A 72,089-nucleotide genomic window follows, 5' to 3' on the forward strand; every position below is an offset into this window, starting at 1 on the left:
TGCTCCAACATTTAGTATTTACAGTAGCTGCAATTGTTTCTTGGATGTTCAGAACAAATAATGTTTTATGCAGGCTGAGTGGAACTAAAGATGAAACAGTAGTTAGCCCTAAGCCAGTTTGAGTTTAGAGACGAGCAAATCAGTTAAAAAGAGTCTTTTGTGAAATGGGAACGGTGACGTCAAATGAGCTCTATAAAAGCATAAAGTCATTGTTTAGGGGGGCAACACAGTAAAAGGCAAACAAATTTTCTTCCTCTCACTTGAATATTTGTGTTGTTGTGTCTTTGGCTTCAAGTTCAGTTTGGCACAGAAGTCTAATTGGTCCTTGAATTCTTTTATTTGGTAACTATAACCTGGCTGAGGTCCAGAATTGCTTATTTATTGAGGTCTCTGTGTTGATTTGTTGCGAGTAACAATATGTTGGACATGCTTGAGTACAGTCATTACCAGGTGAGATACTATCTCTCTATCTATCTATCTATCTATCTATCTATCTATCTATCTCTCTATCTCTCTATCTATCTATCTATCTATCTATCTATCTATCTATCTATCTATCTATCTATCTATCTATCTTAAATATTGTAATATATCTGTCTAGATTTTCTACTACATGATGGACTATTTTTTATTTGGCTTTTTCTTCTTCCTTCAGGTGCAGACTCATTTGGAGAGCTCCAATAAATACCACCTCCAGCAGAGTCCAAGGCAGCAGGTGAAGCACTATCTGCCCAGCACACTTGGGGCTAAGCTCAGCCCTCCATTAAACAGCCAGCATCCGGAGCACGGCATGCCCCCCGGCCCCGGAGCCAGCGCCCCCAACAGCCCTATGGCCCTGCTCACCCTCACTAACAACTGCGAGAAAGAGGTAACTCACCATACAGTTTTAACTCAAGTGAATATAAATATGGTTATGAAATTAATTATCACATATTAATCATGTTTATGCTGCAGAAATTATAGTTCACTTTGACCTGAGATCAACATGCAAAGCTACAGAGTTTAAAAAAATGACTGTCTTTATTATTGGTGATTTTTAAGTTCCAGTCATATTTGTTTTGCTCTTATTTTTTGTTTTTAATTAATAATCATTAATTACAAACAGAAATCGGACAATTCCAGTGATATTTGATGAAAAAGTGAAAGTTTTGAGATTTGGATTCTGAATCACATTCAATTCTTTGTAAAAAAAAAAACCATTCACATAGTTGATGGTCTATAAATCATCGTTTGTTGTGCTATCTGTTCTGCCTCTGCTCTAGATGGACGACGTCATTGAAGACATTATCAGTTTGGAGTCGAGTTACAACGATGACATCCTTGGATTAATGGACGCAGGACTTCAAATACCAAATACGGTAAACTAAAACAGAAATCTGATACTGATCTTTTAATTTTTTTGTGTATATTTTTTTGTGTATATTTTATCAACATTTGGCTCTGTTTTAGATCCCTGTTTCTGCAAATCTCCTTGACATCTATAATAATCATGGACTTCCTCCTGCTGGAGTCTCCATTGGGAATTCCTGCCCGTCTAGTTTACCCAGCGTCAAAAGGGAATTCTCAGGTATATCTGCTTCCATTATGTCTCGAATTATCCTGCCTAGAGCACCCATTAAAGCTGTTTAAGTATAGATCCTCATAAATATCAGAATTATTTTGCCATAAACTTCCCATAAGCAATATTATATTGAATGGAAAAGATTAAACTATCCACATTGTGTGCAATTTTAAGTGCACAGTTGCAACAATAAATAAAATCTATATTGTACCAAATGACCCCAGCTCCTGACATGATGCACGTGGACCCACCTGGACCATGTGGCAAGTTTGACTCTTATCAGAGGCCCGAAGGCCTTCCAGTAGGTACGTTTCCGTCTGCTTGGCAAACACTTATATGAATCTTTATAGAGATTAGAGTTAAGCATATGAGCTTATATGATTGCACATGTTCTTATACTACATCGAGCAAAAGAAAGCATATTTTAGTCTGGATAGTGCATGTTGAATGCATTTTCACTTTGTGCATTTATATTGTGATAAATTAAATTAAATTGTGATTGATGAAAAAATTGCACACAATTTGGATACCTGATTATGAAAAACATACACTGATAAACATATCAGACAGCAGAATCAGTGTTCCAAATTGTAAATTATATAGCATACTTAATATTCTTAGTTTTCCGTATGTTAAATGGACCTTTTTTGGATTTTGGATTAAATGGATTTTTTCTTTTTTCTTTTTTCAGAAGCAGAAGTCAGAGCTTTGGCAAAAGAAAGGCAAAAGAAAGACAACCACAACTTGAGTAAGAAAAATTCTTAGATCATTGAAACACAGTTTGCTTTGTGACCTGTTCTTACACAAATGTTGTTTGCCACGGTCAGTATTCTCCCGTTCTAACAAAGACGCTTCTTTTATTTCTATCTTCCTAGTTGAACGAAGACGACGCTTTAACATAAATGACAGAATTAAAGAACTTGGGACCTTAATTCCCAAATCTAATGATCCGTAAGTCAACCAGCTAGCTTTAATTGCCAACTTACATTAAGGCTATACTTACAAATAAACTAAAAATGATTTCTGTTGAAAAGAAAACCATTTGAAGCTGAATTTTTATTTTTGATGGATTGATGGAAAAATGGAAAGAAATATGTGTTAATTTATGATTGTATTATGGATTTTTACAGAGACATGAGGTGGAATAAAGGAACTATTCTCAAGGCTTCAGTGGACTACATCAGGAAACTACAGAGAGAGCAGCAGAGAGCGAAAGAGCTGGAGAGCAGACAGAAGAGACTGGAGCACACCAACAGACACCTCCTGCTTCGCATTCAGGTACACACAAAAACAATCATTCGGTTCGAAAAATTAGGTTTTTACTCATACTACAACTTTGAACGATGTAGGAGCTTGTGACAGCACAAAAAGTGTGTTACACATTTCAGTAGTGGATTAAATAGAAATTATGTCATATGGGGGGATGTGGGGATGTGGTAGTTCAGTGGTTGAGGTGTTGGATTATAGATCAGAAGGTTGTGAATTTGAATCCCAGGTCCACCAAGTTGCCACTGCTGGACCGTTGATCAAAGCTCTTAACCCTCAATGGCTCAGATGTATAAAATGAGATAAATTGTAAGTTGCTCTGGATAAGAAGAACTGAGGGCATGAAGCCTTTATTATTGCCTCACAGCAGAATTCTTTTCTTTGCATATCCCAGCTAAGGAAGTTGTGGTCAGAGCACATAAGCAGCAATGATACAGCACCCCTGCAACAGGGAGGGTTAAAGGCCTCTCTCAACCTCCCAACAGTGGAGCTTGGTGGAGCTGGGGCTTGAACCCCAATCCACCGATCAACAATCCAGAGCCTTAACCACTTGAGCCCCCACTTTTCTAATCTGGTGTAGAATTTGGTGTTGAAATAATTAGAAGGGTGGTAGGGGTTGGGCTTGACTAAATAAAAAAAAAATTATAATTAAAAACAAAAACTTTTTAAGCAATTGCACAGAGAATCGTTCAATGTCTCTTAATAGGGTTGAGAGTAATAAATACGTACATGTGTTTATGACTCAGGAGCTGGAAATGCAGGCTCGTGCTCATGGCCTGGCTGTAGGAGGCTCCTCAGCACTCTGCTCCACTGAGCTGGTGGCCTGCTCCATCAAGGAAGAACCTGTCAGCTACACAAGCTGCTCGTCTGAGCTGTACGCTCGATCACACCTCCCCAGCCCGGATCATTCCCGGCCCACCACTCTGGACCTCAACAATGGCACCATTAGCTACAGTGACAGCACCACAGACGAGGCAGATGCGGGGTTGTACTCAAGCCACAAAGAACCCACAGCCAAGCTAAACGAAATGTTTCTGGAGAACACACTGTCACCAGTGGGAACCAGTAACCTGCTGCTATCCTCAGGTTCCCCGACACACTCCAACGACAGCAGCAGACGAAGCAGCACCAGCACAGAGGAGCAAGACAAGGGCTGTTAGCACTGCTTAATGAACTTTTAATAACTCTGTTGGTTTTGTTGTTGGGTTAATTGTACTGGCAATACTGGGCTGTTTTCTGTCTAATGCAAAATATTGCAAGATATTGTCTAAATTTTGATTGCAAATATGTCCAGGATTCTTGACTAGGAATATATTCAAAGATGTTTCCATGCATCCCTAAAGTTATGTAGGATTTAAGATTTGGAGCACAATTGGGATTTTGTTTTGAAATTTGACATTTTTTAAATACAAAAAAAGTATATATTTTTTTATCTAGTGCCTTTCTCACAAGCAGGATTCTATTTTATCCAGGAATTTATATTTAAAAAACTAGATGGACACTACACACAAAAAAAGACAAAAGAAACATTACTTAAGCCATGACACCTCATCTAAATGTGTACTTTGCATTAATCTGTATATTATTACCATGTCTGCAATCTGTCAGAAGTAAAATGAAATCATTCTGAAGTGCTTTTAGTGTCAGTCTAAATGCCAAAGTAATAATAACACTACTAATAATACCCCCTTCCACAAATATGGTGTTAAATTTATTTTATATACTGAAATCAGAGCAAATCTGAGCAAATTTTTAGTACCAAATCCTACAAAAGAAATAATTATTCCAAAACGATAGAGATGATAACTATAGACTAACAATAATAAATAGATTAATTGTAATAGTAATCTGTAGTTGGTCAGTTAGATATCAACCACTATATATGTATTTTCATTTAGTCTTCAGAAAGAACATGAATACATATACATAGAGTCACGTGATTATAAACTGAATATGGACAGAAATATTGCTTATACAATGTTATTCAAATGGTTATTAGTGGTATTAATGGTTATTATTTACTATATTGTATTTTCTATTTTATTTTTCTTATATAATTTTTTTAAAGGTAATTACTCCCCATGATCTGTTTACAAGGTAAAAGTATTTGCTCATTATTATTAATGTTCTCAGTATTAACTTGTTATATGATTTTATATGCTATAACTACACAATGTTGTATCTTTTCTTACCCCATCAAAGTTACACGCTTAGGAAAAAAGTGCCTCTTTGAATACTTAAACTGTTTCAGCTTTCTAAAATGAGTATAGTCTGAAAATGTTCCAGATAGAGAAACACTCTATTGTAGGCTTCTACTTAAACCCTTTAAGGGTTCCTTCACAAGCACAATCAAAGAACCCTTAACCCCTGGACCCTTTGGTACTGTTTGGGTCAAATTCACCCGGGACCTTGTTGAGGTTTTAAAAGCATTACAAAATAAAAAGAACAACAACAAAAATGTAAAAGTCTTTTACACATATGGTCTTTGTCTCAATCCCAAACAATATAAAGAACATTTATGATTAATGTTTGCAATTGCTAGATGTCATTTAACAAAAAAAATTATAATTTGTGCAAAAAAAAAAAAAAAAACTATAATAAAAACCTTGGTGGCATAAATCTAGAAAAAAAAATGAAATGGAACAATGTTTTAATTAATGTTTATTATTTTGAACTGATTTATCAAATACATGTGATGAACAACAACAGAAGCACGAGAGACAAGAGAAATTACAGATTGCAGTCACAGGCTATTAAATACAGCTCTCAAAAAAACGCAACTGCAAATGCAGATGATTTACAACAAATGCAAAACACTTTTAGTAAAAATATAAAACGGGTTCATTTAATTCAAACACCACACAAGGGTTAAGGGCTGTATTTGAATTTTTTTTCTTGAAGTGTGATATAGATATATAATAGACTTTAGAGATACAAATCATTAGTTCACCACAGAGAGACCTGGAATGAAGTGCCTTTAATTTAACAAATATTTCTTCCTTTCTGGTTTTTTTTTTTAAAATAAAAATGTTTATATGTTTTTGCCAAAATATAAATGTCTCTTATACATACACACAGTGAAAATGTCCCCTTTTAAGTTTATTTTGAAATCTTAGCAATCTCACAAAATAACACAATTCTATTTAAAATATTGCTTAATACGAATAAAGACACAGACAAGGAGTAATGTTTAATTTAAGGTGTGATAAAACAGATGATCTTGTTTTTCAGCCAGTGTTATTTCTAATATTTATTAATAATAACTAAATAATAAAAATACATTGCTTTCTATTAACCTTATCAGATTCCCTGAATCAGCCTAGATATTAGATAAACTGTATTATAATTCTTATTCTGTGCAATTTTCTTTTCATTATAGTTCAAATCTACACTATAAAAACACAAAACAACAACTACACCAACAAAAAACTAATTAAAATGAACTGACTTCATGTTCATGAATGCTTTTTGATGAATAGAATTAGACACTGACGAAAGGTACAGTAATACTACACTGTTTTTTTTTTAACAGAGATCCTTTTATAAAGAACTCTGTAACATCAGACGTAGTATTTATTAAGCGAATGATTCAGATTGATGGAAATAAGCGACAACATTTTTTTTCCTGTTAATAAGCTATTATTTCTAACACAAACTTACACATTAGTCCAGGCCTTGGCCATTAGGACTATGTATCTTTTGCACCATGTAGGCTTCATCGTTCAGACTGCGATGAAGATGTACAATGAAACTATTGTAAAATAATTTTTAAAAAAATAAACAAACAAACAAACAAATAAATATAATAATAATAATAATAATAATAATAATAATAATAATAATAATAATAATAATAATAATAATAAATCAGGGTGTAGAATCATGCATCATGATACTGCAAATTTAAAGGAAAAAAACATTCATGATATGGATAAAAATAAGTATGGATCTGGTCAGGTACACATTAAAACATTAAACACAGCTGAAGCTCTCATCCATCATGCAAGGGGAAAGCAAATAAAAGCAAATTCACCTGCACTTTACACTGGCTATAGTTTATTTTATAAAAGGAGGTGCTTGAGAAACTAGAGTTCCGAGAGGTGAAGTCCTCAGATCACAGAGAGGACTTGCAAGCTTCACACACACAGGACAGAGTAGGGAATCAAACCCTCAGCCCCAGAGTTGCAAGGCATCAGAGTTATCAGAAGGCACATGTATGAGGGTGAGTCAAATGAAAACCATAAAAGTTTGGCATAAACTAGAGAAACAGTACATTCAATTTTATTCAACTGGACCATTGTTCTGAGTAGCCCTTTATTTTTTTAAATAAACAACACAAAAAATGAGTTTGTGCCAAAAAATAGTAATGAAAATTTGCAACAACAACAACAATAATAATAACAACAACAACAACAATAATAATAATAATAACAAGAACAAGAACAAGAACAAGAACAAGAACAAGAACAAGAACAAGAATAATAATAATAATAATAATAATAATAATAATAATAATTATTATTATAATAATAATAATTTGCAAATTAAAAAAACACTTTCAGATAGTTTTACAAAATGGCATAGCAGACTAGATATTTGAAGAAATATATTATAACACTTTTTGGACCCATAACCGGTGCACATATTTGTCATACAATATAACAACAGAAAAAAACACAACCCAGGTTAAATAAACTGTCTAAATATTAAAGAGGTGTTTTTCTTTTCATTAGAAAAATGAGATGGTTTCCTCAGAATACAGTAAACATGCTATTACTTGTACAATGTGATGTCCTTTGTACAAATCTTGATTCTTCTGCTTCATTTTCTTCTTCTATTATTAAGAAATTCATCTATTTTAAGAAAGATTCATTTACATTTTCTTACCTTTATCTCACCCTGTCATTTGCATAATGCTATATGGCTTTTCATTTGTTCATCAAGTTGTAGCTGAAATTAGTGATAAATAGTGTTAAATTAATGTTACGTAATTATTATGTGGTAACTTTATGGTAAAGATATTGGACTAGATTGGACTAGGATTATCCTTCAATAAAGGACACGATAATATAGACAAATAATGTGCAAAGGGAACAGAAGAAGAAACAACTGAAATATTATAGCGCCATTCAAAAGTTTTGGACCACTTGGAAATGTCCTTGTTTTCTAAAAGAAAAGAAAGATCTTCATTGTCACACTGAATCAGCGACCATCAGTCCTCTGTTTCAATCTCATGTTTGCTAATTCAAGCTCATAAGGCTAACTGATTATTAGAAAACACTTTTCAAAAGACAGATGAAAACTTTTGTACTGATTAAGGGAGTAATAAAGGTGCCATTCTTTTAGGTTAGTTTAGTAACTGGAGCATCAGTGGGTTTGTATACAGGCTTAACTTTTTCTCTGTTTATGGTAAGAACGCATCTTACCAGGCTATGAACTACTCCCTTCACAGAACATTGCATACTGGTTCTAAAAGAAAAAGGAGTGTGATACCCCGGTGCTCAAAAATGTAAGGAAACTTCCAAGCGATCTCAAACTTTTGAAAGGCAGTGTATCTGGCTTAGGTATGCTTACTATGTACAAAGTGCCAAGTGTACCAAGTGCTCTACTTAAATGAATGAATGAAATGAATGATTGAAAATAAAGAAACATTATGGACAACTAGATGGCATCAGAGAAACTCAACTGCTGGTTTTTCTAACTTCTGTTCAGTTTAAAAAATGTGTTTTTCTGTTAGATAAACAGTTAGTTAGTTTGTAGAAACATGTTTTGCATTGCATGTGGACTGGATGCTTGATTCCTGCCTCTGCCAAGCATGTATAGAGTTCAATGGGTGTGTGCGATTGTGCCCTGTGATGGTTTGGCACCCTTTTCTGGGTGTTTTGTAGTGGAACAGGTTCCTGTGTTTGCATGTAATATTGTGTAAGATAAGAGGTACAGAACACTGATGAATGGTGACAGGAAAACAACCCTGCTGACTTTTTTGCACTGATCTGACACAGACTTGCTATGTATGATGGTGGGAGGACACCTTGTGTTATATAAGGATAATAACACCTTGTATATACAAGGATACTTGTATACCATGAGAGCCCAGGTCATCTTTCCTATAACTTAGTGTTACAGAGTGATGTGTCTAGTAAAGTTAAGAAGCTTTTTTTTTGTCTTTTCAAGCATATATAGCTGACTCAGTACACAGTGAAATGAAATGTTTCTCTAGGACTATGGTGCTACATAGAACAACATAGAGCTACATTAAACACAGAGCTAACCTAGCAACCTTGTGCAAACAGTGCAAGACACAACATAGTGCCAATCACATTCAGTATATTATACAGTACATTGTGCATAAATAAGAGGACTGATGTGTGCAACCTGACATAACAATGCAAGTTACATTAAAGCAATTATTTAAGGTATAATGTGTATAATGTTAACATTTATAATTGTATATTATAATACAATATAGGTAATATATATATAGGTAAACCCTAAGTGTAGCTATTCACATAGATACAGCAGATTTCAGTTCATATGTTGTTTTTGTACACTACCTGAGGAAGAAATGTTCAATGAAAAGAGCTCATGTCTTTTTATACCCTTTCCTTCATTTTTATTTTTTATTTTTTTGTTTTTGTTTTGCCCTTCTGTTGTGGTGTAAGCATGTACAGTATACTTTAATAAGAATACACCAAGAGGCAATTTAACTGTTGTGTGCAGATTTGTTAGGAATTGCTTTGAAAAAAAAAAAAAGCTAGAAACTGCTTTGGAAAAACTAAACCTCATGACTTGAATGCAGTGATTAAAAGTATTAACTGAGAGAACACCACAAATAAATTACTTGAAATCTGGACAGTACACAGTAAAAGCGTGTGTTTTTTGTACTTCCTAGTCGTTCCAGAAGATGGCGCTCTTATATCAGTCTACAAGTTTATCTAGTTTGTTTAAATATTGCTCTTTATACGGTTCTGGAAGAATAATGTGTCATTTGATGCACAGCATTTAATAAGCAAAAATTATGTTCAATTTTTATTTTATTTTATTTTATGTTAATTGCTTATCTTATAATTGTTTGTAGAATGAAATGGAATCTTAATGCCTCTGAAATGAAATAATAGTGATTTTTTTCTCTTCGCATTATAAAGAATAAATAATACAGAATACAGAATAAATGATGTATAGAACTATCTACACCAGTCAGTTAGATGTAGCAAGAAAACGGCTGGAAGAAAACAAGTGTACTATTATTATTATTAGTAGTAGTATTATTAGTACTATTATTATTATTATTATTATTATTATTATTATTATTATGTGGTTAATTAATTTATTTATTTAGTTAGTTTACCAACAGGATATATTGTGTATCTGTAATCAGTATTCTTGTTTTATCATTGCATTTAATACTTATACATTGTGGTAGACATTTGCAAGTCAATGGACATTTTAATACACAACAATATAGTGTTTAAGTTAAAAAGTAGTTCATAGTGTGTACAATAAAACAGATGATAAGTATAAACTGGTTCACGTCCTCATTCAGTAACACTTCTACTAGAAATCACTAGATTTCCTCTAGTGACGACTCTTTCTCCTTCTTGAGGACTACACCATTAAATTCATGTTAAATAAAAAGGTGTGCATATTGACATTATTTATTAACTGGTGTTAGTATGTCTTACAAACGCCTGTATAAGTGGATATAAGCAACAACCAGTGCCTTTTTGAGGAACTAAAAAGTCTGAGAACTCATGTCTGCCATGAGATAATCCAGACGGAGGTGTATTATCCAAAACCAAATTGTATCTACCTCTCTGTTCTCTCTCTGTCTGAGTGTGTTTTCATTGTGTGATGCTTGGCTCTGATTAGTATAGGTGTCTGCAGTGTGACACACTTCTGGAAGCACATTTGCTTCTTTTGTACTTTAAATACTCCAGCAACCTGATGTGCCATTCTGAAGCAAGGATACATGAAGATAATCAACACCGGATCCATGAGCTGGAACACAATGAATTTGTAGGGATGGAGAAAGTTACGTAGAGGATAATAGCTTTTTGGAAAAAATTCCGCATGTGGTCTGTACATGAAAAACCTTCCAGAATGACCTCCATGAGGGAATAAATATCTAACTCACACACTCAACAAATAACCATCTGACAAAATGACCCAAAAATACCCAAGACATACCGAAGACCCACTCAGACACCGAACAGTAAATATGACTTAATCGTCAACCTATAAATCTGTTCAGTTGTGTTTTGTTTATATGACCACTAACCTTTTATGATTTGTAAGCCCCATCCTTCGTATTGGCTGTTGAATGGCCATTTTAGATCATAATCAATAGGTAAATCCTGTTAAATGTTATAAGGCTGTAATCTGTTTTTGTAGCTTATTGTGAAGCATGCTTAGCAAATCTGGATCACAGATCTGGTTAATCAATAATGCTGATTATAAATAAATATGGATTCTAGTTTCTTTTTGTATTTTAAAAAAGCTTCTCGTTAGTAACACTGTGTTGCAGTTCCGTGCTGTGCAACAACAGCACTCTATCAACAGCACAGTCAAGTAGCCAATATACTTGTGTACCATATGTACACAAGTCCCAACTGTGGGACAATCTGTAGAACAGGAGTATGCTGTTACAATGAGAGACACTGCAACAGAGAGAGAGAGAGCAAGAGAGAGAGAGAGAGAGAGAAAGAAAGAGAGAGAGAGAGAGAGAGAGAGAGAGAGAGAGGGAGGACAAAAGTGATCAATTACTCACATTACATGCAGTCCTTCAGGAATTTGCTTTATTGGCCCAGACATCTGTTATAATATTGTCATAATGTGTAATCAGATGGGGCCTGTTGTAGCCAAGTCAGGGAAGAAAATGCAGCTATGAAAGTTCAATTAAAATGCACAGGGACAGCAGTTTTGTCCATCTGGCAAACCGAACACTTTTGTTTTTTCCTGTCCTTTTTTGTTTTCTCTCCTCCTGTTAAGTCTCTTGAGAATGAAAGGATGTGACCTGGTTGCAGGTTTATACACCTCTTTCACTGAAAATGAAAACAGGTGACACCTGTGTAGTTGGGCTCCTGGGCCGAATATATCATCTGGCCTAACGGTGCGAGAGAACGTTACAGCACTGCATTAAAGACACCTGACAATCAGGTGTTCGTTCTCACAAGCAAGTTCAAAGTGGCCCTTGTTTAGCAGAAACATGCGGCAGGATAATCATCATAATCTACAAAGCCGTGCATCACAGATCAGAGAAGGGGCTCACCCTTGGAGCTTGTTTTCTTGCACTCACAAAGAGGAGTAAATTGCTGGATGGATGTTAAAATAGGGCTTAAGATGTATCTTACTCGCTCACACACACAGACACATTAATTTCCTGTGTTCACACATAACTAGCTCTCCTGTCCTCTAAGAACAACATGAGTGTGGATTTATTTGGCATTAAACAATACCATTATGAAGTCTAGCGGCTTCTATCAGGGAGGATTAGTGCATGCTGGCTTTTCCTGAGAACCGATAAGAGGAGTCTGGAAATTTTACACCGCCTGTAAGTAAGTCTGATGTCCTCTCCGGGCTGTGTGATATTGCCCGTTGGCCAGACTGCACATGTTTCTCACTTAAAGCATACAGGGCCCAGAGAGCATTATTCCGTCTCCACAGGACTAGTGCACAGCTGCGCCATATTTATCATCCCGCTCCCAATCCCGGCAAATTGGCAGTGAGATCACTAGGTGACGGGGTTAACTACTAAAGTTGTATGTAACTTGGAGCCTCCCACACTATGATTAATCGGGCGATGGAGAATGAGGGCCCTCTTGACGGCATCACACGCGGCGTAGAGCATCTGCGACGGTCAAGGCAAAACAAATGGTGTGTTGCCTTTGTTCCCGAAGACGGTGCATAACCGAACATCCAGAGTAATTAATTTTACATCGCCTCATCTGCAGGGTCCCGAAAGCTAATGAAAGTGTTTTTGAGTCGCACCGGAGTTCAGGGCCCACGTACTGAGTTATGAGGGGAATGAAGTAATTGGGCGACTAAAATGAATCACACATCCAAGGCCTGAGTCGATTTTTAATGCGTTGAATAAAATACAAAGAGACAAAACAAACAGGGGAAGATTTACAGGATATCACTTTTTCCAATTTTAAGAGAGAAACCAAACCCATGTCTTAATAACTGGACAGCCAATGTTGTTTCCAGTAAGAGCTCATCCTCAAAAACAGCTGGCATACATCACACATCTGCAGCTGGAGTGACGAAGCTCATACAAAGGACTGACTGTATCTCTATGATGTGGAGAAAACTATCCAAACAAATGATGTCGCTACAGAGAGGATGGAGTGGTTGGGTAGGAATATAATCATTTCAACACTCCAACACTAAATTCATGTTAGTTGTATGGTATAGGTGCTATAACTGTACTTGGATCACATTTCTGAGCAGGATTCTACACTATAAATGAACGCGCAGGAATTAACAATCAGTGGCAATATTTTTGTACATAACACAAGATTTTAGATATGTCTGGTAAATCCTTACTTGTTATGATGGCCAAAAAAGCATTATTTCCCACAGAGGGATGCAATCGAGAATGAAGCACTAATTTATGTACGAAACTGCAATCCTGCTTAATTGGATGGCGTCTAGAGGGATGAATTGAGCAAACAGTTTCTTTAATTGTTATATTCAATTAGGGATTCAAATTAGTCCCCTTGGCAGAAGTGTCAGCACAACAATGGCAGTGTTGTTTGTATCTATTTGTTGCCGTTGCTGTTCTGAGGAACAAGATGAAAAGAGCGAGAGGAAATACGCACATGCCAGTGCATCCCCAAGCCCTTGTAATTCCCATAGCAAATCCATTACACGCCTTCTCTCTCTCTCTCTCTGTCTCTCTCTCTCTCTCTCTCTCTCTCTCTCACAGCTCATTTTTATTTATCACGAGCCTGTTTGCTAATTTTATTTTGCAAGGAAGCAATTGTGCCCTTCCCCCTGTGTGGGCTCTCTCAATGGGCCTCTGATTCCTGTGAAGTGACAGTGGGTAAATATGCATAAAAAACATTAGGGAGGGGGGGATACAATTAGCACCAACGAGGTTGACTGCCTCCTGATTTCATTGGCAACTTTGGCCGCTTTGGTGATAAGCCGCATTATCTAGAAAATTGGCCGAGGGAAAAGAGCAAGCCCTCTGATTGTCAGCAATGGTTTGCAGATAAAGTGGTATTGAAGAGAAAAATAATTGAAGTTGAAATATGTTAAACAAAGGTGTCACATACTGTGGGGATCATTTACCTCCGTTCAGCATCAAGGTGAAAATCATGCATTGTGTCCAGGTTTAATGGCAGTGTTGACTTTTTAGACAATTTTTTATTCAAGTTGTAAAAAAAAGAGCTTTCCCGTTTTAGAAACCCAGTGAAACCCCTATTTATTTAAGGATTTTCCCGAATGGTCAAACCAAAGAATGTACGTTTCCCAGAATTAACCTTTTTTTTTTTAACTAAGAGTGTAGGGTCTTTTGCTTGTTTGTGTGAAGAAGGAAATCGATTATATTCAGTACAAGGTTTAGAAAAATCCAACCTTTCAGCTATAATTCCCAGCTCCTTAGACTGAATATCTCAAAATACACAAACCCCATTACTCATATCAATGGAAATTTTCCACTGAACGTTCCAGTGGGGTTCAAAGTGGCAGGCGAGGATAGACAGCATTACAGGACTTGTAGCCTTGATGGATATCAAATAAAACTTCAAATAAAAAAGAGACTAAAATAACCAAAGAGAACAGAGAAACTAGGCATCATAGCTGTCAGTCATTTTTCCTGCATTGATGGTGAATGACATTGAGTTGATTTCATTCTGTAGTGAAATACACGTACGTACTGGACCTAAGTTAAGAATGTGTGGAAGATGTTTGGAAATATGACTAATGTACCTGAAGTCACTTAAGGGGCCAACTTGATACCTTTATTTGTAGTGTCTTACCCATGGTATCAAGTGATTAAATGATAAATGTCCCACTTCAAACATGCCTGATGCCCTATTCCTGATGCACTTGAAGAGTAATTGGTCTTACTTTTGCATCCATGTGACTGATGCCACGATTCTGAGACAGTACTGTCACTCGATGCTTCTGATGTCAGATGCATGTGCTTGTTTTTTCTTCACTCTCTTCTCTCTTGCACTTTCAAGGGAGCAGTTGACACCGCTCTTATCCATTCAGAGAATCTGGAGCCTCTGGTGCAGTGCTGGCTGTCAGGCATTCCAGCCGGACGGCTGGCTTTAAGTGACAGACCTGCTAGCGGCGGTGGTCTATTTGGCATCTGAAGCTTTCCGAAGACATGACAGGGCATAACTTAGTCATAGAGGATGGGCAAAGTCTGTAAAGAAACCCTGGCGTTCACTGCATAAGATCAGAAAAGAAAAAAAACTAAGCCTTGGCATTCTCCACAGATTGTATCACATTCTCTTTGTATCCATTAGCAGATGATAAAGCTTTAGGGGTTGTACAAAGTGTTGTCCTCTTTTAATCTGGACTTACTGAAACTGGATAGTAGGCAGTAGAAAAATAGGTTTTAAAACAAGAGCGCTACAGTGTTACAGCCATGAAATTACATATCATGTGCATTTATCATTCTCAAGATTTCTGTTCACTCTAAAAAGCTTAGTGGCTTAGAAATTCCTCATTAGGCCTTTATAAGAGAAAGAGGCAGTGAAGCGCTGTGCACATTTTGGTTAAAAATGGTCTGTATCAACCACAACAGATTAAAAAAACATTATGCTACGTGCTCACACATCTCCTAAAGACAATACTAGCACGTCACATAGAAGCCTGAAAAGGCATCCTCCCAGTTCATCTCTTTAGAAATCTCTCTCTCGTGTCCTCCCTGTGTCCTCCATACACCTCGGCTCATTGCTTTTCTTTGTTGCTGTCTCTCTATGGCTCTCTGAAATCCTCTTTCAGTGCTTACTGCTCTGTGTATATAGACCCCCCCAAAAAAACAATAATTGGAAGTAAAAATGCTGTCAGATAGCTTAACCCCGGTCACGGCCATTATTCTAAAGGAGAGGACAATTAGTGTCATTAGTAATGCAATAGGCTGCTGGGCATGTGTGATATTTCAGGTCACATATTTACATAATGAGAATTGAAAATTAGGAGCCTAGTAATGAAGAGGTCTATTATTTGATTATAGGCCGATTTGGAATTAGTGAAGAAACACCCAGACAGCTGTCTATCAAAAAACGGTTGTTGGAAAATGCTTTTCTTTTTTAGGTAAAGGTCAATGATATACCTATATAAAAACTCACTACTGCCCTTATTATTAACATGATATTGTCATCGCAGGGGACAAAGATATCAGTGGCTGATAAAGGTGTTAATTTAACAATGCTAGTTGGATTTTTGAAAGCCTACGGCATGGAAGCTGGTGGATAATTCTGTTGATCTCTTTATCCACCAAGGGGCAGTATGCAGCTAGTTTTCCTCTTTGTGGGGTCTGAACTTGGATATACAGTACCTAGTGTGCTTAAATCAAGCATATTATTTTCTGTCTTTTGTGTATGAGTAATATGCTCTTTGTCTATATTGGAAAATAAATATATCACAAAGGCTACACTAAACATATGGAAAAAAAAATCCAGAGTACCAGTTGTTCGACTTCAACTTCCTGCTATTCATTCTTTTTCTTTCTTTCTTTTTTTCCAGACCAAACAGTTTCTGCACTTGTTTAAGCTAAAATAATAATGACAAATATAAACAGTGTGTTGTTTCTCTGACATGACAGCCCCCCAGCTAAACTGCACATTCATAAAGGTGAACAAACACCAGTGTGACATTTAGCAGTGTACAAACCTAGTGTTGCTTGACAGAAACTTGGCAGATACGTAAACTGCTGTTTTTCTGTTATGGTCTCGTTTTTTTTTCTTTTTCTTCACAAAGCTCATTTCAAGCCATTTCCCTCTCAAATGTGTAGCCCCAACATGCCAAAACCAGGACCTGCAGAGAAAAGTGTTACTCTTTAAATCTCTGGCTTACTGAGGTATAAGTGATCTTAAATGCATTATTAATGACTCCTTGTGCTGCAATTACTGACAGAAGCAACGGCCTTACTCGCTGACATGTTGTGCTAAATGGGTCTTCAGCAGTCTCTCTCTCTCTCTCTCTCTCTCTCACACACACACACACAAACTCGCACACACGCGCACACACACACACACACACACAAATACTTCACATCAGCTTTGATTAATGCAGAGGCTCGTCCTATTAGACAGCTACAGTGCACCAGTGGGAACAGTTTGGGAAGGTTGTCCTTTTGGACCTATTTGGACACTTAGGCCAAGTTATAGTAAATATTTCTAATATTTATATATACCATATACAACAGAACCTATTTTATGCTATTAATTAAATGCAAGAAGCTAGTGAGGAGAACATCATGTCTTCCTTTTAAAGCTAATAAGACAAATATCTGTCTCTTTCTCTCTCTCTCTCTCTCTCTCTCTCTCTCACTCTCTCTCTCTCACACACACACACACACACACACACACGGACATCCATACAGCCAGGAACAAGGAACTTAGCAATTGACATTTGCAGGACCTTGACTCAAACTTGGAATAGCAGCAGGGTCTAATATTATGCATGTTTAAATGAGCAATTATTGATAAACCCAGGTTGGTTTGCCCCTGGGAGGATTCAGAGGCCGTCTCTGTTCCAATTCAATTATTAAATCTTCATCAAGTCCATTTATTTCAATTCCATTTCCAGCGACCAAAAATATTAGCCTTAACTCCATTTTATTGCAAATGAACTGGGCACTAGATGCTTTCTGTAACAGCCTACAGTGCTTAGGTAACATTTACACATATATTACATAGGTTTTATTTTTGTTTGGGATGATATGAGCACCTTTTTGAAGAGTAAGCTCTGTTTATTCTGTCTGTGATCTTATGTCTTATTGATGAGAGAAATCTCATGCGGTTTGCACGGATCAGACTCACCTGCTGACAGGCAGCACTTCACACCACGGCACCGGGAGCAGAAATGGCACATTTAACATAAATAATAAATAGGATGACATTTTGTCAACTTGTGCGGGATTTCAGCATAATATTTAAATAGAGCCAGTAAACTGGGTGCTTAGGTGTGCATTATTGATTCACAACCCTTCAGCAGTGTGCCTGGTGTCTGTATTTTCTGTGATTTTATGAACCTTTACACTTCATGAATTACAGATGTATATAACATTATTAGAAAATGTGGACTTGTGATATAGACCAGACTCAATGATTTTTTTTCTGCTGACCAACTGTTCAGGCCAAGTTGCTTTGTTCAGTGTTTTTAAAAAAGATAAATATGTTTACACAAGTTCCATGAAGTATTTTTATTCCCTTATTAATCAATGTTTAACTGGGACTCTTTACAAATGCTGTGTTGTCATTCCTTCTGCTGAAAAAAAACACACAACAACTTTCTTTTACCTTTAAGCCACTAATATTACCAAGAATTCTTATTACACAACTTCCTGTGTGTTTTGAACGCTATGCAAATTTGATCCACTGCACATGTATTAATTCGCTGTAGAAATAGTTCAGATATTACATAACTCATGTTGATTAATGAGCTAGTCTGATTGCCTAACAGTCTGTTGGTATACTTGTTTTTTAACACAGACACGTTTGCTCCTTGGGGATGTAGTCTGTTGGGAACGTGAAGCATGTTTTGTGCCATTTTGATGAATTAAAAAAGTTGTCTCACATGGCACAAAAGTGTTATTTTTTTGTTCAAAACAGAAACCGCTAAGGGTCTAGGGAATATACAAAGTCACCACACAACAAGGCAGATTTATAAAATAGGTATAGCAGACAATGTGCTTAGTGGATATATCCAACGTATAGTGATAAAGCCCCAATGTGGCATCGCTTATCAACAGAAGTAGGCTAACTGATTATGCAGAACCTTGAGGATTAGGCCTCCTTTTCTTATTACAGCGACACTTTAGAAAAGCTATACAGAAAAAAATAATACTTGTGATAAAACCCTGGCCATGGGTGCATATATAAATTTGCAGATACAGTGACTTGCTCTTGAAGGAGCTTGGGTTTGGATAGTCCTATTTTTTTAATAAAATTCCAGAAGTAACATGTGTACATCTCCAGTGTTATACAGAAAACTATACAGCTGTATGATAATACCCAACCTTGTGTATCTCATCCTTTATTTTACAAAAAAATTTGGACTGAATATAGTCTGAATATATCTTGTCAATGTTAATGACAGTTTTGCACTCAAGTCTCCATCAGTGAACATTAAAAAGATAGACTTCATGTTAAAACTAATGAATTTCCAGGTTACGCACTTAATGACTAAACAGTTAGAGAATAGAAATGATTTCTAATCACACTTTTGAGTCTGGTTCCCCTCAAGGTTTCTTCCTCATATCATCTCAGGGAATTTTTTCTTTGCCAAAGTGACCTCTTGTTTGCTTATTACAGCTAAATTTAAAATGTATAATTTCTATACTGAATCTATATATTTCTGTTAAGCTGCCTTGTGATAATGTCCGCTGTTAAAGGCACTGTAGAAATAAAACTGAATTGAATGGAATGTTCATAAAAAGCTTGAATAGTTGCATTTTTCTAAGACCAATCTTAAATGTAAAGTTGCTGTCTATGTAAAATTACATTTCTGAATCAAAATGTTGTTTTGAAGCTGCTTTTGTCTAAATCAGGTAAATTTTTCCTGATTCGTTTCCCTAAAAATAGAGGAGAAGCTTTGCCTATTTGGAAACTTTACAAAAAGGCTTCTAGGTGAAGCACCTTCATGAAGCTGGTTTGAGAAGATAGAAAGTGTGTGTGAAGCTTCATCAGGAACATTGATAAGATTTTAAGCTGAACTAGTTTCACTATGTTTAACCCTTTTCTTGGTCACTGCATAATCCTGTATGTATTATTATATAGGGTTAACTCTTCTCACCCGAAGTTGTATTTCCGTGTCAGGTCTCACTCCACAGAGGTGGTTAATGGCACATACAAGAGTAGACACCCAGGACTTTAAGAACTACTACTTTGTAGTTTGTCCTAAGTATTTCTGTTTTTACCTAGCCTACTAGGGGCAATATATTCACAGGAATGTTCCCTGAAAATGTTTTTATCTTCCAGGTAAATGGTGATATCAAACCCATTTCTTCTCTCTGAGATGCCCCAAGTGCTTTTTCATAAGTGTCTAAATTAGAATGTGTTATCTTCAACCAATAAAATTCTGTGTAAGATTAACCAAATGTCTCACACTAATAGCCAACAAATGTCATGACTAATTTTATATCAGACTTGCAGTAATAAAATAATTCGTTTGTTTATACTAATTGAAAATGTCTGACAAGTCAATTTCCATTCAGCAGAAACACCAGTGATAATAATTGATGATAAAAGTGAAGAAAACCCTTCTATGATTAGGTTTAACACATACTGTATACATAACTTTCTTTGAAATTCTACTTGGTTGATACTTGGTTGCTTGGTTGATACAGCTTCGTCTCTTAGTTTGTGCCTGTTTAAAACAACCCTCATTAACATTCTGCAGTTATTCCACAAGCTACTCATTTGTCCAGACGGACCATTTCAAATGCAGATTCATGTCGAGATGAAATATTTTCTATTTGGGCTACAGCATGGAAGGTGCACAGCGACTCAGATGAAAATATTTCCAGGATAAAATTACACATTATTACAACCTGTGGGTCAATTTAGCAACAATAAAAAATAAAGATGCTTATACTAAACAAACACTAAAGAAAATGGCAAAATTTGGCAGACCCATGAAGATGTCTGGCTCTGATTCTTACAGCACCCTGGAAGCCTTAAGTATATGCCTGTATTTATAGCTGTGCTTTCACTCTATGATGGTTTACATGCAATCAATAACAATGATACACCATGTTCTGTGCCACCATAAATATAGATGACTGTGGTTTCAGTGTGATAAAGATACTGAACTATATAGATGTAGGTGCTTCTGAGGGACGTCATGACAGATCCTAAATAAAAATCATGGCAGATGGCCTGTTTTTAGATGGCATGGCCTTTGTTCTTCAAACACGTTTCATATATCACGCATGCAAGACATTTCCAAAGCAGGAGCTGTAAAGAAATATTGTTATGTTATCTTTTCAGCTGGGTAGAACTGATAAAGCGAGTTTCCACACTAATATTATATATACCATTTGGTCCATTTTTCATATGCACTATAAAGGTGAAAAAACATTACATGAAACATACGTTATGTGGAAATACAGTGAAAATGGAACCCATATTATCTTTCAGTGTTACTTTACCAGTATTTACTGCTATTACTGGTTATCACTGGACAGACTTTCAAAAAAACAGAATCCGCTTTGAAGACCAAAAGCAAGAGTTAGAACTAAATAGATGGAGATTTACCGGGGTGGAGAGGTGGCTATGAGGAGTTATAGCAGCCTCATCAGCAGAGGCCATGGAGTGTGGGATCGATACTCTACTAATGCAACGCTTTCATTATTCCTCCTGACCCAGGGACAGACACTAAAAGCAGCCAGGCTAATCCGATGGCTCTGGGACCCTTAAGGGGATGTCTCAGTCACTTTCCACACTAGATGCCTCAAAAATCTCAGGACCTTTACTAGCAAGCATTAAGACGGACACATTAACACATAGCCTTTGTATAGTGCATCCGGCATTTTTATGTGCCTAACAAGAACACAATAAATTGCTCCTCATTACGCAGTAATTAACTCCACCCTGCCCCCCTCCCAACCCCCCCCTTAGTCAAGGCCCATCCATTCCCTCCTCCTGCTGTGTGCCTCTTTAATTTCCTCACCTCCACAGGGGGTAGGGGCATGGAGATAGGGTACCACGCTCCATCATTTCCTGCCATATGTGCCTTCTGCAGATCCCGTCCACGAGGCTTCTAATGGGACAACACCTGGAAGAAAGCGGGAGCCTTGTGACCTAAGAGGATCCAGTTGAACTTTCGACCCTGATTTGATCTGTTTAAAAGGTTGTCGATCTAGTGATGGGCTAAATCCTTGATAATCCCTGAAGACCTTCAAAAGTCTCTGGAGGCTTTTGGAGAACTTGCAGTGTTAATTGTTAAAATGAGGTCTATTAATTGGACGCAGAGGAAAATCACCTGTCACAAGAAAAGAGACGGCTTGGTGATTGAAAGGTATCTCTAATGCAAGCCCACACGGCAGCTACAAAGCAGCCATTAGGGAATATATATTAAGTTTGGATAGCCCAAAGGCACATATTCTAACTTAGTAAAAGGAGGGGGTTATCACATTGATTGGGAATGTAGCTCACTCACACACACACACACACACACACACACATGGCCCATATACTACAAATGACAATTAATATTGTTCTAATGCAGTTATTCTCAGGTTTTAGTGCTATACAGTCAGATATTTGGTTTATTGGAAATGACTACATCATCAGCTCATCATTATAATCTGAAAGATTATTACACTATAAGAGAGTATCACAAAAGGCTGCATACACAAATACTCATGAATTTGTTTATTAATACGACATATACATTTAGTGCTTTAAATATGGTAGCTCTGTGTCATCACTGTGTTTTTATTAATACTGACTGTTTTTGTTTAAATGTCAGCCCTTCATAAAAGGAACATTAAAACAACTAGCATTTATCTCATCAAATAACTCTATTGTGCACTTCAGTTCAACTACTACTTATGCCGCTACTATGAGTAGCAACAACAGCATCGGGCAAAATCACTGTGTAAGTGTAGTACATATTGACCGCAAAAAAAGCTTATTAGAACCACACGGTCAAATTATGTCAAAACACAGTGAAGCATCGGGACTGTATTTCCACGTAGAACATTGCTTTGGTGAAATATAAATGCTTTAAAAAATGCTATAAATGGACAATGTTAATATTTCATTTGGTCTTGCCCCACAGGAGAGCTGCTCATAGTGAGATTTGGGGGAAAAATAACACACAAAAACCTAGTATTGTGCACTTCAGAGGAAAGGCTTGTCTTGTCTCTCATTAATGAGGTGAACGGAGAGCTGGAGAACAAAATCCTAATTATAGTTTAATAAAAAAAAATGAAAGAAAGAAACATGTAAACATGTCAGCATGATGGATAGAGACTGCTTGTCGATTCGAAAACAAAACATTCTGTATCTAATTCTTTTTATTCTACTATACGATAATGACATCATTCTACATTTCGTTCTTCTTCATAAAACTGTAATGTACTACAACAAGTCCCAGAGAAGCAGTTAGAGATTGCACATTGCTCTGTACATGGACATAATGAAATAAATTTGAGCAGATGACAGGAAAATTCACACCGTACGCAAAACCATTAGAAAATCTAAACAGCCCATGCGACTCCCAAAGCTATCAGGAAATTTGACAAGGATCCAAAAAGTTTAAGACATACAGATGTTTTTGGTTTAACCAAGCATCTGTTTGCACAAGCATGACTTGTGTAGAAAAACCACAGTGGGACACAATAAGTTATTTTATGGCACCATAATAAGCTGGGTTTTATAATTACTTTACAAAAAGCAAAAAAAAAAGGCAAATTGGACATGACCTGAGAACTCTTTTGAAAGTGTCTAAGCTCGTTGTGTTGAACATGCATTCAGGCTATGCGGCATTCATACTAAATAATTTAAGTTGAGAGAATTTGAAATAACTATGATAAATATTATTTCTCTTTGGAGTTTAAATGGAATTTCGAAACAGTTTCATGCCATTTCATTGGTTTACACACTAGGCTGGATTGTGTAAAAGAAACATTCATTTTTCTTTGATAAATGCTTTTACACATTGGAAAAGAGGTTCAGTTGAGGAGAACAGCAGGGGAACAATAAATGTGGTTAGTTATCTATTTTTTCCTGCAGGGACATGTTGATAGAGTGCCATTTTAAAGTTCTGGAGTAGTCAAACTGCAGTGAGGTCTTTTATTCATCGGTATGCCATACATCCTCTAATGCTACATGCAGATTTCAGTATGTAAACATAGACTTACTGACCCTAATTCAATTCTACAGTGACATTCAGAGCAAGCTGTACAAGAAGACTCCTGGGGTACCTGAAGAGTTGGAGAGCTTCATAATTGCTCACTTCAATGTAACTTCAATGAGTTTCATGACATGCTTGGGAAATTCCTTAGGAACCTCCTGCTGTTTCAAAGAAGTGCCAAAGGTTCCCTGATGAGTGGTGAAAGATTGTGAAAATTATATACCACAATAACAGGTTGATACTAGTACGACACAAAAATGACTTGTACATACACTATATGCAAATACACCACATGGCCAAAACGATGTGGACCCCTGATCATCTCACAGTATGTGGTTCTTCCCTAAACTGGTTCCACAAAGTTGGAAGCACAGAATTATCACAATAGAATGTCTTTCTGTAGCATTAATATTTCCCTTCACTAGAACTAAGAGGTCCAAATATTCCAGCATGACAATACCCGTGTGCATAAAGCAAGCTCCATTAAGGCATGGTTTGCCAAAAGCTGAAGTAGAAAAACTCTAGTCCTGACCTCAAACCTCAATGATCACCTTCAAGATGAACTGGAACAGCACTACCTCACTAATGCTCTTAAGGCTGAACAGGAAACTCCTATAGTTGTTTTCAGAAATCTTGTGAGAAGGCTAGCAGATGTTACAGAAGCAATATTCAATAAGCACGATATGTGTTTGTCAGTCAGTTGTCCACATACTTTTGGCCACATAGTATTTCTCACTGCTAATAACTTTTTAAGCAGCAGAAGAGAAGGATGAATAAATAGCACACACAGATGCATACATTCTGTAGCTGCTGCTTTCCCATTACATTACAAGTGCACAAGTTGTCACTGCGTACTGATGTGAGTGGTCTTCTTAAACAGAGAACAAAGGTTGATGGGCTCTAGAAAAGACAAGTGTCCTACAGAAACAACATCTCATGCTGTTTGTGTTAAAATACTCCAATTCAATCAGGCTGCATGCTCAAAGATAACATGAAGACCATGAAGACACCTTCTTGTGACATTCACTGTTTTTGATACAACTCCCATGAGCATGCACAAGTGCTTATGTCAGCATGTCTCGCACCTTTTTCAGGATCCAGATCCGCCTCAGTCTTCTTTGATTTCTTTTAAAGATTTTTGTACACTTGTGTGGTTTGCCATGCCAAAACTCACCATTATTTAAAGGCAACTCCATAGACATATTCCATTCAAAGTTGATGCTTATGTAATGTTTCAATACGGCAGTAATATTGAAAATGCTGCAATTAATGCTGCACTGGCTTCATAGTGGCCCTGTAGTCTCCAATCCTACTGCCCAGTTTGTTGGCGTTTGTTGCTAGCATACTAACGGTAACAAATCTCTGAAATCTCCATGGCTAACTCCAGGCAGTCGCTGGTTTCTTGGCAGGCATCAAATAGGCCACAGTCAATATCACAGTGACAATTCCAATCGCTGTTTTGGGCTGGTTCTAATGGAGCAAACAAATAGCTGCAGGCTGGGCAGATTTGATTAGCGGCACGTTTACACGTGTCAGGCAGCATGATGCACAGGTCATAGAACTGGCAGAAGAGGCAGTTGAGGATGATCCCTGCACAGGCATCTGATAAGCAGAGAAGAAGTAATCAAGGGAATATCAAGCAGTAAGCAAGGAAGTCATTCCTTATTCATAGCTATCACAAAACGGAAAACATAAGTTGTCTCAAGGCATCTTAATGGAGTGTACTAACGGTTGTCTTGTCTTGCAGTTTATCAGTTTAGTCAGCAGGAATTTTTAATAGCCAGCTCATATATATATATACTAATTGTGTATATTGTGATCCTAAACAGGTGGTATGAACACTGATGCAATTGTTTGAAGGAACATGTTCATATACGTAGAAGATACTATAAACAAAGTGTTTGTCCTAATAGAAAAGCTAGGCTATGTGTGATTTGGCTTGTCTTGGTATTAGTTGTTGTAAATTTTCCTGCATTCCATATGGCCCCCATTTGTCTATCTGATCCGTCAATGTAAATCTATTTATACATATGCAGAAGATTATTACTGGCAGTTAGATGATGATGAGCCATTGCAGCCTTCATAAACATGAATGCCATTAAATCGTATTGCAAGAAGGAAAGTCTTTAATGACTTGTGACAAGAACACCAAGTACATCATCATACGTGTAATAAAAACTAAAAGCTTAAAAGAAACATCTTGGCTTCTAGAGAAGAGACACTCAACGTCCCTTAATGGTAGCTGTCTGTACTTCTTGTTTATAACATTTAAAAGCACCTTTTTCTCCCATGGCATTTCCTAACACATGCATAATTTAATGAATCACATTTTCTTCCCTAAGAGAGAGGGAACTCAGGGAGTCATTTGAAGGCCTAATCAATTACCATCCATCTTTATTGGTGATCGTTTCTTTCTTGTAAGTCAAAAGGTCACCTCTACTCTCTTTTTCACACCCTCAATAAATATATTCAAAACAGAATTATTTGAAGTGGAATTAACGTTGGGATTACCATGGGAAAATTTAGATTGCTGAACATATTGTGTATAGGGCAACACTTTTGACTTACTCCCACGCAATAGATTCAAGAGCAAACACTCATGAACCATTATTCCTATTAATACTGATACTACGGTCTGCTTAGTGACCTTGGACTTGATCACTTGAAACTGCAACTGTGTTGAATATATGAATTAGAAGCATAATGTGTAACAAGAAAGTGTTGTATATAGACTTTAAGACATACAGCATAGTTACTCTAGAGCTTCAACATCTTACTCTGTCACCTTCAATATCCTGATCGTCAGATAAGGCGTTTGTGGAAGAGGAGACAATGCTACACCTATCCACAGAGGAAAGGCCATAAGAGGATCCAGCAGCGGCTGCATCTGCTTTGGTTTCTCCAGGATCAAGCTCAGGTATGGGACTGAGTCTCTGCAGGGTCCTGCCTGGAGCTGTGTTAGTCACCTTCTTACCTGGTAAATCTAAGAAAACATCGTGTCATGAGTATAAAACAACCAAGAGGTTTTAAATAAAGTAGATACTAAACATTATAGTGTACATCAGACTTAATCTAAAGCAATAAGAACATGGGGTACAAATGAAAACCAAGATAAAGTGGCATAATCAAATAGATTTTTTGTTGAAACACAACAACTCTTTGCCTATTAATATCTCATAATTATTTTCAGTCATGGGCAGTTCTTCAACATGCCACAGAGGGCATCCTCCAATGAATTCCACAGATTCTTCTTCATTTATTCTTTGCTATTATTCATTCATTCATTCATTCTCATTCATTATTATTATTATTAGTAGTAGTAGTAGTAAATGTTACTGACAGTAAGTGTAAGTTCTGAGGCTTTGTTCTTGTCTGCCATTTCTGTGTATGACCTTTCATGATCTCTCAGTATCTTTCTTTTTGAATAAGATTTGCCCAATTTGGATATTGATATTCCTTGTACCAATCTCTGCCTGTAATCCTGCTACTGAATTATTACTGACTAAGCTTTTTGATCTGGATTGTGTCTGTTAGTGATCTGCACAGGGATCCACATTATTTCTCCTGTAAACAGCCTACTAAAGACACATGCTGAAATACATCTATAGGTAGGCAGACAGGTTACCATTAAAAGATATAAAGTATTAAAAGGACTTGAGTTACAAAACAGCAGTGTGTCAATTTACCAGTGATTTTACATATAGCAGACATTTGAATTTTTAGACTCACTGCCCTACAAATAATTGTGCTTTAAATAAATGTTGTGTGGTTTGCCTTGCGGTTAACTCTATCTAAACACCCAATTTTATGAATACAAAGAAAAATAGGAGTATGTTAGTGTTAGGTATGTGTAGTGGACTCCAAACAGGATGCATATAACTTGAAGACAAACAAACTAACATTGTAAAATGCACCAAATATAATATAAATTCAAGGAATACACTAAACAGTTTTCAGCCCCAGACAAGTATTTGCTCCCAGCATTTTTCCTCAAACTTAGATGCTCATAAGCTTGGCCAAATTCATGGCTAAAATATACACATACACAGCTGCTGGCCTCAGAGTCCAAAACTCCTTCAATAATGAATCTGCTTCTCACAGACAGAATGGAATGCAAACTATTAATGAATTATGGCCCTGACTGAGCATGCCTGTTTATTTTTCTCCCACCTATCCCAAATGAATTATTCAATGGACTTTTTCTCTCTTTTATTTAACATTTAATGTGTTATTATTGATTAATATTGCAGAATTTTTTTTTCCTTAAAGATATCTGCATAGTTAGTTCATAAGAAAAGTAACAGTAAGAAAGACATATTGAAATGTTTTGGGATGTACATTGTGTAACTTATTTCACCCCTACATGAAATACTTCAGAAAATTAGGTAAAATGTAGATTGTGTCTAATCATCTGGGCATCAACAATTGTATCAGTATAACCAATTATCAATGCAAGAGTTTGTAGTGATTTATCAGAAAGCTTTTGAACCTACAAACATTCTGGTAGTAAGGGATTTGTTGTGTTAATCCATCTGTACCACTGATCCAACACAGGGTCACGGGGAACCTGCAGCCTATTCCAGGGCATCTGGGGCACAAGGTGGGGGAAGACCTAAATACAGCACCAACCCATCACACTGCACAAATGCAGACGCACTCACATTCACACACTGCAGGCAATTTAGAGATGCCAATCAGCCTACCATGCATGTCTTTGCACTGGGAACTAGAGTACCTGGAGGAAATGCCTGCAGCACAGGGGGAATATGCAAACTACACACACACAGGGCAACCCCCAAACCCAAACCAGATGTGTAAGGCAAATGTGTTAATCACTAAACCACTGTTGTGTTAATGAATTATACAAATAACAACAAAACAATTAAAGACAATCTACGAACATAAACGTACAAGCTTAGGACAATAGAATAATTTCTGGACACATCTGGATCATTCATGATGCACAGTGTTGACAGTAGGATCTCAAATGATTAAGTGTAACTTAGTTTCAAACAAGTGCCTAAGTGTTTATAAGGAAAATCTACAACTGTCTAACTCTCTCTCTCTCTCTCTGTCTCTCTCTCTCTGTCCTTCACCATAAACGAACCACATCACAGTCTATTCCAAAGAGGCCTCACAAAGTATGATGATAAGAAAGGCAATTGTGTAACTTCTGTTCATCTTATATTATCCCTTAAGAGACAGACTGAAGAATGACTTGCAATAATCTATCAGTTTTAATCTTGAATCTAGGAGTATATCCAGACTAATAAAAAATAACTAAAAAAATTTACAGCTTACCATCGTTAGCCAAGGTGCTTTTCTCCTCAGCTCTATCCATGTCACATTTCCCCTTATCACTTTGGACACTTTTTCCAGCCATCTACATCATCATTGCAATAAAATATTCATGATACAGGACAGAAACACCATCATATTAAGGTAAAAAATAAAAAAACAAGAGATGAGACAAGTTGCACAGTTATAATCAGATCACAGAGTACAACTAAGTGCCAATCAAATCAGTAGTAGTCAACTGTTAACCAAAGCAAATCTGTACATAGATGCTTTATGCATTGGGTGAAGGTGATCCAAATCAAACCTTTCAATAATAAGTAACAGTAATAACAAATTCTGGAAGATTTAGTTGCATATGGCATTTTAAACTAAATTCACAGTGTGGAAAATGAATCAGTGCTGGTATGATTAAGCACAGGACTTTATTAATACACAAAACATAACACCAGTTTGACCAGTAATGTTATGTTACCAGTATGTAGTACTGTGTATTTGCAGTCGGGACTAGAAATATGATAAATGGAACTGGCATAAAGTGTCCATGAATTTATGAAAATTCTCCAGGACTTACCATTAAGCTACACGGAAGATGAATAAGAAGTCGTCACACTCGGGATGACCGCTTTCACACACTTCATAGTGAGCTTATGATGCGCGCGAGGACATCTCCTCAAGCCATCCACCCTTACTTACTTAGCCGCGATATTACAGCATTAGTGCATAAATGCATCAAATGATATGTTTTTAAAGCTGCAGAACAGATAAAATATCGGAGAACAACAGGAAAAACAAAATATTCAACTGGTTTATTAAACGAATCGGGCACCCCTGTTCAAATGACCGACGAGCGAGTCGCGAATGATTCATTCTATTTGAACGACTCCTTTTGCGGAATCGGTCGAATCGATACGCACGGGCGAATGAACCAAAACCTTTGTTTATTTTATTGTATTTTATTTATTTATTTTATTATTATTATTTATATTTATATGTACATAACATAATTTTGCTAAAACATTACAGATGATTAGGAGTTAAAAAAAGATCAAACTCACTAACAAACCAACCAAACAAACAAACAGACAGACAGTCAGACAGACAAACAAACAGACAGACAAACAAACAGGCAAACGAACAAACAAAGACAGCATTGGACATCACAATCAAACTTATCAGTTGATTCCTGATAGTTCTACAAATATTTTGTGTGTGTGCTTGTGCATGTATGTGTGTGCGCGTGTGTATTCTGGATAAATAAATGTCTATAAAACTTTATAAAATCTTTTAACAATGTGTTTATAATGTCTTTTATGTTTCCACTTTATAAGTGGGATTTATAAGGTTTATGGTGCAGAATATGAAATTGTTGTGTTATATGATACTAACATATAAACATAAGAAATATTTTGATATATGATCATTTTGATATATTCAATAATGTGATATAGGTTATGGTGTAATTCTATGGTGATTAAAATAAACATGTTTTGAATGGGTTTGGATAATTTCAATGAAAATACATGTGATTTATCAGATGTAATTTATCCAAAGAATCTGAAAAATGATTGATTTGAACCAACATACAGTTTTTAACCACAGGGTGCAAGTGGATGAACAAGTCTTCATCATCTTTTATTAGTTTATCTCAGATAAAGCAGGATGTGTAACAGTCAGAACTGGAGACATCACACCAAAAGTAAAACAAATTACATATCTATCTATCTATCTATCTATCTATCTATCTATCTATCTATCTATCTATCTATCTATCTATCTATCTATCTATCTATCTATACAGTGCAATTAAAATCTTGACATTAAGTATTAAAATCCAAACTAGGCATTTATGTAAGGCTTTCAGTATGTTTTATGGTGCTAAGAGGACAATGTAAATTAAGAAGATATCACAGTGTGGACAAAACAGTTCCTTAATGGAAAACCTTTTAAATTATTCCCAGAAATCCTTTAGGCTTTCTCTAAAGGTCTATAGGTCTAAGATTTTCCTCAGCTGCTTAATGGCAAATGTAAAAGTATGCATTTTATGGGTTGGATACTTATAGGTCCAAATGGGGGAAATCTAAGAGAGTGGTAAGGCCAGCATAGGTACTGTAACAATCCTGTGGGATTTCCCCAGTCAAACAAACAAGTAAGAGCAAATAAGTATTCAAAATAGACAAGAATGCATTATAGGGAGTTATTATAAGGAGTACCTATGCAGGAAATGTAGCTCAGGAATGACATTTTAATTGAATTCAGCAATTCAATTAATTCATAAGATATTAAGAAAGCATATGCAAATAACAGTTTGAACAGTCTTGATCAGTCTCAGTAATATTAATGCTGGTGCAATTAATGTCATGCTGGTAAATTGTCTCAATAGTGAGTGGGTAAAATCTCAAAAGACTGAGACATAAGTAAGATTACATATAGCAGAGCAGAAAGTTAGTTTATTTTGCAGCTGATTTAAATAGTAAATTATGCACAGTGTCTATAAACTCAAGGTGTTAAATAATTCAGTGGTGTCATACCAGGTCACTAAACAAATGTACTTACATGACCAGTAACTGTATATAAAGAACATTAAAACCCCATAAGCAGTGACAGATTAATACTAAATTGTATTCCAATTGGTCTCAGTTTACAAGCCTGGCAAGGTCCTCTAATTAGCCTGCACATTAGTGTTGCATTTTAAAGGATGCCCCACTGTGTTTGCATATGTTTAGAGAACAAGGGGCTGCTTAATTGAAAAATTAAGATATGTATGTGTGTGTGTGTGTGTGTGTGCATGTGTGTAATTTTTGGAGCAGGCCACAGATACCTTGTTCAGTGGGAAGTGCTTGGTAAATATGAATGTTAGAGGCATCATAAGAGCATTAAGGGGTTTTATTCAATAGAAGATCTATTGGATTATGGCTATTAGGTCAAACCAGGTTTGCTTAGAATTGCATTAGTGGGAAGGTTTTGAAAGCATTTGAGAGCAAGTGTTACGCTTAAGCTATGAAGAAACACAAAGCTCCATGCAGACTGCATAAGCAAAGCTTACTGCAAATATTGTTGTTTTACATATTTGCCCTAAACAACAGTTTATACAAAATGAATATGCTGCATCAGCTTCCTTGAATTTATTTATTCTTGTCTGTGCTGATGTTTTGCTGAAAACATTGTTCCTGCTTCTGCAATCTGTAATTAGTTTTGAAATGTACAAACTATTTTATCTGTTTTAAATATTTCATTTAAAAGAATGGAAATTATCTGTGCATTTATGCCTGGATAATCTGTTGGGTTAAATTAATCATGTACAATCATGTAACTTAATCATGTACAGAACGTATTTCAGCTTTGCTTGTAGCCTTCATAATGTGTCTTAATAAAGCGTATGTCTGGAGAGTAATGGTATACCAGTGTACACAGATCTTTTAAACAAAAAATACACTGGTCAGGCTTTGAATTAAATGACAAGTCATTGGAATATCCCAAATATCCAAATCTAATCTATTTTTTCTCAAACCCTTTTTTTCATAACACAAAAATAATGGCATCAGCAGAAACTGAAAGTCACACCCCTGTTGTAGTGCTCTAACCACATCAGCGCAGGCACTTTGATTTATTATGACAAATGCAAATAATCGCAAACAAGATAAAATTATTTTAGCCAACCAAATGGCAAATAGCTGTGAAGAGCAGGAAATTACACTTGTCTCACATAAAAATAATGCCATATTATTTTAGTTACAGTTACTACTAAATTTTTAAGTAAATGTTTAGGCATTTTACTTGCTGACAATCTGCTTTACCTATAGAGTCAAATTAGGTCTTCAGGAGTGAAACAACAGCTTTTTATTCAAACAGTTCTTTCTAATTCCCTTTTATTTGCTCTTCTACTCTTTCATCCATGAAAGGTAGGGAAAGATTAATAGTGTAAGTGTCACATTCAAGGAGGAAGATAGAAGTGCAAAAGTTTATTAAAGAAAACACAAACAAATCAAAGTGGAAGCATCAGTCTCCAAAAAAAAGTGTAAGAGCAAGAACAACATGGTAAATTACACTACCAGTCAAAAGTTTGGACACACCTTCTAATTCAATGTTTTTTGTTTAGTGACTTATTTTCTACATTCTAGAACAATACTGGAGATTTCAAAACTATGAAATAACACATGGATTTATGTAATCCATATGTAACGACAACAAAAAACAGTCAGTTGTTATTTTAAGACACGAAGGTCAGGTGTTCTGGAATAGTTCTTGCAAGAACAGTATTGTCAAGTGCATTTGCAAAACCCATCAAGCACCATGATGAAACTGGCTCACATGAAGACCATCCCAGGAAAGCAAGACCAAAATTTACCTCTGCTGCAGAGGAGACGTTCATTTAGAGTTACCAGCCTCAGAAATCACCAATTAACAGCACCTCAGATTAGAGCTGTTATGAAGGCTTTACAGAGCATCAGTAGCAGATATATCCCAATATCAACTGTTCAAACGAGATTATTGTGTATTTCGGCCGCCTTCAGCATTGTTTTACAATGTAGAAAGAAATAAACATCAGGAAACACCATGGAATTAGAAGGTGTGTCCAAACTTTTGACTGGTATTGTATATACCAAAGATTAAGCACAACTGACGTGAAACAACAAAAGCCTGACAATAAATTACAGAGAAACAGAACATAGTAATTACAGGTAAAAAGACAGTTGTGAGTAATCAGTGTCAAGGATATATGCCTTGCAGAGCTGCTGGGATGCCATTTTGTGACCTAAACCAGCCTCACCATTGGGACTGGGCATGAGAGGCCTCAGTGGTATCAGGCTTAGGTGTGGCTTGCAAGGCCATCTCATCATCCTTGGCTTTGGCTTGAGAGGCTGCCCTATCAGCATCTGGCCTGAGCTTGAGTTGGCTGGAAAAACCATCCTGTCTGTCTTGGGGTTGAACATGGAATAGAAAGCCAACTGTTCTTGGCTTGGGAGGCCAGCTTGTCACCCTTTAACTTGAGCATGCCTTTTAGAGGCTTTGGAGCTTGTCTGAAACCTTCAATCCCCCTTCATCTCCAGTGTAGTAGCTAGTGTTTTGGCTGGGCTCAGCGGATATGTCGGCTGCAGACTTTTCTCAGAATATTTCAAGTAGAGGCCTACCAGAGAGCTGGTTGAACATGGCTTCTTTCCACAACCAGGTGTTTCTGTGCCACCAATCCCTGATAAAATAAGTTTCAGGAACCATGCTCTATCAAGGCATCCAAATGTATCATGCAGCTAGCAGATCATTCACCTGAGTAATCACACAGTCAGTTCCTCAAAACTGAATAAATAAATAAATGCATACATGAAATACATGCTTGTTTCCGTGTTGTATGTTTTTACTGCCTCTGCTATAAAAAAAAAGACATGAGCCTGTTTTAGACATGAATAAATGAAAGAAAGAATATAACATCACAACATTGTACATACATACATACAGCAGATATACACTATATTGCCAAAAGTATTTGCTCACCTGCCTTGACTCACATATGAACTTAAGTGACATCCCATTCCTAATCCATAGGGTTCAATATGACGTCGGTCCACCCTTTGCAGCTATAACAGCTTCAACTCTTCTGGGAAGGCTGTCCACAAGGTTTAGGAGTGTGTTTATGGGAATTTTTGACCATTCTTCCAGAAGCGCATTTGTGAGGTCACACACTGATGTTGGACGAGAAGGCCTGGCTCTCAGTCTCCGCTCTAATTCATCCCGAAGGTGTTCTATCGGGTTGAGGTCAGGACTCTGTGCAGGCCAGTCAAGTTCATCCACACCAGACTCTGTCATCCATGTCTTTATGGACCTTGCTTTGTGCACTGGTGCACAGTCATGTTGGAAGAGGAAGGGGCCAGCTCCAAACTGTTCCCACAAAGTTGGGAGCATGGAATTGTCCAAAATGTCTTGGTATGCTGAAGCATTCAGAGTTCCTTGCACTGGAACTAAGGGGCCAAGGCCAGCTCCTGAAAAACAACCCTACACCATAATCCCCCCTCCACCAAACTTTACACTTGGCACAATGCAGTCAGACAAGTACCGTTCTCCTGGCAACCGCCAAACCCAGACTCGTCCATCAGATTGCCAGATGGAGAAGCGCGATTCGTCACTCCAGAGAATGCGTCTCCACTGCTCTAGAGTCCAGTGGCGGCGTGCTTTACACCATTGCATCCGACGCTTTGCATTGCACTTGGTGATGTATGGCTTGGATGCAGCTGCTCGGCCATGGAAACCCATTCCATGAAGCTCTCTGCGCACTGTTCTTGAGCTAATCTGAAGGCCACATGAAGTTTGGAGGTCTGTAGCGATTGACTCTGCAGAAAGTTGGCGACCTCTTCGCACTATGCGCCTCAGCAGCCGCTGACCCCGCTCCGTCAGTTTACGTGGCCTACCACTTCGTGGCTGAGTTGCTGTTGTTCCCAAACACTTCCACGTTCTTATAATACAGCTGACAGTTGACTGTGGAATATTTAGGAGCGAGGAAATTTCACGACTGGATTTGTTGCACAGGTGGCATCCTATCACAGTTCCACGCTGGAATTCACTGAGCTCCTGAGAGCGACCCATTCTTTCACAAATGTTTGTAAAAACAGTCTGCATGCCTAGGTGCTTGATTTTATACACCTGTGGCCATGGAAGTGATTGGAACACCTGATTCTGATTATTTGGATGGGTGAGCGAATACTTTTGGCAATATAGTGTACGTCGACACATGCTTAAGGCTTCAGAGAATGTAGCAGAGTCTTACAACAGACCTTCACCTTAAGACATGAAATAAGATGAAATGTGCTTCTATGGCACTTCCTTGATATCACATTTCAAATCTAGATTAATATTAATTATACTGCAATTGGATTCTTCTGCCTCTAAATGATTTATGGTTTAACCCATTTCTTTAGCCCGGAGTAATGAAATAATATGTTATGTGTAATGACAAAATGGACTAATTCATTTGTATAAAACAGGGATAAAAATATCATTCATCAGCAGCTGCATTTAACAGAAATGCCCTTCCCTTAGACAATATGTATAAAGCCATAAAAATGATTTTATATGTATTACCATATGATTTAAAAAGAGTAAATGTCCATTTTAACTAATGTTGAATGTAAAATTTGCTTTTAGACTTTTATACTTTTAATGGAGTGCTAGTTTAAACACCAGTGAGTAAAGATATAGAAATAATACGTACATTATGCTTCACTCTTAGAATGAACAACTATCAAATCAGAAGAAAAGGGAATCTGAATGAACATATGACTTTTGTTCAGTTTGATGGCCCCCTTCATGGCTTGAGAGCTTGGTATGGTGTAGGAGCTTGTGCACTTTGGTGAATCTCTAATCTTTAAGTATAGCCAGCCTCTCTGAACAGATCTGAGAAGAAGTCAGATAAAGAATGATCCTAAAGACCCTGTAAAAAAAATGTCTGCCCTGCCCAGATGTCACCAAGAACCACCTTTGGAGCCAGGCCTAGTAGTGGTGTCTGGAGCCATCTATTAGGTCATGTGGTGCTATCACATGGACTAACACCCTGCAAGAAAATCGACCAAGACTAACTAGTCTGCTGGTGTCTGCTGGTGATGGCATTGATGCTCCCTCACTGATGTTCATGTTGAGGGGTGAGAGAGGTCACTGGCAATGCATGTGGCTTTGAGGATGTAGCAGTTGTAAAAGACATCAATGGTGGGTAAAGAGATCTTGATGATCATTTCAGCTGTTCTCACAATCTGCTGTAGAAGCTCAGTGGCTCTCTTGCTGTTGGAAATTGTACAGGTTCCCTACCACATGGTGAGATGGCAGATCAGGATTGTTAATCTGTAGAAGATGGTGAGGATAGGAGGGGGAACTTCTCTCTACATCCTTCACAAGAAGTGTAGCTGCTGCTGGTCTGTCTTGGCTATGCAGGTTGTATTGAAAGTTCAAGAGATGTGGTTATGTGCACACCAAGAAACTTGGAGCTCTCTTGAGTGGTCTTCTAGGGTCCTTGTGAAGTCTTATGAACATGGACTGTCAATAAAAAACACATTTGTACTTGAAATGACAAAACAATTGGTAAAATGTCAATGATCAAATTTGTGATTGTATTATCACAGGGTGTTTTCTAGATTTACCTGTAAACCCAGAAGATTCAGCTTCATTAGCTTGGGTGAGAGATTTCTCCCTAGTTCTTAGTGAAATTGGCAACACTGAATCTGAAGTAACCATATTCAAATCCCCAATCAATGTCTGTCATGGCATTAACCCCAGAATGTGCTGATAGACACCACTTCCCAGGGAAGCCATCAAATTGAAAAAGAAGGCGTCAGGGAGGGTTTTTATGATTTAATTAAGGAAAATAGGAGAGCCAGAAGACTCCTTTAATGTTGCAAAAAGATGAAGCAATACATTGAACTGGCAAACTAGAATGGTGCTTTTCCTTTGGGAAAAGTCTATGCCAGGTTCTGAGGAGAAGAATCCATCTGGTAGTTGAACCATTAGGTTTCTGCCGAGGTCATGGAAGAGTGTACCAACTCTTTTCTTCTTGCATAGCTTTCTGAATGGTCATGGGAATATACCCTCCCTGTATTTTATTAATTTAGAAAAGGCCTATGATTGTGTGTTGTATTGTTGCTATGAAAGGAGAATGGGGTAGAGTTGTTAGTTTGAAGTGGATTTGTACTACACGGATCTGGCATCTCCTTGAATGCTGTGAAAGTCTCACCTCCACACTTGTTGGTAGTTTTCAAAGAAAGGATATTAATAGACAAAGATTGGAGAGGTGTCTAGGCTGGGGGGAATAACACTCAATTTTTTGCAGATAATATTGGTCCAAAGTACATTTGACATGCTGAGTTTACTCTCCATTTTGGGGCAAGGATCTCAGCAATTTGCGAAATCTTTAAATTGAGAGGAGGTGGTTCTGGGTTCTTTCAAGGCTGCTCATTGTTTGGCTACTGCTAGAGCAATATTAGTATTAGGCACGTCCTCAAGGGCCATCACAGGTTCCAGTGGAGATGTTATATCTTACAGTTGGCTTGGAATCATCTGGGCTCTCCAGGGAGGAGCTGGAATCATTGGCTAGGAATAGTGAAGTCTGCATGGGCTGACCTACTTAATCAGTGGCTACTATTGCCCCTGCAGGAAAATGGAAAGAAAATGAACAGTATGATGTCTCATCTAAAAGTTATGCACATTTGTATATTTTATTCATGGTATGTGTTCATTGCTGAATTGCAAAATGCCAGAAAGGGTTAAAATCTTAGCACCACTAAGCTGCCACTGCTGTGTCCTTGACCAAGGCCCTTAACCTTCTCTGCTCCAGGTATGCTGTATCATGGCTGAACCTGCACTCTGACCCCAGCTTCCTAAAAACCTGAAAGATGTGAAGAAATCAATTTCACTCTTCTAGGTCAGCAGTGGTTCATGACCATAGATTTTGTTGGAGCAGGATGACATAGCTTTAATAACAACATAGCCTCAAGCAAAATTAAGTTGAGAGGTAATCACACTTGACTTATGCTGTAGGCTACCAACTATTTTATTATTTTTATTTTTTGAGTTATCCTGTCACAGGCAGTTGAAAATTAGTAACATACAGTCATTCAGCATATGGTCTTTAGAGAGTTTTAGATGTACCTTTATATTTGTTACATGCATTTCCAATGCATAGACATTATCCACATTATCTGTTTAGAGCTTAAAATATTCATATTCATGTTATTTTACCATCATTATGCCAATTAATATTTTATGACTTATTTGCTGGCATTGCTGTCCTTTTTTAATGCAAGTTTTATAGTTGGTCTTATTCCATTGGTGGCACTATGGGATTTGACTTGAGCAAAGTATCATTAAAAATAAAAGGAAAAATAATAAAAGGCAATAAAATTATTATAATAAAATTATATTATTATTATTATTATTGTTGTTGTTGTTGTTGGTGGTGGTGGTGGTGGTGTTGATGGTGTTATCAGAAAAAGAAAAAGAAGAAGAAAAAGAAAACTTCTTGTTGGTGGTGAGATTTAAACCAGAAGTGGACATGGTCTGGTTTTATGTTAACTCAGTTAGTATCCCCTGGTATCAAGAGTAAAAAGGCACAGTTTCTAAATATAGCCACAGTTGCACACCAAATTAACTTCTAATTACATCAATTGGCCAATCAGAAGCTTCTAAAAATCATTACATCAGTTTCTTATATCAGTCTTCCAGACTGTTTAAAAAGGCAGTCTACTTACTGAATATTAAATTTTGACCCACTGGAATACTGATATGTTGGATTAAAGCTGAAATAAATCTGTCTCTATTGGTTTGTTTCAAAATGACCTCCGATGTGAACGTAGATGTCTACTAATTGCTCAAAAACTGAGATTAAACATCTTTAGCCTAGGTCTATTTAATGTTTGGCCTCAACTGTAGCTCTTATGTGCTGTTTAGTTTCCTCTGCTACATGTATGAGACCGTATATATCTACATTTCTACAGTAACTGCAAGAAATAGAAAGAAAAAAGATTTCAGCAGTTTGAAATTGAAAATAGATATCAACATTTCCAATTAAGACTACAGATATATTACTTCAGAATGAATAAAAATCATGGGAAAAAGGAAGGGAGAATTTGATTTAATGGGAGCTTAACAGTATATGAATAATGTCTCTAGAGGATTCTTTATATAGCGGAGGAAGAGTAGGTTTCCTAAGGCGATCACCTCACCTGGGACTTGCTGAAATAATCTAAGGGGGGCTCAAAAAACCCTGGAAGTTATTCAAGCCTGTAAAATGACTAAATAGATTTTTTTTCTATTAACTCTGATTTTCTTTTGTTCATTTCTCACCCTATATTGGTTTCAGGCAGTCCATTTGGCTATATTCTTTATTTAATTAGCTGTCAATGTCAGGATGATTATCCTTGACGAATATTTCTGAATTCTTGATCTTCCCGACATTGTTTTGGAAGTAAAAAAGAGAAGTGGCAGTATGTCTGGAACTCAGTGTGATTTTTATATTTGATGTCTTTATATACAGTATGACAGACCTTTCTTTATTGCCATGTTCCTTTTTTTATTATTCATACCCCTTTTCAGAATTGCCAATAAATGAAAGTATATATAAATATCTTAAATGGAACATTTGTTTCTTAGACACACACAAAAAAGATGCTTAAAATGACTAATTGCAGGTGACCTAAAATGAGAAAAAAGGCTTTTACCGTTAGTGCAATTATGATATGACATCAGATATTTTCAGTAAAGAATGGGCTTGTTGTTATTGTGTAAGACAGATTATGATTGGGTTTAAGCTAAAGCACGTTACAAGTCACACCTTAAGTAGTCCTGGTGAATGAAACACCCCCTTAGTGGTGTCAAGTGGATAATAAAGGCTTTTGATTCATATATACTTAATGAGTCAAGGATAACAAAATGCCAGTCCCATATTTCTCTGCCCTTGTTGGTAAGGATTACATTCGTCCTAGCCTTCTAAGAGTCTGAAGTGGTAGCTCAGTGGTTAAGGCATTGGACTACTTATGTGAAGGTTTTGAGTTTAAATCCTGTGGATGACCAGGCTGTCACTGTTGGGCCCTTGACCAAGACCCTTAACCCTCAGCAAGTGAGTTGTATGAATGAGACAAATGTCATTTGCTCTGGACAAGGATGTTTGCCAAATGCTGTCCTTTTTTTCTTTCTAAGCATCAGTGCTGGAGGCTCATTTACATGCCAGCACTGCACTTTATATACCTTTTTTTCTCATTACTATCATTAATAAGGCCTTTGATACCTCTCAGTGCAAGGATAATTGAAACGTCTTTCTTTTACTCTTACTCATTTAGGATAAGAGTAATACCTCAGTACAGCAACCTGGATTGCACAACAATGGGAAGTATCTATTGTTTTGTTTTGTTTTGTTTTTACTTTTATTGACTTTACAAACAACAACTAGATAGATTCAGAAGAATAACTTAATTGACTTTCCTTGTGACTACTGACATACTTCAATAATAAAAAATGGAATTAATCGGTTTCAGCTCATCACCAGTTCTAGTATAATCTAAATAGGCCAAATTAAGGCCAAGTGATGAATGAACCCCTTTTCTGTACTAAATGCAGTTATTTCCACTAAATACTAGCTTCCTGGGATCTGATTATTAAGCAATTTCCTCCGAACTTCAAATCGGCTGCTGAACAATTATTCTAAGGATGTTTCAAGGCCCTGTGGACAACGAAGGTCTTAAACTGATTATGCAGGAAGATAATTGCTATGTAGATTTCAAAAAGGCTGTAAATGAGTTTGACAAACTCAAAGTTCTTAACTGCTGGCCTGTGCCAACAAATACATTTGCTGACGATGCCACCAAAAAGTTTGAGGGCCACAAGGTATTTCCTATGTGCTCAGGCAAGTAAAACTATCCCTGCCTTTATTATCTGAGCTAATAGCATTTCTAGATCTTTCAATTATAGAGAATAAGATGAACAAATTAATTAATATTTCTTCTGATTAAATTTTTCCTTATTCAGCAAATGTGTTGCTTAGATGGGAATGAAGGAAAGTCAAGAAAATCTTGTATTGCATTCTTGTGAATTTGACATATACTTTGTTTTCTAGTGTTTAAATGTTGCCATATCATTTAAAAACAAAATCATAAAATCATGGCTTTGACGCTTCTGTAAATAAGTAAATTAATGACACATTGTGCTGCTGGAAAGGGGATATGTTATCTTCGATTTCTACTGAATGACCAAATGTACTTTTCATGAAAAATAAGTCATTACCTCAGAAGCTGAGCTTTTCCCATTGTATAATTTTCTCGTAAATGGAAAGAGTTTAAGTGTAGAAAGGTAATATTGCACAATGAATAAACCCCACTAACAGTTACATCACTTTCCAGAACAAAAGATGAAAGAAGGCCAGGACAGTGGAAGAGGAGGGTAAGGTCACCGAGTTAGCATCAGCGTCATCTTAAACCCTTTTCTCCCTCTCGGGTCATGGACAATGCCATCATACAAGCCTATACCGGAGTGAAAAGAGACACAAGAGAAATGGGCTGCTCTGCTACAAACCTTGTCAAGGCCCAGACTTGTGAGATAAGAAAAAATACCAGTTATAAAATTGATAGTGGTCATAATCTCATAAAATATGTGTCAAAAAAATTATCCGCCTTTCGATTAACACATAACATGGGTGTCAAATCCGTAATAAAACCCTGATCAATAAAACAATAACCATGTTGTTAAAAGCAGGCACTGAAAGGTGTTTCAGGGGTGAGCAACCCTTTTAATATAATCGGATTTCATCTTTCACTATGTCACGTAAATCACCACAATGTTTGTGTATACAATTATAATAAGATAATAAATTGTGGCAATAGATGGCTTACAGATGCTCTCTTTGACCCCATCCGTCAAGCATTGTCGCAGACCCAGAAAATGCACGTCTAACAATCTGTTGATTACACTCTGTCAAGAGGCGAAAGAGAGGCTAAGCTGGCAGAATAACTCTTCCACAATACATTATTTTAACCCATTGCAATGTTTAAATCAATACAGCTCCAGCAGTAATGACCACAATTAATGGGACTGTTTAAATCTTTATCTGAAAAAGTGATCATATCTATTTGTGGCTTAATGAAGGGTTTGTTACTTCATCGCCTAGCCTTGCACACATTTTCTGTTATTAATTGGCTTTTTGTCTTTGAAAACGACACAGCTAATTGATTCTAAAGTCTATGGAGTGCTAGGCGCTGCAGAAATCTGTAATTTGCCTACATAATAAAAAAAAAGAAAAAAGATTTTTGCTTTTTGATCCATATTGTGATTATATGCATTTCTACAGAAATGATTCCAGTATAGCAATAGGATAAGGTTGTATAAGTCATGGCCAACAACTTGCAATAATGTGGCAACTGACCCTGTAGAACTGATGTTATATACATATGTTGCTGTAACTAAACCCGGTCATTCTTTTTAGTCATAAACTATTCAATAGCTGCGTAACACACTGATTTAGTTTTAAGATTTTTAAGTTTTTTTCAGAATTATTTGACCATACACATACTATTATGGGCTCCACTTAAGTTCATTCAACACTTCTTGCAAGACGTGTACATAAATTAAATAATACATTTCTAAAGAGTTCAGCAAATGAATGAGACAAAGGTGCCAGAATTATTTTGTTCAGTCTTTATAACAATAAATTGTTTGGAAATTTATGTACTTTATGCCATCACCTGGTTCGTTCACGCTGGTTTGCTAGTTTTAATATCACTACACTTAGCTAGTTTCATATAAAACTCGTTTATCACATAATAAAATCATTATGGAGATCTCAAGGACAACTAAACTTGCAAAAATTATAAAACATTATTCCTGCAAATAATTTGTTGCAATTTAATGTGAAGTTAGTTGGATCATTTTATATTTATTTACATGAAAAGAGGGCAGGGTTAATAATTGCACTGCAGCCAGTCATTAAAGGGCCTTAAAAATCATTTTGACTTCAGTCATTGGATAAAAATTGGCATAACATGCTAAATGTTTGTACTTAGCTAGCACTGGCCCAAAGAATAGAAAAAAAATCAACTGCCCTTTGTGATTTATAGAGCTTTTTCAGACCTTGCTTAACCCTGGATTATTATTGTTCTAAACCCTGCTTTTAACCCCGGATAGAGGAACGTGTCACACTTGTAATTTAGAAGCGGGGTTAGCACTGGCTTTATACCCAAGGTTATGTAGCAGGATTAACTTTGCTTTTGTGGTATTAATCCCAGATTGCAGTGCCAAATGTGTACAGTGTGAAACAATGAGGTGTTAGAATGTTATGGCTAGATGCTCAGAGACAGACACCCAGAAATCAGAAATTGACCAGTGTGTACCTTTGTACAGTCATAAACTGTGTAAGTAATAAAGTACTGTCAAAAAGTATATATTTTCATATTTCTTTTGTCTTTTGTCTTGGTTTTCTTGCCTTTGTGTATCACAGGAGACCTAAAACAAATAAGGAGGATTTACATCATGAACATTTTTTCTCACTGATGTGAGTGTTATATAAAGCTTGCTGTATTTATTCAGTCACAACTGTTGACACTACAAATAAGAATGTTAAGCCAGAGTTTAGGAATGTACAATGTGAAACATCAGATTATGAACATCCAGGATTAATTGTTAACTCTGGGTGAAGTATTAGCAGTGAGAAACTCAGGATTAATAAGATTACTCAGGATTGTGTTTACCTGGAGTTTACAATCACCCAAGCTTAACATATCTCAAGCTTAACATATCTCAAGCTTAACATATCTCAAGAGCCCTAAAATTGCCTTTGTTATCTAATTGGCTTTTGATATTTTTCCTGAAAATCTTTAGGGAAGATTTTTCTAAAATTGATAATATACAGACCCAGGCTCTGACAGGAGGTTAGAGGTGTTTATTGGGTATTATTACAGAGAGGTCAACAGAGAAATTGAATATGTGTGTGTTCAGAGTACTCGCAGATCTGGATAACTCTGAAAGCTGTAGATCTGATCATAAATATTAATTTATCAATAAATTTAACCCCAAGATAAGCCTAACCTAAACACTGGCATGTAAATAATTGATTAAATTTGAAATAAATCACTTTGATACAGCGATTTTGGGGGAAATTTTGTAATGTTACAAAGAAATACACTACTCACAAAAGGTTAAGGATATTCGGCTTTCGGGTGAAATTTCAGGATACACCTAAAACGCACTATAACCTTTACAGGTGAACTTCAAACTGGTGTTTGATCCATGAATCGACCAATAAATTTTCTGGTTAAATTAGAATTGGTATTTAAACAGTCACATTTTGACATCATGAGACCAAGACCACACCTAACAAATGATCACCAGTACCTCGCCATTGCGAGGCTTCAAACAGGATGTTCTCAGAGGGAAGTGGCCACTGAGCTAAGAGTGTCACAGAGTGTCATCAGCAGGTTGCGACAGAGATACAGAGAGACTGGAAGAGTCACAGAAAGGCATAGAAGTGGACGTCCTTTGGCCACATCCCACGTTGATGACCGCTTCATTGTGAACAGTGCCCTGTGGAACCGGATGATGAATGCCATTCAACTCCAGGCACATTTAAGGGAGGTGAGAGGCACCCAAGTGTCACGTCAGACCATTCGAAACCGTTTACATCAGCGTGGTCTGCATGCTAGACAACCTGCAAGGGTACCTGACCACACCACCAGGCACAGGCGTCGGGCCAGGGAGCATTTACGCTGGACGAGGGACCAGTGGTCCTCAGTGCTGTTCTCTGATGAAAGTCGATTCGCGTTAAGCAGAAATGATGGCCACCAATGATGTTGGAGACGTCAAGGAGAGCGCTATGCACCAGCCACTGTTGTGGTGATGTTACAGTCTGGGCAGGTGTGTCTACTCAATACAGAACTGCCCTACATCTTGTGAATGGTACAGTGACAAGCTAATACTACCTGAATAACATCATTAATCCAGTCATTGTGCCTCTGCATGAACAACACAGGCCTAATTTCATCTTCATGGACGACAATGCTCCAGCTCATCAAGGTCGCATCATTAGGGAATGGCTGCTGTAGGCTGGGGTACCTCAAATGGAGTGGTCTGCACTTTCTACAGACCTGAATCCCATAGAAAACCTATGGGATCAGCTCAGTCGCTGTGTAGAGGCTCGTTACCCTGCACCCCAGAACCTCAATGACCTGAGGGCTGCCCTTCAAGAAGACTAGAATGCCATGCCTCAGCAGACAATAAGTTGACTCGTGAACAGCATGAGACGTCGTTGTCAAGCTGTAATTGATGGTCAAGGGCACATGACAAATTATTGAGACACTGATATTTTTTGTTGTGGTATACCCACCACTGTTGTTGGCTTTTGTTTCAATAAATTGTTTGAGATGAGGAAATCACCATTGCTTCTACTTAAATGCCCTACTTTCATGATATAATATCACTGTAGTGAGAACTTTTCCATAAATTTCACCCAAAAGCCAAATATCCTTAACTTATTGTGAGTAGTGTATATCAGGACAAATATATTAGTCCAACATGGTTTAACTCTTTTTTTTTAATCATGTTGTGCCCATTTTCAGCATTTAATTATTTTGTCATATCACACTTCACATTGGGGATTCATAACTTATATGACAGTAGACCTTATTGGCCTTAGGAATTTGTAGTTTTTTGCTGTAGTATTGGTACTATAGTGTTTCTGCTTTTACCCAGCTTACTAGTGGACAAATTTTCATCGAAAAGTTCCAAAAAACAAAAACGGTTATTATTTTCAGACAAATGTTTATATCTTCAAAGTAAATGGTGATCTCAACCCTGTTCCCGATCTGCCCCAAGTGCTTATACATAAGCACAAAAGCACATCTCACACTAAAAAATCGACAGTGTCCTGACTAATTTTATATCAGACTTGCTGCAATGAAAAAATGTATTTACTTACTGTGATTGAAAATGTTTGATAAATTGAACACCAGTGTGCAGGTATTAATGGGTTCATCATGTTTTAATCACAACTTCACCAATAGTGATGGAGCCTGACTACTTGATTACATGATGTAGTGCTATCTAGCTTGCTAGCTCAAACTGGATACTCATTTTCTAATGGTTGGCCTTATGTAGTCTAGCATGTTAGCAGAATACTTATATTGAATATGCATTGCAGAACAGATCGAATAACTGTAGCTAATAAACCCTGTGTGGCTGGTTTAACCTAATGTAAGGGAAAAATAGGTGGAACTATATAGATGACAGTCAAGGCTAAAAAAAAAACATAACCTATAACATAAATGAATGATTGCTCAACCTCTTTTGCAGACTGAATCCCAGAACATTATGATTTTTTATGCTCTAATTTTGATGAGTAAAGCTCGCATTATGGTTTTATTGTCAGTGGAGGACAATGTACCCTTTATCCATAATACATACTGTAAGTATTGGATATTTTAAATGTATTTATTTATTTGGACAGGGTTTATCCATTGCAGTAATGAATGTAGTGTGTGTTTATGATGAAGTGAACAAGGCAAGGAAAGAGACACGACTGCTCTCTTGGTACACACTGAAATCATTTTCATGTCACATCAATTTCCTTCCATGTTTGGATGGTAATTCCTCGGTGTGTCGATATGACATCAAAATGTACTTTCGGTTCAGGACATATTCATTTGACTGAATTAATTGTGTCACATTTTAAGCAGGATATTTGCTAACAATTATGGTAATTGTACCTGGAGGTAGGAATTTTATATGGATGGTTAATTAACTGCAGTAATGCCCCACCAATGAAAACCACTTCAGCATTTAATTTGTGCCAGCACAGGTTTTAATTTTAAGTTATCCAATGCATGAATAAACCCGAAGATTTGCCAGCCTTTATATCTCTCGTGACACTTCACAAATCAAATCATAATATGCCATTTGGATCAATATTTGCATATTGTAATAGTCATTTCCGTTCGTTAATAGAGCCAAGTAAAATATTTTGCAGAATAATCATGATTATGATGTGACTTGATTGCAACAACATCCTTAAACAGTATCAATTAATATCAAGCATTTATTCACAGGTAACTCATCTGTGGATAATCTATGTGCACACACGGTCATATTGATATTCATTACTGGTGCTTTTTGATGTGCTCATGGAGTGGATTACAATCCTGCAGTTTTTGCACACTGAGCAAGTCCCACACTGCTCTCTAACACAGTCGTTGGTCAATAATTCAATGACTGAGGTCTATTATCCAATTAAACACATTATCACTGGAGGACTTTCCACCCGTTCACCCAAGTAAAGCAAAAATTAAAACCGTTAACAGTGTGTGCACTGAATAAGCTCATGTTTTTGTATGCACGGCCTGGGCTAGGCAAGATTTTTTAGATGACTTTAAAATGCCACCTGATACATCTGGTATAGCAACATAGCCTATAGAGATAAGCTGCTTTGGTGAGCAGTGAGGTAAATGATGTCTGTTTGATGAAATCTTGCGGTAAATGATCTCATATCTGTCTTCGATATTGGCACTTTATGCATACACAGTAGAGAAAATCCAAGTCAAGTAGAGATTCTCTGCACTGTTATGCGTGTAAGTGCTGTAAGGAGTGCATACTTCAGTGTGCTCTGTAAAATAAGAGCTTAATTAGAGCTACTAATCTGCATGAGTAGCTGCAATGCCAGGGAATCTATGGGACTGTAACGAGATTATCTCTTCAAGAGCCTTAGAAGTATTCACTTAAGAGAAAACATTAACACTGTATTGCTCTAGAACGACTTTCAGAAATGTTTATGAGCAAGCTAGAAATTAACTGAACATATTAAAAAAGGGAAAAGATGAATATTGCTGTAATGATGATGATTATATAATTGCTGTATTTTGTGTGTAGGTCTGTGAATTGGGCAGTGCGCAGTGTTTTTTATAATCTTCAGCACATTTAAAATTATATTTAATAATTAGAATATGGTAACATATTAACATGCGGCCATATCTTCTACATTAACCCCTGGCCAACTTTTCCTAAACTTTTCTTGGTCCTAACAATCCCATCATAGTAATTTCCCAGACCTAAACACACAATTTCCAGGCAGTAACATTTTCTAATTTCTAAGTAAAATATAACATGTTTTTCTAAAGCATTTGCTCTGTCCTGTAGATCCTGTATAATTTGTCAGCTCACAGATTTGTACATTGCATAAAACCAGAGAGACTTATTACGCCTCCAATGAGAAGGTGGTAAATGTCCATTCACTGGATTCACCCTCGCAGAATGCCTTTAATATTCTTAATGCAATTTGGGTCTAAAATGAATATTCATCACCTCACTGAGAGAGAAAAGGTATTAAATCTTACAGAAATAATGAATGTTTCTATTAATAGTATGAAGTATTGAATAGGATCACAATGTTTCCCTCATTTTATTATTGATGCATAATTTATAGATAACATAATATTGTATAGAGTATAATACACAAAATTACACATCTTTATCATAATATTATTAGGCCATGTTACTGATGTTAATATTATGTGATTTTCCAGATTTAAACAGAAAAAATGCAAACCCAAAGCTCACAACCAAACTATTTTAAATGATATTTTCCTCTTGTGTAATTCTTGACACTGTGAGTTCAATCTTACGATGGTGTGCTAAAAATAATAATGTTGGTCTTATCCATAATGCAACAAAGAAAATTTAAAATCCTTTGAAAATGCACTGAAAATATCAGTCACAATATAAATCTAAAAATTTGATGACACTTGACATTTGGAAATCTCCCTGGTCTCCATCATGAGTCTATGGAAGCAATATAGGCAAGCAAATAGCATAAGTCCTCAACCCATTAAAATTTTTAAATAAATAAAAATCCATTTCTGTCACAAAGCTGAGTGGGCCAAGGATTTTCTTTAACCTCCTTTCTGCACCCAAGACCTGGGGGTGAATTCATAAAAGAGCAGGCTGTCGGACAATTTGTCTTTTGACAGGAGGGACCGGTGGAGCCACCAGAGGCTGGTCATCTGTGAGCGGCGGTGCCCAGGCCTGGGGCGGTACCTATGGGGCAGGCGGTGAGCTTAGACAGGGTTATTTGGCTGGCTCTTGCCTAGGTTTGGGCTGCGGTGGTGGACAGCGCTCCAGAGAGCGAGAGATCGGGCTGCCATCTGGCCCTGAAGTGGGAATTGGGTTGGTGTGTCAGATCAGAGCAGCCAGGGCCGCTGGTGAACAGATGTTCCAGGTTGAGTGCGCTCTGCACACTAGGTCTGGAGGGACCAGGCGTCCATCAGTAGCTAGAGAGCAACATAGCACTGACCTTGAATGAGGATAATGTGCCAATGGCTGTTTGCTAAGGTTGAAAAAAAAAACACACACACACACACCTTCACACAGACTCTCAGAGGGCTTCTAAACATGATTGGCACTGTGTTTGAGAAGGGGGTTGGTGTCACATTGTCACATCCTAAACTTACACTTAGTTACTATCCAGTTTTACATATTTTGTTTGTGACTCCGCATCGACTGCCTGCCAAAAACTGCTTATCTGGCACCTTGTGTTCAAGGAATACTATAAAAGCATTTTTTTCCTGTCTACAGCTTTAAAACTAGTTTTCCATTGACTTGGTGCATATTATTGACACATGCCTCAGGAACAGGGGATAAGATGTGTAACATCCTTTCGTCCATATCGCCTAAGAATTCTCTAATCAATAAATGTTTAATCAGCCAATTATATGTCATTAATTTCACACCCTGCAGGTATAATAACCTCCAAGAAAACTACATGCTATGGGAAATTTATCTATTGGAAAATGTCAAGGCAGACAATTAAGTTCTCAAGTGGGATGTAAAAATCGACAACACATCCAGGGAAGGACATAAGACAGAGCCCATGAAATCCAAGGACTAATCATTTGGCTAGCTATAGCTGTCCTACAGGACTGATCGTGCACAAACAGGAGAGCTGGCTGAATTTTTTTACACAGAGTAAAAGTATTAAGTGCAGCCGTTAATTACCTGGGAACATCACTCAAACAGAAAAAACACCGATGTTACATGACTCTTTTATCATTTTGTTTCTGCATGCAATAAAATGGCTATAGATAGAATGTAAAGCTCTATGAGATTTGCTTGGAACATAAAGTTTGCAGGGGCTGAGTGACATCATGCTCATGTCAGGTCCATTCAGGAGAATTCAACAGCACCTCTGTCCGCCTCTGACCATGCATTTCAATCTCATCCTCTATATCTGTGTTATTTATTCAACAAGTTATCCCCTTTTCCTGCTGACCACACTTCAATCTATATGAATGAGCCCCGTGCTCCAAAATGTTTACATCATGTGTTTTGCTTAATATATTGACATCTTATTTATTATTTATGCTTCATACTGTAGCAATACTTTCAGAGGCTGAATTGATCTTTGCTTAATAGGCAAAATCAGGTAGTCTCAAGATTTCCTGGTGTATTCCAGAGGACTGTATTTGATAGACTTCATTTTCCTGAAATGTTTTATTGAGTGTTCTTAAAAGAGCAAATTGTTTTGGAAAGAAAGTATACATGGATATTATTCTACACAAGTAGCTCATAGTGAAAATGTGATAGTATAAATAACTTGCTAGTTATTTGTTAATTGGTTCATTAAGATTAAACAGATTAGACATGCTCTACATAAATGCACACATGACAACTGAAGCAAGATAGACAGATTTGGGCTTTTTTTAATGAATTTTATATATGTTTGTAAACTAATTCTTTAGTTGTAGCTCTTCTCTGTGAGGAAAAATGAGAAAAACTCACAACGTATTCACATAAGTAGTAAAATACATATCAAGAAAGAGATAAATGTGAGAACAGGAGTTATTAAACGCTCCAGGTTAGCATATACTTCCATGATGCATTGCAGACAAAGTTTAAGTCAAAGTTGTGATTAGCGATCACTAGCTACTTAGCATGAGACAATGTCCTGAAGGAGTTGTAATCTAAAGTTTTCTTCTTTGGAAACTGTAATATCCTGCTGCCCCCTGTGGTCTTAAATAGCAGCAAAAATAATTCTTTCTCTTTGTTATTTCTTTGCTGACTTGCTAGCTTGTATTTCATTTTTGCACACTATTATTAACAACAATTTAACCTGCGATAAATATATCCAGTTTATTTTTTCTACAGATAAACTGACATTAACAGAGTTCATACATTGCTAATACATGTAGCTCTCTGTCTACTGATTGACATATTCACATCACATACTGTACAATGTACAATAAAAAATATATAATAAGCAATGCAAACAGAATTATTCATGGAGAAAAAATAACACATGAAGAACAATTCAGTGTAGTATCTACAATGCACTATATTTTCTATTAAAGAAGAATGAATTAGTTTGACAAATTAAATTAAAGCAAAGCCAACATACTGTAAGTAAACAGCAGGCTGATATTTTTCTATTTTATCCATTAGATGCAACATGTAACACATGCATTTGTGGTAAAGCAGTTTGGAAACAGATTGTGTTGGATGTTGCAGTTTGTACAATGAACAATGAATTACTGTCTATCATAATATAAGAAAACTGGAGCTTTTCAATATAAAAATGAGACTTTATTTAATAATGCATGTGTCCACTGATGAAAATATCAGCATTATTCAACACTGTATATAATTCTTTATATTCCTGATGTGAATTAAAGGCACAGATTCTCATTTTTCACCTTTATACAATGGTTACTTACAGTCCAGTGATGGATACGCGCTGTTCCAGGACTGCCTAAATTTCCTATAACTGCACTGGGACATTTCACTGTGTGTACCACTCCCCTCGTCAAACAATAATTTTCAGGAATATAACTTTTCTTTTAAAATACGAAAGCCTATCAGATGAAGATGAAAATGAAAATGGGAGGCTAATTTGTACGAAAAAACAACCTTTATTTGGAATGTACAAATAAATATGAGTTATCTATCCGGCTATATAACTCAGCAAGCCATAAAGCTATAAAGTGAGTGTGGCTTTTTTGGATCAATTTCCTTTAGCAAAAATAAACAGAACATCTGGCCATATTGTGTCTGGAAAGGTATTTAATCTACATTAATTTTCCCGTTTATAGAACTGTTGTATAAAAGCAAAAACACACAAGCAAGAGTCTGGTTATACTAAATATCCACAGGACTGTGATTAACTACGGCACTCAGTGCCAAATCACAGCCGTTACCAGTATTCAGTATATCTGCACTCTTGCTTATCAGACATTTTCAATCAGTATAAACAAATGAATGATTTTATCACCGCAAGTCTGATAGAAAATTAGTCAGGACACTGTTGGCTTTCAGTGTGAGATGTTTTTCCTCTGTTGGAATAACCTTACACAGAATTTTAGTAGTTATAGAAGATAATACCTTGAAACTTTGACACTTGGGGCATCTCAGAAAACAGCACTGGGTTTGATGTCACCATTTACTTTAAAGAAGTGAAAGTGTTTTGTGTTTATTCAGAACTCTATTTACATATGAGTCATTAATCACAGTACAGTGTGTCATGACAAAGACATTCAGTGCTGAACATTGGGACAACAAAACAGATGCAAATTTCATCTTTTGGCCTCTGGAGAAAAGAGTTAAATAAATCCAGCTATTGGATGCAGCTATTTATAGAATCCTTCCTATAAAACGTGTAGAAACTTTAAAATTCTTTTTAATGTTTATCAGAATTAAATCTAAATCTAGGAAAATTGTCATTTTATGTATTGTATTGTATGATTTAATCTAAAAGTGTACAGCAACTTCATTTAACTCAATCCAGCAAATAACACACGTTAGCATTCTACAAAAGTCATATACAAGTATATTTACATGTTCAAATATTAAACTAGAAAGATTTGATTGCTTAAAAATTAGCCAAATTTACAAAATCACACCAGGCTTGGCGAACTGTTGCTACAAAATGAAACTCATGTAAGAAAGTTTTCACTGCTTTTCTCTGTCTAACAAATTCATTATTCATTTCTCCTTCTTTGTGTCAGATTAAGTCTAGCTTCCGCGTTGAAAAATGGCACTAAAGTCTTTACATTTTTTAACGATTAAATAAGTGGACCCTCCAGAGTTCTCACTGTGTGTAGCTCTTGCCAGGAGTAGGTTATTGCCATCCCCTTTTATAATGAGCCACACCCTAGATCCACTGTTGGAGAGGATTCTCTGACTCTATTGTGGCACTCGGGTCTAATCTGAAATAAGATTGAATTCTGGCATTTGGGACAGAGTATCTATTTCTCGGAGTCAATATTTGAACAGCTTCACCATCTATAAAAACCGAACATCTGTTGGGGCATACATTATTTTTTTTTTTAATAACTGAACGGAGATCACCAGGCAAAATACAGTTAAGCAGATGTCGTTTTAAAATGGCAGATGGAACAATGAGTGGAGGATTGGAGATTTTAAATAGCGCCGCTAAAAGGTCAGATCAATTAAGGAGCCCGTCGTTTGGTCCCACAAGACAATTAATGCCTGTGGAAAAAGTTTCTGGAGGGCACAAAAAATTAAAAATAAAAAAAATTTCACTGTGCCATTGAATACAAATGCAACACATTTTCAAGAGTTCAGTGTAAAATCCAAGGTAGATAAATTTATTGTTGCGAATTCTTAGGAAATCTTTATAATTGGGAAAAGAAAAAGAAAAAAAGTAATAGAATGAGCTATATTGCTGTAGGAATTTTTAAAACACATACTTCTGATCTTTCATTCAATCAGCCTTTTATGGTTACGTCTTCTTTAATAAAAGGATAAATTGAGCACAAAAATGACTTTCAGCTTCATACATTGCTATGAATTTAACTATTACAATCTGATCTCCAACTGCACAGGAAGAGAAGTTTTAACAATTTGTATGTGACAGTGCAAGACATAATTCTTTCAAACAGAACAAGACATAATTCTTTCAAAGAGATTAGATCAGTCTACCATGTCACAAATCATCATTTCCATCCTGCTAGCCTAGATTTTAAACCCCAAAGATTCCTCTGGGCTTTTATTATTGTGAAATTTTCTAAAAAGGAAACAGAAGAATATGCTTATGCCAGCGCTTCTCAGAGTTAGCACAGTCCTGTAGACCTCATGTACCGCTTCAAGTTTTCACTACTCGAACACAGCCGACTCATGAAGGGCATGCTAATTAGCTAATGAGCTTAATTAGGTGTGTTAGATCACACGAAAAAAAAACCCAGAGAAGTGAATGTGGACAGAAATTGAGAATCAGGCTCTCAGCTGCAATCTATCAGCAGTGAAACCACAAGAGGGCAACATTTGCACTGCTTGTGCCTCTGTGCTGTCTCTGGGCCCTCTCATTTCCATTTATGCTGTACATTTGCATGTGAGGATTAAAAAACAGTTTAGTTTGTTCATGTGCATTTAAAACATGCAAACGATGCGTTCCAGAAACGGTGATAAAGCTGCTTCCTTCTCTGCGTGTGAGTGTGTGTGTGTGTGTGAGTGTCACACTGAATCGGCCTGTTGTCTGGATGCATAACTCTGTAATAATCTTGATACTGCATGTTGCATGACTCCTACAAACAGATGCCTTTATCCGTCCCTTGCTCAACAGACATATTTTTAATACTTATATCTCAAACTTTGTTCATTTACAAAAGAGGTGTATCTCCTGTAATTGTGTGTCCACTCACAACCTTTGTTTTGTCCATTTTTTTAAAAATCCTTTTCTTGCTAAAACCTTTCATTATTTAGGAGTTAAGCTATTTTTTTTTTCTTTCTTTGCTCGGCTGACTTCTGCAATAAACGTCTGCAATAAACACATTTTCTATGTGCAAACAGAATTATTCATGGGACAAAAACATAAACACAAGGCAGACAATTCACCACAGTCTCTACATTGAACTGCATTTTCTACTAAAGAAGAATGAATTAATCTTGAGATTTGACATTTAATTGAACCAAAGCAAACATGCTGATGCTTCCATATATCCAGTGTAACACTCAGTTGTGGCACATTTTGCAATTTTTTGTTGGATTTCAGATAGTAAGAAGGGAAATTCTAAAAATAAATAAATATAAATTATAAAACTATAAAAAATATATAAAAATAAAAAAAATAAAAAATAAAATAATCAAACAGTGAAGACAAGCATGCAGCTATGTATTTGGTGACTATTAACTCATTTCACAATTCTTACAGCATGATTTTGAATTATTTTCTTTTTATACTTCATTTTTTTTCCCTCTTCAAAATGATTCCAATATCAAATTATTTGAATACCATTTCGAACTTTTATCTTTAGAGCAGGAAATGAATAATCAATGTCTGTGTAAGTTCCACCGCTTATCTGTTATGAGGCTTTAAACTCACTGATCACGAACATGCATGAAAAACCCCGCAACGATTTACTCATTGGGATGAGCATAATGTTTTACACTGTTCCAACTTTTAATAAAATCCTTTCATACAGCCATCACATCTGTACTCAGTCTTAGACACATGAGTGGGTGAGAGAAAATGCCTTCTTCGTGTGGTAAGCCTATTAAAGCTTAATGTGTGCTGCTGAGCCACGAACATTTAGCTTTTTCCATATGTACAGTCGATAGAAGAAGTCAACACCACGCCTGTCATGTGACGTAACAACCAAACATAATTAATAAATAGAAAATGTTTTCTGAAACAAAAAAAATAATTCAGTCGCACAATCGTGCAAAATCCATAAATAATACAGCACTCAGGATTTATGGGTAAGAATCTATCAACACATCTTTATTTTATTTTAGAGAAGGCAATTTTATTAAACTATTCTTTGCAAAAAATACACCAGATCAGTCAAATTGTAATGTCATCTCCTTGTCCATAAATTTTTTATAGGATTTAGATCTTCTTTTAAAGACATTTATTGTTAACTTGGAATTTTTACTCTGTTTAATTTTTTATTTTATTTTTTATTTTTTAATGGCCTTCATGTTTTGCATAGCCGTGATTCTCTTTCCCCACTGAAAGCGGTCACATAGCATGATGCCACCACCACCATGCTTTATCATAAATATATCACAGTTGGTAATAATAGTCGGTGATAAACAATCTTGTTTTTGTGCCAAACCTTTCCAAATCTTTTAATTATACTCCAAAAGTTATATCTTAGCCTCATTAAGTCTCACCCAACCATAACACATTTTACCATATGGTTTGGGATAGATTTGTAGCCCAGAAGTGTAAAGAATATGTGAGACTGTTGTCACTTGCAGGGAGTTTACAGTACTTGCCAGATATTTCTTTCACAGATCATCAACAGTTATATGAAACCAAGAGTGCCAAGAAAATCCTGCAGAAACAGCTGATCTGATCTGTTCATTGTGTTTAGTTTTGAGCACTGTCACATGCTCTATCGAACAGTTTTTGTTTGCGTTGGTTGCTTTATCACATTCAGGGTGATAAACAATTTTACATGATTTATTTTGGTTGAATTTTTACATCACAATAAACCTGCAACAAGGGTGTGTTGAGTTTCTGTATCCAGTGTAGCTCATGCAGCACCAGGTAGCTTATGATCTAGTGTTGGAATTAATTAGATCATTTGTATGGAGTGCAGAGAGGCAGGTCAGGCTCAGAGTGGTTCAGAGTCCCGCTGTTTGCGTTGTCCTTGAGGAAGTCTCGTCCAGATGTTCAAAGGGATCGGTGCATGACCACTGACCTGGGTCTAATTATCACTTGAATGACAACATGCTGTAGATCAATAGTTCTCAGGTACAGTTGGAAAGTAATGAACAATGATTCACCTTGTGTGGCAGTCGGAGTGACACATTTTAATGTAATTAACAGAAAATATGACGGAAAAAACATGCACACACCCTTTATCAGATGTATATTACTCGCATGTATGTATAATTACTTTATGTATAGTATATATAGTTACTTTATCAGACATGTGTAGTGAACATTAGAACAAAGAACATTACACATTACAGAACATTAGACAAAAAGGACACCCAGTGTATTGTATTTTAAGTTTTAAGTCTTATTTCATAGTTTATAATATTACACATTTCTGTATACTCCATAGAGTTTTTTTGTGACATTTCTAGACTGATTCTTACAGATATTATTTCTAGACTATTATTCTTATAGAACTGGACAGTACTAATCTCACACAGTCTATAACATCCATAGTTTTTCTTCTGTTTTTCTCTAGAATGTTTGTGCTTTCCTTTGCTTTCCTCTACACTCGTACTCAAAGAAAAAAGGCTCAAACTGAGCGAATAGCAGTTTGGCTCAAGCGTCACTCTCTGCGCAATCCCAAACCATAAACTCAGTGTGTGTGAGGCACTCAGCCCATGGCTGCTGATTTCACAAAGTAAGATAAAGAGATGAGGGCGAGAAAGAGAGAGAGAGCAGGATATGAAATTCAAGCAATTGTTATAATGAAACACAGGCTCCTGTTGGCCATTACCTTGGCAATGAAATGATCTATATGACAGAATAGCCCTTAAACGAGCGGAGAGGAGTGTTTATGTGTGGATGGGTGTTAGGGCAGAGTGAGAAAGTGCGAGAGAGAGAGATTGAGTAATACAATGTATTCCTTATGCGAGACTGAGCCTGTATTGGCTATCATTAAGATGGCTGAATGAGGCCATTGGCCAGATAATTAAGATATCCACGAGTGCATAAGCAATATTGCGCCATCACTAACATCAAGTGCTGATTCGCAATATCAAGCTACTCTGTTTCTTCCAGGACCATCATTTCATACTTGATATATTAATATTACTTGGAAAGATGAGGAGATTTGAAGATTGAAAAATCAAGGAGAAACAAGGGGAAGTGTATACTGAGTGTACTACACTGTACCTGTAATTGTATTGTAACTAAATTGCTCTAGTTTTTGGATGCGAATAGCATGTCTGTACAACAAAGTGTTACTAATTTCACATTTTTAAATGTATACCAATGAAAATGTCATCAATCTATGATGCATAAAGTCAAATGTTGTCAGTAGCACCTCTTTGGGGCGTAAATTCTGTGGCTAGTGACCATAACCCTTTCCACCACTCCATTAACTGGACACATTAAGAACCAGCATGCTTACCTATGCATAATCACACACAATTTAAGATTAGAGTACATAAAAAAGAATATTCCAGTTAATGCAGAATGAGTCTTGTCAAGCTCTCATCAGCCTAGAGCTGTAGTAATACTGCAGATGTTGAAGTATGTGCAGGTGTGCATACACAGATATGTACACAGTCAAATCTAGGCTCTAGGTAGTGGGAACCAACGGTTTCTTTGCAAATAAAATAACACTAACTGGTTCATATTAGCATTTATTTGATTTATAGCTAGAATTTTATTTATTTTGTGGGATCCTGGGAAAACTCCACCACAAGACACTATGCACACACATTTACACACTCGTTCTCATGCCTAGGGATCTATCTATCTATCTATCTATCTATCTATCTATCTATCTATCTATCTATCTATCTATCTATCTATCTATCTATCTATCTATCTATCTATCTATCTATCTATCTATCTATCTATCTATTTCTTCCATTCAATAACATTCTGATGTTTTTAGCACACTTTTGCATTTTGTATATTGATTATATATATAATGTGTGTATTTCTTGCATATTTTTAACTTGTTTGTATTTGCATTTCATGTAATCCTGTATCCTACCTACTGCACCATACACATAACCCATATACATTTCATGGGTAATATAGAAGACTGTCGATAAAACCCACTTGAACGCTTGACATAAACACTGATCAAGCATGTTCTCTGAACCCAGCCTGAGGGTTGTTTTCATTTATCCCAAGTTAAATTAAATTGCAGTTCAGTGATAAGAATAGCTCTTTTATAGGATGTAGTCCTGCACTAGTTTGTGTGTTTTATTGCCCTTTTGGGGTGCTGTATGAACAGAAGCGTAGAGCTTGTGCTCAGCCATCTTTATATCATTGATGATCATGCAAGCAGACGCTACAGCAGCAAGACCTGTGCAATGTTCTGAATTATGGAAGATTATTGTTCTGCAGGGAGTTTACAGCATGTCTCTGGCTAGCTTTTAACGCCAATTTCTTATGCACTTTAGTCAAACATGGCCCATGCTGAGTTCTAAGGAGTTTTTAGGGGATAGTGGTGGTGTAAAGGGAGTATGAAATAGAAAAGGGGGGAATGCACTCTGCAAACAGCATTACCTAAAACAGGCTAATGTTGTTGTATCTTCCACACAGCTGTCATCATTTAATTGAGCTTAACAAAGGTTCTGCTATGAGTTTAGATGTTATAGTATTACAAGATACAGTGATGACTATGGGGTCTCTGAACAATACTTTTATTTCTAATCTGTTTTTGTACAGTTTCTCACCAGGTTACTGTGTGTCAAGTCAGGTCAGGTCTGTCACTCAGGCTCCACTGCCTTTGTGCTTCATCTGGGAAAGAGATAGATAGATACATTGTGACTGTGTGAGCGTGAGAGAGAGAGAGAGAGAGACAGAGAGAGAGACAGAGAGAGACAGAGAGAGAGAGCATTGCCCTTCTCAGAAGATCATCGGCTGAGGCATTAACACTCACAATCCAAGGCATTAATGGTGCAAATCCATGAGTGAATATGTGCTACTGATAACTGCATGAATAACCACAATGATTTACATAATTGCACGTAGGCTATGTGTTTTCTGGTGTTTGAAACCACTGCATACTTGCATATGCAAGCTTTATGAAAATTATACAGTCAATAGAATGGGCATTGTAAATGCAAGTCCTTTGAATTAACAGGGAAAAGGAAGAGGGGGAGGGAAAAAAGAGTCAAACAATAATAATGTTAATGATGTTTTTTGGCCTGAGGGGAAAGAGAGGGTGGTGTGCCTCAGGAGATGGACTTCACTCACTGGTGAAATGATCTCCAAGCACTGAAGTGGGAAGTAGGACGTGCTGGTAAATAACTCACATATGTGATGGGTTAGAGTAAGGTGTAATCAAATCATATGTGTACTTTGGCACGTCTGTCTGTCTCACTCACACACTTTATTCCTGTATGTACTGTATATGTTTTTTGCTCCAATTGTGTAAGGATTTCAGAAACCTTTGAACGTGTGTGTGTGTGTGTGTGTGTGTTATCAGAGCTGGCAGAGACTATGAAATTGTGTTGCCTGTGCACCATCCTTGGTTTGGTGATGAAAGATATTTATTGATTTTCTTTTAAACACATCTTAAATACGTCACTTCTTTTGTCAAATACAGTTTTCTGAGTTTTATTTATTCTTGTCTTTGGCACAAATGGTTGAAGTCCTGCTGATTCTTAGAACATCCGGTGGTCTTTGTTAAGTGCTGGAAAAGAAAGCACATAGAAATGCCTAATAAGGAAAACGATAGTGTGAGATGAGAAAAGGCTGGAGAAGGAGGAGGTGGAGGAGGAGGAAGAAGAGTGGATAAGAATTATATTCACCTCCTCTCCTTCACCTTTGCCAGTGTGTGTTGCTTCTGTCTTGTGGTCTGTATGTGGGGGGTGAAACGGAGAGAGGGAGAAAGCAAGGAAAATGCTCAGACCCTGCAGGAGTCCCGCCCCCTGCCCGCCATCCATCGGCCCAGCAACCAATGGCGCAGCAGGGAGAGCGCCAGCGATTAAAGAAAGCAGGAAAAACACAGAGGAACAGCGATATGCCACTCAGCCAGCCGGAGAGCAAAGCCCTGGCCATATTTCCATGATTAATGACCTCCTCAAAGGGAGAGCTGCTTTGTACACCATCGTGTTCTATTTATGTTGCTCAGCCCAGCAGCATTTAGTTGGTGTCACATAAAAACGATCCAAACCTTATTATCCTGCTTCTTGTCCTGTTTCTATTATACATCTTTCTTTTGTTTACTTGGTATTCACGTTGACACTGGCAACACTGACACTGCGAGTAATTTATTTATTTTTTTCCCCATTTTTTTTTTTTTTTGTTCTGCAGAAAGACAAGGTGAAAAATAATAGAGTGAGGAAAGTGTTGCAGACAGTCAGTCTATTAGTGTGTATGGACTTAGTGATTGCTTGATCAATAATATTACCTTTATATCACTGAGGTGATCAGCTAAGAAAGAATCAGCTGAGACTCATTGACCAGAAATATATCATAGCTGTTAAAGGAGTTGACAGTAACACAAAAAGTGATACAAAAGACTAAATTCTGGCACAAGACTACATTCATACACAAATTTATACAAGCAATGCTAAATATTATGTTACAAATACTTGCTAAAAACACAGAAACTAGTTGCAATCCTTTTCCAGCACCCTTATTCTGAATAGTAAAATAATTCTAATAATTGTATTAAAAACAATAACAAATATTATATAATAATTTTGCAGTTCTTCTTAAAAAAGGGAAAGAATTTTCAGCTCTGTTGTGCATTAAAGACATGATGACTTTCCATTACAATAGAAATTAAAACACAATTATTGTATTACACAATTCTTATTACTATGTAATTTCATAACAGTGCTGAAACATACAGATGGTGATAAAGGGGGGAAAAAACTATCAAGTGTTTTAATAAAAGCTATTCTGTTGGGAAACACCATGCTTCCAAAAGATATTCCCTCATTTAGTATTTTGATGAAGGTAGAGAGCAAAGTCTGACATTTTTGTGTTTCGTAATGTTTTGAGAAATTTCACAAAAGCAACATAAACAGCATTCATTTGTATCTATAAACACTGCAGGTGTTAATTCAGTGATGGAGAAAGAAACAAACACACTAACCTGAGTAAAAAAGAGCACTAATAGAGTCATTATAGTAATAATATAGTGAATATAGTCACTAATATATTGTTTACTTGAGCAGTGATCAAGAAAATTAGTCACCTGGTGAAGTTCAGTTACTACTTAAACTGTTACTTTTTTTATAGGATTACAATTCATCTGTATCTAAGGGGCACATTTTAAAATAACTATGTTAACTAACCAAGTGAGCTATTATCAACATTATATATCAAAAAGTAATGATAAATGCTATATCAATAGCTTCCTAGGTTTGTAAGCTAATGTGAATTCCCCATTACACAGTACCCTATGTGTTAGCAATAGGCTGTAGCAGCACTTAGAGATCTTTAACACAACAAACACTCGCTACTGAACATCAGAGTGACATCTTTTGTTTAATAAAAAACGTCCATAGTGTAACGCGTCAGAAGATCTGGCTAGCTAGTCTAGCTCACTCAGCTAGCTAATAGTTTAGCTGTACAGTTTGCTTGTTGAGTTGGAAAACAAATCTCTGAGGATAAAACTTACATAATCTGCAGATCATTATCATGCTGTTTCATTGGAAACATTTAAAACTGATATTTGGCTGATAATATTTAAGGATGGGGTCCTGCTTTTTTGTCTCCATGATCTCAGACATTGCTACTGCTGACTAGACTAGACTTCTAGACTTTGAGCAGGAATCTGATTTATTTTGAATTAAAAGTTTTTTTGTTAAAAAAAAAAACAACAACAAAGAAATACCTTTTGGGCTCTCAATACATTACAGTATCTTAACAATAAGCATAAAATTATTCTCAAAAGCATTGTTTGTATGTCTGGTTGTCACATCATATATATATATAAAACAGCTCTGCCAAAACCAGCACAAGATCTCTGAAGGTGTGCTGTGGTATCTGGCACTAAGATGTTAGCAGCAGATCCTTTAAGTCCTGTAAGTTGTGAGGTGGAGCCTCCATGGATCACACTTTATCCAGCACATCCTACAGATCTTCGTTCAGACTGAGATCTGTGGAATTTTTAAAGGCCAAGTAAAGACCGTGAACTTCTTCATGTTCCTCAAACCATTCCTGAACATTTTTGCAGTGTGGCAGGGCTATTATCATGTTGAAAGAGCCACCAGCACTAGAGATTACCATTGGGGGTTTATCTGGTCTGCAACAATATTCAGATTTAGATAGTATGTGTCAAGTTACCATCCACATGACTGTTAAGACTCAAGGCTTCACACTAGAACATTGCCCAGAGCATTACACTGCCTCCACCAGCATGCCTTCTTCCCATAGTGTATCCTGGTGCCTTTCATTGGTCCATGGTCCAGTTATGTTTTCATGTGCCCATTAGGAGCTTTATGTGGTGGACAGGGGTCAGCATGTTCACTCTGACTGGTTTCTGATTACAGAGTCTTATACACAGTATAAGTGACACCTTTCTGTCATAACCAGCATTAACGTTTCTGTGTTAATTTGTGCTTTTAGTAGCTCTTCAGTGGGATCACACCAGACAGGCTAGCTTTCACTCCCCATGCATATTAATGCACATTGGGCTCCTATGACCCTGTCTCAGTTCACTGGTTGTCCTTCCTTGGATCACTTTTGGTGAGTACTAACTAATGCATACCAGGAGCACTTCACAAAACCTGCTGTTTTGCAGATGCTCTGACCCAGTCATCTAGCCAGGACAGTTTGCTACTCAGATCCTTACGCTTGCCCATTTTTCCTGATTCCAACACACCAACTTTGAGAATTCAAAGTTTGCAAACTATCAATGTCATTTTGTTTTTGGATTTGTTATTATCTTTTTGGATTTGTTATTTAATTTTTCCATTCATTATTTCCATTTCCAATTCATTTTTTTTATTATTATTATTATTTTGTTTATGAATTCATTATTTTGTTTTCAGATTTGTTATTTTGTTTTCAGATTCATGCTTTTTATTGTGTTTTCTGATTTGTTTGTTTTTTGTTTTTGGATTTGTTATTTTGTTTTGCACTTCTAGGCCACCATACCCTTCCCTTCACGGCAAAAAGATATTCACTTCACCTTTAATGTTATGGCTGATAAGGTGTCTATGCATAAATATTTTACACACACACACAGACACACACACAGACACATATATATATATATATATATATATATATATATATATATATATATATATATATATATATATATATATATATATATATATATATATATATATATATATTACACACACTATTGCTGCTCTACTATCCACTATATACATATTTATAACCTGCCTCATAATCTGTATTTTGTGGACTTTATTTAAATATTTTCTGTATAGCATTATAAATTAAATGTATAGTGTATTTTATTTTATATCTCTATTTTTGAGGGTCACCAACAGCTGGTACCAAATTCCTTGTGTGTGTAAAAATGTACTTGACCAATAAACCTGATTCTGACTCTGAAATACAAACAGCAGGGTTTATTAAAGCAAATAATTACTATTACTGTTACAAAGTGGTAACTGTGCTTGCTTTAATAGTAGTATTTTTTTCAACACATCCCCCTAGTCTTTGCAGGAAAGCTGGAAGTTACATTAGTTCTATTACTAATTTACAAACTCATTTATTTACAACATGAGCCTATATAGGTTAAAAATAACCACTTTAAATATTTTACAAGTTTACTACCAAAAATAAAAATAAAATAAATAAATAAATAAATAAATAAATAAATAAATAAATAAATAAATAAATAAATAATAATAATAATAATAATAATAATAATAATAATAATAATAATAATAACAGGTAGTGGATTCAGACAGAAGACTTTATGAGACTTGTACAAAGTATCTGTTTGTGACTGAGGCAAACAGCATGACCTGTTTTATGATCGAGTCTCCAAACACCATCTCGCAGCATTTCACAGCCAACACACACACACACACACACACACACACAGCTTATTCATATTACATGAGAACAAATTTTTTTTCTGACAACTTGAGTGATAGTTTGTATGAAAGCTGGATGTTTTCTACGAGAGAAGCCTTCCAGAGTGACACAAATTGCCATTAATAAAAATTTAACAATACATGCTAAATGAAGTTTTCTGTTAACATGACAGAAAGGAGAGGAAATGATGTCTGTGGTGGGCTTTTGGGGAATAGGGCCATGCTTTTTCGTTTTTTTGTGGTGAAATAGGAAGCTGTTTTTGATAGAAAGTGAGTAAAAGTGCTGTGTGTGTGTGTGTGTGAATATAATCTCTCTCATGCTTTTTCTAACACACAATGTGACAGTGGTTTATTAAATACTTAGTTGTATGACCCACCAGCTGTTTATTTATCTAGTGCAAAATAAGATCTCAAAAATCCATTGAGACTTGTGTTTCACAGACAAATAGGTTTTTTCCCCTCGCTGGCTAGCAGGTGATGAAAACTGTAGTCTGGTCTCTTCTTGTTTTTCTGTGCACTTTTCACCATTTTCATCATTCTGTGCTCACATTTGGTCCAACTTTAGCTCCATTAAGGATTACTTGCACAGCTGTGAGGCCCAGTTTCATCTTACATTGAAAAGGAAAAAACAACAACAAAAAAAGTGTAACCTTGGCTCTGAGTTCTCCTCTTGCATGTTTTTCCAGCCTCTCTCTTGTGCTGAGGTAATTAACCACACAAGTGTTTAAAGGTGGGATTACACTTGTCTAATTGTGGTGTGTGTTGTCATGGTGACTATCAGCCAATCAGGTGACAAACACCCTTACTTGGCTGTGTTTGGATAAAGCAAAGGCCTGTGCAGATGTCAAGCTCAGATTTATGATGGTGAAACAGATTACACTTGGCAGGAGAATCAATGCTGTGGCCACCCTGGACTGGGTTTATTTTGATAAACAGCTTGGCTAATCTAACCTGCTTCGAATGATGGGCTTTTCACTGTTTACTTTATTCAGCAGAGACAAGATGGAGGTGAATGATGTAGTATTCTTCATAAGTATATACGCATTTTTCCTTTTTACATATTTTTTCCTTGGTGTCAGACGTTTAGTGAATTGTTTTTTTGTGTAGCTGAACTTAAAAGGTTGGGGTTTTTTTGTGTTTGGCATTACTTAAAATTCCAAAGGATTTATAACTGAGACATGAGGGTTGACACAAGAGCTCACTAAATAGCACATTTTTAGTGGCAAAGCCATAAAATTCCTTGGTTCATAGCTACGTGTCAGTTATATCGGCTTTGGATTTCAGTGGAAGAGGAGAATACAGCACCAGTAATGACATGTAAGAGCCTTGTCTGGCCTGCACACACATACAGTAAATGCATATTTACTTTAATTGAACTTCGCACAGATCCACTTTCCTGCCCTCTGCACTTACTCAATTAACTGAGAGACAAGCTGAAAACATTGCAGAAAGTCAATAAACCCATATGGCCCCCTTAGGGTGCCAGTTTTTCGATTGTTGGGATCCACAATAAGCCACTCCAAACAAGCTTTATTACATATCAAGATATGCCTCTAAGATATGCAAGAGACACAGAAGTACGAGGCGTGTGAATGCACTTGTAATCTAACACTTCATTAGCTTGCTTAACTTCTAACTGCTCCCAAGTCAAACTCCAAATGGTAACTGAAAATGGATTACTGATTTCAGGAAGATCAGAGCAATTCACCTTCTCTGGTCTGATTAGTAAACTCATGACATGAGATGTTTAAAGAAAAGAAAAGTCATCAACAAATACAAGATTATTGGACAAAGACGTATGTGTTTATTTTCCCTGCTTCAAATTACAAAAGTGAGGTCTCGGAGTCTGTGGCTTCAAGCAACCGTGGTGGTGTTACACGTCATTATGAACAAAATGAACTGCCATATTTATAGCCATTAACTTATTATTAATTATTGTTAACTGTCATAAGAGGGTCTTTATAATTAGCAATAGGCTCTTCTGTTTCGAAGAACATTTCACTTTAATGAATCTGTAAATAGCATTTTGTGTCATCATCATACAAGATGTCATGAAGTCATTATTATTTCAGCTTTCCTTACAAAGGTATACTGTGAAATCTGAATAATTTCAGAACTTAAAAATTAGAATGAAATGGAAGAAAAGACTCTCTATTGCAATAATAAAGATAACGTTTGGCATAAATATTTTACACATACACACAAGTCTTTTCTTGTTTTCATAGATTGCTGAATCTTTCAGTACATATGGCAACCCATGGTCAGAAGGGAAGACCCCACTCTTGTCTCATGATGCTGTACTGGTACATGCTTTTAAGGAACGCTGCTCCTCCGAGATCATCTCAGTCCTATAAATATTGAATGGAAATGAAACAGTTTGGAAAGACGTGTGCCCATAATCTAATGGAGAAATAGATAAAGTCGTAAACTCCTCTGTAAAAACATAGTTTGCGTTTATTCATTTAGCAAAAGCTTTAATCCAAAAGAAGGCCATACTTGCTAAACAACTAGCTAAACAACCGAGCTTCAGAGCTTTGCATTGGTTCAGAGTTGCCTTAGGATTTGAACACAGGTCACGAGCTAAATGTGCTTTAATAATGGTTACAAATTATATACAAACATCCAACAAATAATTACAAAAACACAGTCACAGCAACCTCTCAGATAACCACAGCATCTCCTCCAGCTTCTCATCCTCATCTTGTTTGCTCACTTCATCCACACATCTTATTTGTTCTTTTCTCTCTACCAAACAAGAGAAGAATTACTGGGTTCCACCTCAAAGGCTTGAAAATATTACCTTTATTTCCATTATAAAGTACTTTGGCGATGACTGGCATCTTTGAACACAGCAGGGACCCAGAGCCCAGCACACTAGCCCATCATTATATGCCTCCACCTCAGACGAGCAGCTATGATGCCTAAAAAAGAGAACACTGAATGGTGTGCATCCTGTATCGACCTGTTTGCTGAATATCACAGTAGATTCTTTTCTGATGTATTTATAATGGCCTTATTAAAAGCACTTTTGATGTGAAGAATGCAGCAGTGACACATGAACCTGTTTCCTAGTTTGCATCCACTGCATAGACTAATTAGGCCTGTTTTCACTACAAGTAAGAGACAGTGTAGTGCTAGCATTGGGGTTTGGGGGATACTGTGGTTCCTGCCTGTTTCTTTTCATTTCATTTTAAATCGTCATTTTTTTGGGTTTTGTTTCCATTATTGATTTTCAGTTCCTCATCAACACACAGCACTGAATCCCACATTAAATATTCCATTTGATATACAAACATCATTTGAATATAATGGATAATTTCACTCTGAATAAGCAATTAAACTCTAACATTTGGTGGTCGTTAATTTATGTTTAAATTGCTGAAAACTCTTAAAAATGAATGCAAAATTTCTTCTAATATCATCTAATATAAGGGTTAACCAGCTCAAGGATTTAGGCCTAGTCCATGGGGAAATTTGAAGTCACATCATTTCTTATCCATTTTCACATCCCTTCCATCCAGACTACAAAAGCAACCGCAGAAAAGGACGCTTATTTTGTACATCTTGTCTATACATGATGAAAAATGATGTGAGATCATCCAGCATGCTGCTTTCTATATTTTCTCTATTTCCTTGTAGATGTCAAATGTTTGAAAAAGAGACTGCAAATGTCAGTGTGGTAAAAATGTACCAGTGTTAGTGTGGACTAGGCCTCAGTTCAAACTTAAGGTTTCATGTCAGCTTCTGTTTAATGTTAACACAATAGCTAAGTATCAATTACTCACAAGCCAAACCTTGCAGTGTTGTTTTCAGAAATGACTTTTCTTAAATCCTAAAGCTAATGAAGCTACAGGTACAAATCTGGGCTACGAAATGGGATACAAAAGTGTAAAAGCAGACACTTATTTTTGTAAGTTTACGTGAATGTATAAAAATATGCTAAGTACAATGGAACCTTGGCATACAGATTTAATTTGTTCTGGAGGCAAGTTCTTAAGGTTAAATTTGTATTTGTAAACAAATTGTCCCATAAGAATTAATGCCGAAAAATCACCTAGCTTTTGAATGCATGCCGAAGGCAGGATTGGTATAGTGTTGACTTTTTCAAAACAGCTTTCGCTGACTGAAAAAAAACAAACCAAAAAAAAAAAGTAAAATTTGTAAACTTGCTTTGGTTGGCTTCGCTTTGCATTCCACTCATGCAAACAAGTTTTGAACGTAAGCACAACTTGCAAAAATGCTTTGTATTCTGATGCACATTTCTTGTAAAATTAAGGTGAAAATTCATAAGGTTCCACTGTATCAGTATTAACACAAACACCTGGTGTACAGGGTTACTCATACATTCATTCATCTTCAGTTACAACTGTATTCTGGACAAGGTTCAGACATATCCTGTCTCCTGTACTACAACTGGTAATACTTACTCACAAACAATCCACCAGTTTTACATTTTATAAATTGTTTACAGGATTGTGGCAACCGGAGCAAAACAGTGTGTTTTAGGCACTGCATGTTAGTTTTTTTCCTACATATCATCCAGCATATCCTTTTGCTGGATATTTATCTCAACTTGGTAAATTGGTTTTACTTGACTGTTGCATTTCATCCCGGTTTATGTAATTCCTTGTGAAATCTGTCAGTGATGCCTGGTAATGGTGTAACAATAATGTATTTGTGTGTGTGTGTGTGTGTGTGTGTGTGTGTGTGTGTGTGTGTGTTTTATCATCTGTTCATTCTGCATAAGGGACAGATTACAGCAAAGAAACATTATTATGTATAATCAGCATCATGCCTTAAAATGTCTGGGGACTGCATGCTCATGCTCATTTCAGAGCTGGATCTTCAACTGCATTTTAAATGCTTGCTGACATATATACTATGTTTGTCACTTGATCATTTGTAGAAAGCTATTTTGCTGTTACATCTGATTTATTATTGTTTCTCATAATGGCAACTAATGTAATATTTCCCCTCCTTCAGTGCAATATGACCCATAAGGCCTCTAATAATAAATAGACGATATTTTCTCAACTATTTTAAAGCTGTTGTAGCTGCACAGCCGATCCAGCAATAGTTATTATATTATGGAGATTGTACTCAGAATTAGTTTGCCCACTGGGAAGGGTGAAATTATTTAGAAATGTATCATAGACATGATCTGAAACATAATTATGTCTGAAAGAAAATAATATTAATACTACTACTGCTACTACTAAGAAGAAGAAGAAGAAGAAGAAGAAGAAGAAGAAGAAGATGAAAAAGATTATTATTATTATTGTTGTAGTAGTTAAAAATAGCCAATGCCAAGATGGTTGAAAAACAAAATGGCTGACACTCAGGTTTCCTAGCTAGGATCTTGCACAAGAAATTCAGTTGCAATATCTGCTTTAGTTCCAAAGTTATAGGCATTCTTATCTCAGTTTTTCTAGTATAGTACCCTAATGTGGCCAAACCTCATGGAACTTGTTGAGTACCCAAAATTCCTCATATTAATAAAGCACACCAAATTTGGCATCACTCCAATCAAGCATTGCTGACATATGGCTCACTTCCATTTTATGGCATCTCCACCATGGAATTCATTGAACGACAGCGGCCACATTGTTTGCTCCAGCAAAATAACTTAGTCGAAACCGTCTGAAGATGATATGTACTAAATTTGGTGGAGGTAGGATTAGCAATCTAAGACTAGTTCACAAAAGTAGGTTTTTTGAAAAATTTAAAAGGGCAGAAAATCCAACATGGCAGAAATTAAAGCCAATGGGTGCATTTGAATTGTCATGAGCCAATGATTCAGTAAATAAAAACTCCAGGATGGTTCAAAAGTTATAAGCAAAAATGTACCTTGAAATTTGTCCTGTTGGATGGATTTGACCCCAAATTTCACGTCTTGATAATTTGGACTGTCCTCTATCAATATGTCAAATTTCATAAAAATCCACCAGGGTGTTCTATGGGCTGCCAATGACTCAAAGAGAGAGAAAGCATAATAATATTAGTAAAAAAGAATTCTAACATTAATGACAGGTGCATTGCTCTTTCAGTGCTTGGCCTCTAATACAACAATATTTAGTGAGTGAGGCAATTTTAACCAGGTGTCTATTCTCAATGGGATTGAGGTCAGAACTCTGTTTCGGTTACTCAAGGTCTTACACACCAATTTTACCAAACCATGTCTTCATGGAGCTGGCTTTATACACAGGGGCATTGGCATGCTGGAACATTTTTGAGCCTCATAATTTTTGTGAAGGGAAATCACAAAATCTCCCAGTTTTGTGGCACCAGTTTGGGAAAGAACAACATAGGGGTGTAATGGTCAGGTGTCCCAATTTTGGGCATATAGTGTAGAAATTGAAATAAGTACAGATACAGGTAAAGCATGTAGTATTGTTTTAAACCCCAAACTTCTAAATTGTATATGCAGCAGTGTCAGTTAATGGTCTCTACAAGGTGACTGCTTTGATGGTATTGGCATAAGAAAGAGGCACATCACTGCCTTATACCATTGATGATGCTAACAGGGACTAAGTGAGAATAATTCACATTTTAATCAATTCAGGTTATTAGAAGTTTTTGTAAGCTTCCATCATGAATGTTAATTCGGTGCTAAAGACTTTGGCATAGCAGATGATATGCATTGCAACTGACTTTTGTTTGATTTCCAGTTTTATTATTTCCAGGAACTGAATGGATAATTATCTGCAGTGGACAAACCATTCTTAATAGGTCATTCTTAAGTTTAAGGCCTAGGTGTAAGTCATCCTTCCACTGACCCTAT

The 72,089-nt window shown here is 36.5% G+C and overlaps 2 protein-coding genes across 2 annotated transcripts; one reads left to right on the top strand and one right to left on the bottom strand.

Annotated features, from left to right (window-relative positions):
* The first annotated feature begins 240 nt into the window (after positions 1 to 240).
* mitfa (melanocyte inducing transcription factor a) lies at positions 241 to 5,280 on the top strand. The gene is made up of 9 exons (XM_058402249.1): positions 241 to 450; positions 656 to 868; positions 1,263 to 1,358; positions 1,450 to 1,567; positions 1,786 to 1,866; positions 2,253 to 2,309; positions 2,437 to 2,512; positions 2,692 to 2,839; positions 3,574 to 5,280. Exons 1-9 carry the CDS (start codon positions 418 to 420, stop codon positions 3,985 to 3,987), a joined length of 1,236 nt encoding a protein of 411 aa, XP_058258232.1. The 5' UTR covers positions 241 to 417; the 3' UTR covers positions 3,988 to 5,280.
* Positions 5,281 to 22,419: 17,139 nt separating this feature from the next.
* Positions 22,420 to 30,000, bottom strand: mdfic2 (MyoD family inhibitor domain containing 2). The gene is made up of 4 exons (XM_058403636.1): positions 29,745 to 30,000; positions 29,177 to 29,258; positions 26,661 to 26,858; positions 22,420 to 25,477 (listed from the first exon to the last, which is right to left on the bottom strand). The coding sequence occupies exons 1-4, from the start codon at positions 29,745 to 29,747 to the stop codon at positions 25,221 to 25,223; spliced, it is 540 nt and encodes a 179-aa protein (XP_058259619.1). The 5' UTR covers positions 29,748 to 30,000; the 3' UTR covers positions 22,420 to 25,220.
* Positions 30,001 to 72,089: the final 42,089 nt, after the last annotated feature.

This window comes from Hemibagrus wyckioides, linkage group LG11, assembly GCF_019097595.1.
Source record: "Hemibagrus wyckioides isolate EC202008001 linkage group LG11, SWU_Hwy_1.0, whole genome shotgun sequence".
Taxonomy (NCBI): Eukaryota; Metazoa; Chordata; class Actinopteri; order Siluriformes; family Bagridae; genus Hemibagrus; species Hemibagrus wyckioides.

Excerpts from the sequence above, each read along its gene's own strand:
- mitfa (XM_058402249.1), top strand. The coding sequence starts at position 418 with ATGTTGGACATGCTTGAGTACAGTCATTACCAG. Across the intron at positions 869-1,262 it reads CTAACAACTGCGAGAAAGAG|ATGGACGACGTCATTGAAGA; the intron begins GTAACTCACCAT and ends CCTCTGCTCTAG. Across the intron at positions 1,359-1,449 it reads GACTTCAAATACCAAATACG|ATCCCTGTTTCTGCAAATCT; the intron begins GTAAACTAAAAC and ends GCTCTGTTTTAG.
- mdfic2 (XM_058403636.1), bottom strand. Across the intron at positions 26,859-29,176 it reads AAGCACCTTGGCTAACGATG|ATTTACCAGGTAAGAAGGTG; the intron begins GTAAGCTGTAAA and ends ATGTTTTCTTAG. Across the intron at positions 25,478-26,660 it reads TGACGATCAGGATATTGAAG|ATGCCTGTGCAGGGATCATC; the intron begins GTGACAGAGTAA and ends TCTGCTTATCAG.